We start from the raw sequence: 60,948 nt of genomic DNA, 5'->3' as shown, positions 1-60,948 counted from the left end.
ACGTGTTAATTGTAAAGACACATTTTCGTCACCGTTACAGACGAGTTCTGCCGCACTAGGCTTAGCGAACGTACCCCAACAAACTGTATTTCAGTACATGATCAATCTGGTACGCCAATTTAGGCTACCGAGGGTGGCTGGTCTTCCACCATGATGCCAATACATAACCGAGGGTGCCCGTGCTTATTACTGGCATCGTCTGAAGATGGCAGCATCGTAACGCCGCTCATTTCACGAGCACGGACGCCGTTGCGATGTTCCAATCTTCACCTTATTCCTTACGCATGACCAACTGTTTTGCTTTCATTTTATTTGAATTGTGTTTTTTCTTTTTGCTCACTCACAGTGTTGCTAGGACGATGAGGGTAGCCAGTAACGCGCTACGCTCCAGTTTAGGTTCTGCGGTGGAACCACGGCTGGAGCTGTGCCGTCTCCAAGGTGGTTGTTGCCATACAAGCAAAAACGTCGGACCTCGGCTCGGCATGCTGCCGCGGGAGCTTTTAGGAAGGATTTACTGTGTGGAACCAAGCCGACAAAGCTAGTTCTCAGCTAGCTTGCTAGTTGGTGAAGGTGCTATGAGAACGTGGACTCATTTCCCATTTTTGGCACTGGCAGCTGACACACAACCCAGGAACAGCCGGATGTGGGAATGCTTCCTGGCATTTTAGTACACCCTTTCGAAAGGGTGTAAGAGTGTTAAACACCCTCCTAAAAGGTTGTTTTAAGGGTGCAAAAAAAGGCATTTTCAAGGAAAAGCACCCTTTCAAAGGGTGTTTTACACAGAATATACCCTCTAAAAAGGGTGTTCCAGACCATACGGTGTAAAAAGTGGTGTGAGTGATAGGACAAGCCATTTACACCCATAAGGGTGTTTTTCAGTTTACAGTGTGCGGTGTTGCTCGAGGGTCTCACTTCCAAGTATCTCCTCCAGGACGAGTAAATGATTGCACGATAAATGTTAGGGCGTGCCGTATCGCTTCAGCAGTAGATACTTCAATGCAGTGCTGAAGCACTTGTCCCCGTGCATCGGGGGTGAATCCTTGTCCACATTCCAATTTCTCAAAATACGTCAAAGTGTATCGTGTGAGTTGTCCAATAAAATGGGAAATCTGCGATATTTCTCTCACCTAAATCACCGACACTTGTTTCTCATTTTGACGTCGCTTAGGTGAACAAAGAAATGAACGTCACGTAACGCCACCGGATGAATATGGAGGTATTTAATACTTACCCCATTAATGTGGCTGAAAAGGATGATCGACATTATGTAATGCACAAATAACAGCAGTGAACAGAATTAACTCGAAACCCACACATCGTTCTGATATTTTATCTTCTGTAATGCACGGCCGCTATCTTCGGCCGCAAAGATGGGAAATAGGCGGATGGCACATCGTACATTCCGAGTTTCTAGCCATGTACTTGGGCGAAATATTATTTGTCAGTCTCGTTCGCTGACGAAGCAGCGATTATCACACACACGGTTACTACTTACATGCCTCAGGACGAATCAGTGGAGCAGCAACGTCAGCAGGAGGGCTAGGAAGGTCTGCGGTAGGAAATTTTCATTTCATTTCTCATTTATTCATATTTAATATTCAAGACAAATGCGTGGAGGTGGCCAAAAAGCAGTGCAAGACTGCTTGACTAGGGCACGCCTCCGTTTAACATCTCGGTGCATCAGTCAGCAAAGGAAACTCTGACACAAAAATTCAAACAACAGTACAGCCACATTCAATCAATAAGAACAAATCTGAGAAATCTGACAACAAGAGGAAACATGACGAAATAAATACAGCAAATGACTCAATTTGCATGGGCACGCTAATTGCAAGAAAATATGCTAGTTTATGAACATAGCCCTGAGCGCAACTAGTGACAAGTAATCAATTCCGATTTATTTTCTGTAGTACTGATTAAGAATGAGGCGATATTATAACCTATGGACTGATCGCCGTAATTTCTACAAGACCGTGGATCCGTACGCGCTGTGTCTGCCGCGTTGAGCGTGAATTATATTGTTGTATGTTAAGGAGTGATAGGATTAAGCTGTTATTCTATTTTACGGCGCGAATGCCAGGCTTCAGAAGTATATAAGGATAAAAGTTTCCGGCTCTCATTATACTAAGATCAAAGAAATACTAGCAGCCGTTTGGTGAACAGGGCAATGAGTGGGTGTTTGAGGGTGTTGGGAGCTGAAAGTGCATCTTGTGCGGTCTACACGATGGGAGGCGGTACAGCGACACGTTGCAACACTGCAACAGCGACGATTTTGTGGCACATAAAATTGCTTTGACACTTTTGTGTGATCCGCTGTAAGCGTTTGAAAAGTGTCACTGCTGCATAAGCTTGTACCAGGGTTCCGGAGTCGCCACCCCGGAGTTGGAATGATTCTGGAAGCATTCCAAATTTATCGGAGCATGGAATGGGAATAAGATTAGGCCTTGGGAATTGAATGGTCTGGGTTCTCCGGTGGATTCTGACCTCACGCCTTTGCACACACGCACCGTACCTGAACACGATTAAGAGCGAAATAATTTTCTTGAATATTCGACTTGTATAAACGGGGCTTCCTTACATCTTCATATTGAAAATACTATTACAGGGAAGCTCTTTGCAGTCACCCAGAACTTCGCGCATATTCAGATGACGTCTAACGAGTATTTTCCACGGCGTCAACATAGCAAAGTTCACCACCCATCAGGCACCTCTTTCCAGCACATCATGATTGCGAACCGGAACACAAGATATTCCTGATATGCGAGACTGCAGAAACGTTGGTCATCACAATTAGTAGTGTACTAATGTTCTTGTGATGTTAGCAACAACAACAACTTTATTTTCAGAAGGAGAGTGGGGAGGTCCATCGCCAGAGTCGATACCCCCCATTTGCTGGTGGGGAGGTGGGGTATAAAATACCGAGCCCCTTCACAATAACGATCGTAGTTCGATGATGCCCAGAAATGTCAAAGGGGCTTTGAGCGCTGATCGTTGCTGGGCTGGATTGGGCCAGGGACCAAGCAATTTCGAGAGGGAGAAGGGGCGAGAGTTTAGCTGACGAAGAGACTCTGAGAGTGAGGTCCGGGAAGGTTGGTAGTGAAGGCAATGAAGAAGAATGTGCTCCAGATCCTCTAAAGCACCGCAGTGGCAGCATTTGGGAGAGTCAACTTGTCTCAAGCGGTAACGCCACTAAGCTGTAAAGGCCTCATCGAGTCGCATTCAGTGGATTAATGCAGCATCTTGACCAGAGGTGTTTCGTGGCATGCGGAAAGCGAGCGTTGGATCAACTCCACTCAACATAGATGGGGGGAGAATATCAGTTGTCCATTGGCGGGAAGCCAGGGGTGTCACGAGGCGTCGCAGAATGGAACGACGGTTTCCGATACGAGAGTGCTGCTTCTGCGGCACTGTCGGCCTGCTCATTTCCCCCGACACCATAATAGGCGGGAACCCACTGGAGAACTAGCCTGTGGCCTGCTGCGTAGGCAGTTTGGTAAGCCGTTAACCCATCTGTGACCAGGGGTGCGGATGAGCCTCGTATGCTGGAATTTTCAATAGCGTGAAGTGCAGATTTGGAGTCTGCGAAGACTGCCCATGCCCGCGTGGTAAAGTCAGCGATGTGTTGTAATAAGAAAATGATGGCATAGAGTTCCGCAGCTGTTGAGGAGGTTGAATGTGAAAGGCGTCGTCCTTACGCTACGCCTTCGGATGGTATGACGAATGCTGAGGCAGACTTGTTGTTTCGGGATGCGCCATCTGTATATGCTGCTGTGAACGTAGAAAACTGCTCGTCTACCAGAGCATGAAAATGGGCTCGAAGGACTTGAGGGGGAACCTGATCTCTTCTTTTCAGAAGGCTCGAAGGACTTGAGGGGGAACCTGATCTCTTCTTTTCAGTAGTCGGCGGAAGCGGCAGAGACCAGGGGGCTTGCGGCGGTAGAATATCCTTAGCTATGAAGCGAGTCTGGCGTGTCCTCTGCGCTACTTGATAGAAGTCGCTTTCAGGGCGGTATCGAATTTTTCTGAGGAGCGAGTGACGGGGTAAATCAGCTCGCAAACGTAGGAAGTGCCGAGCCGTTTCACGTCCACGTAGAACCTCAACCGGTAGTTCACCAGCTTCAGACAGGACTTGCCGTGTTTCAGGCATTCTTGGAACTCCGAGGCAGCGAGGAAGGCAGCGAGCACACAGGGACCGAAGGGTATTTAATGATGTGTTTCATATCCTGTGCAGGATAGGAAGGCTGTGAAAGCACAGTCGCCCTCACCAACGCCGCTTGAACTGCGAGCAGGGAACGCTGATCACAGCCCCATCCTGAGCCAGAAAGATGTTGAATTGCGGGGAGCAATCGCTGTACTGGTTTCAAGGTGTTTAATGTGGCGAGCCCAGCGCAAGTCCGAGTCGATTACCACGCCAGGGAAGCTATGGAAGCGGACCGGCTCAAGCTTCTTGGCACCAACCCAAAAAGAGAAATTAGATGTTAGGAACCTTTACACACGTTGTCTTTGCGCGTTTTCGGTGCTGGGTAACGTCAACCACATCGAAAACTGCGATGGGCTGGCCAGTACAGTTACTTCTTCGGGTGTCTCTTCTTTATTCTTCGTTCTTTCTTATGGGAATCAAAGGAATGGAATGAGGTTCGCCGATCCATTCAAGAAATTTAAATTGACCACACTTCTCGATTCATCCGAATGGGATGTGTGAGCTCATTCCGCAACCTACTATTAGAGGTGCATTCCCCAAAGTCATATGGGGTTAAATGTGTGTCACCGTAAACAAAAAGCATCTCTCGGGGTCATGACACTTCAATTGTGACACTCGTGGAACGCGTGGTCGTTCGTCATCGTTCGTCGCGCATCGTTTGAAGAGAAAGTGGTCGACATTTGTACTCTTTATTCAGTTTCCTGCGATGGTACCGACAGTCTGGAAGATGCAGCAACGGACGCGCGCACTACGCTAACGTCTGTTGTCGGTTCTCGAAAATGGCATCTTCCAAGAGTTTCCACCAGTGGTCGGACGTCGACCTTGAGGGAACACGTCGATGGATATGCGTGAATTACTCTTGTGAGAATTCTTGAGAGTTTTCATGAGAATGAACGCATTGTGTCTTTGCGCCAGGCATGCTGGTGCACCACGTACGGGCACCCACCCGTAATGCAAGGGCCTATCGGCGAGTTTCTAACATATTTTGCTATAGCGCTACCACGAGCAGAGCTGTAACAAATGAGTCTGCGTAGAAATATCTAGAAGGTTTTTCATATTCCCTTTCGTGTTCCTAATGTTTAAAAATCAGTGAACAGCGATATGAGTGCACAAGACGTCATATCGCGAATCGCTCGTGATTTTCGCTCGCCTTCCTGTTTTATGCGGCTTTAACATACACTTTATCGACTTAGGGCTGAGTTTGCATGGGTTTTCTGAAATTCTGCTACAGAGACGAATTTATCAGTAGTGAATTAGACCATATTGAAAAGAAATTTGTGTCAGTGCATTGCGATAGGTGTGTTCGTCGCAGTCTTTATTACTCTTATGACAGGATAGATAACCATCTCAGAATTCACACTTTTCATTCTAGGAGAACTATATCCAGCCCTTTCTTTTTATAAAAACTGCTAAATGGTCTGTATAGTGTGATTTCTATCACAAATTTTTAGATGATTGACGCACTATTCGACGTTCCATTTAGATTCCAAAGTACGAGGGTGCAGGTGAAGCGGGCCTTACGTTCTCTCCGTATTTGTGTCGTTGTCACTTTTGCCAACTTGTTGTGGGAGCTATGTGGGAGCAACTTGTTGTGGGAGCGCGCCAGCGAGCTTCTTCGTCTACCTCTCTGCAGACCACCGTGTGTGTTGGGTACAGCAGATACTATACAAATACTGCTTCCGGTAGTCGGACTCACTAGGGCAGACAACGTGACGAGTAACACAGAGGGGAACTGCGTTCATACCAACCTCACAGGGAAGTATGTTAACATACGTCCCTAATCACATTTATCATTTACATTCATTTACTTGATACATACATTCCTGTATTACACTATTGCGAATCAGAGACAAAATACTACACAGCTGAGATTGAGTAAGCAGATTCGATCAATTATAAATGAAACGTACACATTTTGCATGTGTAGTGACTTCTGTGTTTGGTAACCCTATTAGCATTTAAATAATTTGCCTCCGGGAAGTCAACAAAAAATAAAAAAGCAGCACCACAGCAGCATACATTGTATTTCAACTTAAGGTAAATAGAAATGCAACACACCCACACACAACAGGGGCTCAACAGAATTTCAGAAGCAACGCGGTGGCCACTTTTCAATAGTTGTGAATCAGTGGTCAGCAGCTTTGGTAATAAAAAATTTAGTATGTTTTGAATAGAAAATCAAGAGGGTCCCCTGAGGCAGTTCAGTAGGTTTTCAACAGAATCTCAAAAGCAATTTTTATAAACCATTTAAAGGCACCGAAAAGTGAAAAATAACCCCCATATTTTTGCCCACTGTCGTGCACAACATCCTTGTTTGATAAGACACAGAAAGCATTACTTCTCAATTCGGCATATTTTTTACGTATAAATATTTTGAAGATTGCCGGAACATGGACGGTGCTGCCAGCGAACGGCGAAAAAGAGCAATTTGGGTTTCGGGTCAGGGCTCCCAGGGATTGCTCAACCCTTACCACGTGAGAGTTAATTTTGTAGAGAACAAAGTTCTCGCACATTATCTTACAGCTAAACGCCATTTTAAAAATGATGCCCACTTCCATAGCTTTTACGTTAATAAAGCATTCAGCTACTTCGCCGCTACGAGCTACGATCCGCCGCGCCATCTGCAAGGCCATCTGTGTCATCGAGTTTATAGTTTACGTCGTGGGTGGTCATGTAGGTCGCGCGAAGCACAAAGTATAAGTGAATGACATGTTCGTGGCTGCTGTGTCAATTATTCGAGAGACCTACATATGCCTGGTGTGGTTTTCGTGTTGGAGGATGCAAAAATTATGTTCGTTCACCATCGGCGGCGGGCGTTTTCTACCACAACATTCAACAGGAGTGTGCGCGAAAACGAATGTGGTTCGAAACACTCAGTTATTAGATGTAGCAGTCGTGTCGTGTGTGCTGAGCTCATTCTGCTGCCGATGACTACAGATATGCCGTAGAAGGCGAATTGCGAATACGTAACGATTGCACTGATGCTCAGTACCCAGTGATTTTGGTTCACCAACGTGACGAGTTCAACACAACGTCTTAGGTACGTACAGGCGTCACACATGTATATATTATAATATAGCGATGACGTATTCCATTTAACTTATGTTATCCTACTTGTCCCGCACTCAAAATTGTCAACATCAACAAATTTAATTTTAGGGGCCTTCCAGTATTGAAGTGATGCAACACTGCTTCGTGTGTGTATGTGATCCAGGCACTCAAGTTGACATGACAGAAATAGCTGAGAGCAGGTATGCAAAGTGCACAGATGGCAGCACTAGATTTGTTGCAGACTTTGTGACATTTTTTGGAGTCTTTGGACAGGTGCAGAACACTAGTATGACGTCAATAATAGGAGAAGAAACCGATGAGTACTACTAGCTTGTTTGAAGGGTACAAGACTACTCTTCCTGTTGAGGTGTAGTTATGACTTCATGACTAAGGAACGCTAATTAATTTTCTAGAGAAGCATCCTCTACACTTCAATGTCCTATGAAACAGCGAACGTTCATTGTCTTTGAAGCCCCACTACCGGAATTGTTCAATGTGTGTCAGAGCTGTAGTGAGCCATGCAAAGTTATCACATCAAATTGGTCCTAAATTTGCAGAGTTCCCCAATCTCGGACGCAACTGTCATTTCTCTTTATTTCTCTTCCGATCCTACCTTCTCGGAGATTAGTGTGGTTCACCATACACTGCATGGGCACTGCCTTTCTCTACTCATGCTTTCGGTTGCTTGTTCTGTTGAATAAATCTTCACTTGAGTTTGCAGCCATCACGCTGTCTACTGTGTTTGCCCTTCATCTATAACGGTATAGCACATCAACATGCCAACAACATACCAACAACTACCAGACAACCTCGCCTAGTTATACTTTTGGATGGAAAGTACACGATGTGGTAACATCCACACATATAAAGTTTTAGTCGACGGAGATTTGCTGTTTTTGTACAACCTTCATTGTACATTTCTTTTGTCTCACTTAGCATGCCTGAAGAAAAGTTCTCATCTTCATCAAGATTATAGTTCTTGTAATCTAACAACAGAGAATACAAAAGTGAACAAATGGTAAAATATAACTAGCCTGTTAAATTCAAAAGCAAAAGACAAAACTGTTTATACGTCTCTTGTTTACTTTGTTGCAGGTTTTACAACTCTATCAAGTACGTCAAAACATCAGAGGGCAGGAAGTCCTACTCTGTTTCCTAAATCCCTGGACAATAAATAAGAATGATATAGTTTGAGTTGTGACAAAACGCTGCTTCTGCTCTTATATTATATTTAAATCAAATGTTACGATGCATTTGTAGTGTACACTTAAGCCAGTTTCAATTTGCAGGGCTGTCAAAAGTACTTTACAAAAGTAAATCTCAATTACAGTAACAGATAACTTATGCAATAAATTATTTAGCCATTTTGGAGTACTATGCACACCAATGGTGCATGGTTAACTTTGAACCCAGATCAAGGGTTAATGGGGTCTGGGGCTTTACAAATGTTAGTTGGTGACGTGACAATGAATCAGTCACAAGTAGTCCGTTTAGCAAAACAGAGTTAATTAAGTGTTAAATCCCGATCTTGGTTCAAATATTAATTGACATTTAGAAACGTGGTCACAAAGAAGTGTACTAAAAGCTTATGAACACAGTTAAGCTGAATGACACTGATGAAAATTATCTTACTCCTCACATATACAATTGAGACATGAGTATAACCTAGAAATACATCTACGCCCACAGGTTACTTAACCCTCCAGGAACAAACTAGTAATTATAATATGCTGTGACAGCAAAGAAAAAGGAATGAGAAAAACTTGGAGCAAGCACGAAATGAAAATATGCTGACATCAACATTTCTACAAGTCTGCTAACTGATGGGAAAGCATCCCTAATTGCATGCATGACGCAGATCGAGAACCAGTGGAGTACTTTCTATTGTATTTTCTCGGAGCACCCCATATCCTTCTTGTGAATGGAAAACCTCCTCCAACAAGGTGGTATAACGGAATTTCCTGCAGAAATAAGGGTTTTTCGTCCAGTTTGCCGTTCAAGTAGCGCGTAAAGACCACACGGCGCTGCCGTGTATATTGCCCTGCTCTTCGGGTTCTCGGATGTATGTAAAAGACACCTGCAGTACCTCGGTGTCAAGGCACAGTATTTCGAAATATTCGTTAGTTCTGATGCAATTGTCTGTCTGCCTTCCACACGCATTCTCTATCTCTCGGCAGCAAAAACCGTAGTATCCATCCGTAGTATCCGTCGGTTTGTATTTCACACATGAACACCTGCACGACGAAAAAACAGCGCTTGTTTCGGCTTACACAAGTGCTTCTCCCTGATACATAAAAATTTCACAAATCAGTCCATGTTCACGGCACGGTGAGCTACTGCTGAGGCCGAATGTGACTCCGACTAATCTCTGGACGAGGAATCTTCTGCTGCAAAGAACACACTTTCCACCACGCTAACGCATGAACAACAGTTCTGTGTGAGCGACAGTTCTCGAATGCGGAATTCCAGCGCACTCATGTTCAAGAGGCTCGACATTCTCGACGTAGAAAGTAGTAACGAATGCCCACTGCCATTTTCGTTTTCGCCGGATTAGCGCCCGGAAGTGCGCGTATCACATGCGTCCTCGACAGATGGTGCGGGGTCATGCAATTGTTGACAGACTGATCGGTTTCCTACTAGGTCCTTGGACATGCAATTATGCAAAATTCGATTACATAAAAACTACAGCGATTTCAGCGGAGTTCTTTGATATTTGAACTTTTGAAAGTTCAAGCTTTTCGCTGAACATAAAGTTTCGGTAGGTTTATATTCACTTTTCGGTCCCTTTAATTGTGACATATATCCGAGGTGGCACAAGGGTAAATATTTGACACGAAACCGACAACTTTTTCTACAAAACATGATGTTGAGAATATGTCACAAGGATCCCAAAGTTTAATGAACTTGTCAAAATTATGATTATTATGCGTATGTTTACCTAAAATACATTTCCCACACAATATGTACCTCTTGTGCACACATCTTAAGTTCGAGTAGCAGGTATAACAAAATAAGAGCAATGAATAGATAATTAATCGATCCCGGTAAGCTGAAATCCCTCGCTGGGCAAGGCTTCCAATAACATGTTCGTGTCGTATCAGTTGGTCGTGTAGCAACACCACATGGTGTTCCGCCCTAAGGAAGCCTAAAAGGTGGACGATACAGAAGAGCAAGCACGGCACAGCGGCTCAAACCAGCACAGTTTCTTCAGCAGCTTGGCTGCATCTATGCCATATTATCTATGGCACAAGTTGTTTCGGGAAGGGCACAATTAACCTGTAGTCGGTATATATAATTTGTTTCATTAGAGACTGGGTATGTTTAGGGGACAGTTTCTCAGAGTGTAACGTAATCGAAGATGTCGAATAATCCCTTCAAAGCACTCAGGAACTGGAACATCATCTATATTTACCTTCTCGAGACTGGAAACTGCGCATTGTTGTTGTATGTTCCGAAGGGGATTTGCTGTAATGGTTATGCACTTTGTCCTAATAACGATTTGCGGGTCTGACTATCTGGAGTTTTCTGGCATTTTACAGCGTCAGCTTTTAAGGACATACCCACTCGAGATGTCCTGGTCGGCAAAAAAAAAAAAAAAAGAAAGAAAGAACACGCGTCACGTGACCCCAGCAAAGTGTAATCCAAGCGTTCCCAACGGAAATTCCCAAAATGGTGAACTACCATTTCTTGCTCGGTTCTTGCGCCAGACACATGAACGTTGGTACACAGATCGGAAATGTCCCTGGATCCGGCCTCGTTGACTGCCATCAACGTGCTACGCTTATTATAAACGGCAAACCACTTTGTGTAACATCCACGAAAAGTTTGCCGTCAAGCGGTTTACAGACGATTTCCTGACGTTGAATGATAGAAAATTTACTCCTGTGTCACGTATAAATTATCACGCGCTGTATCCCAATTTCCGCTGGAGCTATCGTTCGAAATCGGGACGCATACAGATACATTTTATAGCGTTCATATCGAAGACAACACCGGATTGCCCGACAGACATCGTATAAGGATAAACTATTTGCAGAATAAGATAAGATTAAACATTTATTCACACACAGCTGACGGTGAAACTCGTGGTGCGTGTGTGTATCTGCCCCTCCAACTGGTTTGCCGGGTGCGGCAAACCAGTTGGATGGCCTAATTAGGCCTAATGGCCACAAGATGGCAATCTTGTGCAATTTTCTCAACTTCGACTTTCGCTTATTTTTTTTACGTTAAATTATCCCCCGACAATATATCAATATATATTGCTGCTCCCCACGCACTTGCTTGCCACCACCTTTAATATGTCCTCGATAGAATCATTTAATCATGCAAAGGAGCTTCCACGTACCCAAGGGTGACTCCGGCTCTGATGCACGAGCACTTGATGGCTCTGAAAGAGAAACAACACATCAGTATCTGTCAGAAGACTGGATCCATACGAATAAGCGACTTGCACACACACACATTGCATTGCAATTGCATATCACAGCATTGCCTAGTTCTTTGCTCAGCAGCACTATGATGCCATCCGTATGTAAACGTAAACCAAAACATTCTCCTGGTAGCCGAGCTCGCGAACTTCGCGAATAGACCGGAATGTGCGACATAGAAATCATACAGAGAGAGGATAGTAAACAGGCTGGGAAACAGCCAAATGGGGAAAGGAGGTGATTAGAAGGTGAAAGTCTCCTCGCCCAACGTCCACGCGCCCAAAACAGACATGACAGGTATAACCACAATTACAGCAACAAAATAGTTTTTACACTAATGTGAATGTTTCACACTCCGCGTACATAAAACATAACGCACTTGCGCCGTTGTATTCACCGTGGGTTGTACATTTCATCTTGTGTACTGCCAAAACCCGTGATAACCTCTTCTACCGCAAGAGAGGGTCCACAATTGACAAGTAGTCAATACCGATTTCTTTTCTGTAGTATTGATTAAGAATGAGGCGATATTATAACCTATGGACTGATCGCCGTAATTTGTTCAAGACCGTGGAACCGTACGCGCTGTGTCTGCCGCGTTGAGCGTGAATTATAATGTTGTATGTTAAGGTGTGACAGGATTAAGCTGTTTTTGTTTTACGACTCGAATGCAAGTCTTGAGTGGTATATCAGGATAAAAGTTTCCTGCTCTCATTATACTAAGATCAAGGAAATGCAAGTAAATTACTAGCAGCCTTTTGGTGAACAGGGCAATGAGTGGGTGTTTGAGGGTGTTGGGAGCTGAAAGTGCACCTTGTGCGGTCTACACGATGGTAGGCGGTACAGCGACACGTTGCAACACTCTAAAAACGGCGACGCTTTTGTGACACATAAGATTGCTTTGACACTTTTGTGTGATCCGCTGGAAGCGTTTGAAAAGGGTCACCGCTGCATATGCTTGTACCAGGGTTCCGGAGTCGCCACCCCGGAGTTGGAATGATTCTGGAAGCATTCCAAATTTATCGGAGCATGGAATAGGAATAAGATTAGGCCTTGGAAATTGAATGGTCTGGGTTCTCCGGTGGATTCTGACCTCACGCCTTTGCACACACGCACTGCACCTGAACACGATTAAGAGCGAAATAATTTTCTTGAATATTCGGCTTGTATAAACGGGGCTTCCTTTCATCTTCATATCGAAAATACTATTACAGCGAAGCTCTTTGCAGTCACCCAGAACTTCGCGCATGTTCAGCTGACGTCTAACGAGTATTTTCCACGGCGTCAACATAGCAAAGTTCACCACCCATCAGGCACCTCTTTCCAGCACATCGTGATTGCGAACCGGAACACAAGATATTCCTGATATGCGAGACTGCAGAAACGTTGGTCATCACAATTAGTAGTGTATCCATGTTTTTGTGATGTTAGGAACCTTTCCACACGTTGTCTTTTCGCGTTTTCGGTGCTGGGTAACGTCAACCTCATCGAAAACTGTGATGCGCTGGCCAGTACAGTTCCTTCTTCGGGTGTCTCTTCTTCTTCGTTCTTTTTTATGGGAATCAAAGGAATGGAATGGATTTAAATTGACCACACTTCTCGATTCATCCGAATGGGATGTGTGAGCCCATTCCGCAACCTACTATTAGAGGTGCATTCCCCAAAGTCATATGGGGTTAAAGGTGTGTCACCGTAAACAAAAAGCATCTCTCGAGGTCATGACACTTCAATCGTGATACTCGTGGAATGAGTGGTCGTTCGTGAGGGCGCATTGTTTGAAGAGAAAGTGGTCGACATTTGTACTCTTTATTCGGTTTCCTGCGATGGTACCGACAGTCTGGAAGATGGAGCAACGGACGCGCGCACTACGCTAACGTCTGTTGTCGGTTCTCGAAAATGGCGTCTTGCAAGAGTTTCCACCAGTGGTCGTGCGTGGACCTTGAGGGAACACGTCGATGGATATGCGTGAATTACTCTTGTGAGAATTCTTGAGAATGAACGCTTTGTGTCTTTTGCGCCAGGCATGCAGGTGCACCACGTACGGGCACCCACCCTTAATGCAGGGGCCTATCGGCGCGTTTCTAACATATTTTCCTATAGCGCTACCACGAGCAGAGCTGTAGTAAATGAGTCTGCGTAGAAATATCTAGAAGGTTTTTCATAATCCCTTTCGTGTTCCTAATGTTTAAAAATCAGTGAACAGCGATATGAGTGCACAAGACGTCATATCGCGAATCGCTCGTGATTTTCGCTCGCCTTCCTGTCTTATGCGGCTTTAACATACACTCCATCGACTTAGGGCTGAGTTTGCATCGGTTTTCTGAAATTCTGCTACAGAGACGAATTTATCAGTAGTGAATTAGACCATATTGAAAAGAAATTTATGTCAGTGCATTGCGATAGGTGTGTTCGTCGCAGTCTTTATTACTCTTATGACAAGATAGATAACCATCTCAGAATTCACACTTTTCATTCTAGGAGAACCATATCCAGCTGTTTCTTTTGATAAAAACTGCTAAATGGTCTGCATAGTATGATTTCTATCACAAATTTGTCGATGATTGACGCACTATTCGACGTTCCATTTGGATTCCGAAATACGAGGGTGCAGGTGAAGCGGACCTTACGTTCTCTCCGTATTTGTGTCGTTGTCGCTTTTGCCAACTTGTTGTGAGACGTATAAGACTAGCGAAAACAGTAGGAGACGCTCAAGCGTGAAGTGATTTAAGCAACCAGACATAGAAGCAACGATAACGCGCGCCAGCAAGCTTCTTCGTCTTCCTCTCTGCAGACGACCGAGTGGTGTTGGGTACAGCAGATACCATACAAATACTGCTTGCGGTAGTCGGACTCAGTAGGGCAGACAACGTGACGAGTAACACAGAGGGGAACTGCGTCCATGCAGACTTCACAGGGAACTATGTTAACATACGTCAATAATCACATTTATCATATACATTTATTTACTTGATACATACATTCCTGTATTACACTATTGCGAATCAGAGACAAAATACTACACAGCTGAGATTGACTAGGCAGATTCGATCAATTATAAATGAAACGTACACATTTTGCATGTGTAGTGACTTCTGTGTTTGGTAACCCTATTAGCATTTAAATAATTTGCCTCCGGGAAGTCAACAAAAAATAAAAAAGCAACACCACAGCAGCATACATTGTATTTCAACTTAAGGTAAATAGAAATGCAACACACCCACACACAACAGGGGCTCAACAGAATTTCAGAAGCAACGCGGTGGCCACTTTTCAATAGTTGTGAATCAGTGGTCAGCAGCTTTGGTAATAAAAAATTTAGTGTGTTTTGAATAGAAAATCAAGAGGAGAGGGTCCCCTGAGGCAGTTCAGTAGGTTTTCAACAGAATCTCAAAAGCAATTTTTATAAACCATTTAAAGGGACAGAAAAGTGAAAAATAACCCCCATATTTTTGCCCACTGTCGTGCACAACCTGAATGTTTGATAAGACACAGAAAGCATTACTTCTCAATTCGGCATATTTTTTACGTATAAATATTGCCGGTGCCATGGACGGTGCTGCCAGCGAACGGCGAGAAAGAGCAACTTGGGTTTCGGGTCAGGGCTCCCAGGGATTGGTCAACCCTTACCACGTGAGAGTTAATTTTGTAGAGAACAAAGTTCACGCACATTATCTTACAGCTAAACGCCATTTTAAAAATGATGCCCACTTGCAGAGCTTTTACGTTTATAAAGCATTCAGCTACTTCGCCGCTAGGATCTACGATCCGCCGCGCCATCTGGAAGGCCATCTGTGTTATCGCGTTTATTGTTTACGTCGTGGGTGGTCATGTTGGTCGCGCGAAGCACAAAGTATAAGTGAGTGACATGTTCGTGGCTGTTGTGTCAATTATTCGAGAGACCTACATATACCTGGTGTAGTTTTGGTGTTGGGGGAGGCAAAAATCATGTTCGTTCACCATCGGCGGCGGGCGTTTTCTACCACAAGATTCAACAGGAGAGTGCGCGAAAACGAATGTGGTTCGAAACACTCAGTTATTAGATGTAGCAGTCGTGTCGTGTGTGCTGAGCTCATTTTGCTGCCGATGACTACAAATATGCCGTAGAAGGCGAATTGGGAAGACGTAACGATTGCACTGATGCTCAGTACCCAGTGATTTTGGTTCACCGACGTGACGAGTTCAACACAACGTCTTAGGTACGTACAGGCGTCACACATGTATAAATTATAATATAGCGATGACGTATTCCATTTAACTTGTGTTATCCTACTTGTCACGTACTCAAAATTGTCAACATCAACAAATTTAATTTTAGGGGCCTTCCAGTGTTAAAGTGGCGCAAGACTGCTTCGTGTGTGTGTGATCCAGGCACTCAAGTTGACATGACAGAAATAGCTGAAAGCAGGTATGCAAAGTCCACAGATGGAAGCACCAGATTTGTTGCACACTTTGTGACATTTTTTGGAGTCTTTGGACAGGTGCAGAACACTAGTATGACGTCAACAACAGCAGAAGAAACCGATGAGTACTACTAGCTTGTTTGAAGGGTACAAGAATATTTCCTGTTGAGGTGTAGTTATGACTTCATGACTAAGGAACGCTAATTAATATTCTAGAGAAGCATCCTCTACACTTGAATGCACTATGAAACAGGGAACGTTCATTGTCTTTGAAGCCCCACTACTGGAATTGTTCAATGTGTGTCAGAGCTGTCGTGAGCCATGCAAAGTTATCACATCATATTGGTCCTAAATTTGCAGAGTTCGCTAATCTCGGACGCGACTGTCATTTCTCTTTATTGCTCTTCCGATCCTATCTTCTCAGAGATTAGTGTGGTTCACTATACACTGCATGGGCACTGCCTTTCTCTACTCATGCTTTCGGTTTCTTGTTCTGTTGAATAAATCTTCACTTGAGTTTGCAGCCATAACGCTGTCTACTGTGTTTGCCCTTCATCTATAACGGTATAGCACATCAACATGCCAACACCCTACCAACAACTACCAAACAATCTTGCCTAGTCTTACTTTTGGATGGAAACTACACGATGTGGTAACATACACACATATAAATTTTTAGTCGACGGAGATTTGCTGTTTTTGTACAACCTTCATTGTACATTTCTTTTGTCTCACTTAGCATGCCTGAAGAAAACTTCTCATCTTTATCAATATTATAGTTCCTGTAATATTTTCACCAACAGAGAATACAAAAGTGAACAAATGGTAAAATATAACTAGCTTGTTAAATTCAAAAGCAAAAGACAAAACTGTTTATACATCTGTTGTTTACTTTGTTGCAGGTTTTACAACTCTATCAAGTACGTCAAAACATCAGAGGGCAGGAAGTCCTACTCTGTTTCCTAAATCCCTGGACAATAAATAAGAAAGATGTAGTTTGAGTTGTGACAAAAAATTGCTTCTGCTCTTATATTATATTTCAATCAAATGTTACGATGCATTTGTAGTGTACATTGAAGCCAGTTTCAATTTGCAGGGCTGTCAAAAGTACTTTACAAAAGTACATCTCAATTACAGTAACAGATAACTTATGCAAAAAATTATTTAGCCATTTTGAGGTACTATGCACACCAATGGTGCATGAACCGAGATAAAGGATTAATGGGGTCAGGGGCTTTACAAATGTTAGTTGGTGACGTGATAATGAATCAGTCACAAGTAGTCCGTTTAGCAAAACAGAGTTAATTAAGTGTTAAATCCCGATCTTGGTTCATATATTAATTGACATTTAGAAACGGGGTCACTAAGAAGTGTACTAAAAGGTTGCGAACACAGTTCAGCTGAATGACACTGATGAAAATTATCTTACTTACTCCTCACATATACAATTGAGACATGAGTATAACCTAGAAATACATCTACGCCCACAGGTTACTTTACCCTCCAGGAACAAACTGGTAACTATAATATGCTGTGACAGCAAAGAAAAAAGAATGAGAAAAACTTGCAGCAAGCACGAAATGAAAATATGCTGACATCAACATTTCTACAAGGGAAAGCAAGTGATAAGAAAGCATCCCTAATTGCATGCATGACGCAGATCGAGAACCAGTGGAGTACTTTCTATTGTATTTTCTCGGAGCACCCCATGTCCTTCTTGTGAATGGAAGACCTCCTCCAACCAGGTGGTATAACGGAATTTCCTGCAGAAATAAGAGTTTTCCGTCCAGTTTGCCGTTAAAGTAGTGCGTAAAGACCACACGGCGCTGCCGTGTATATTGCCATGCTCTTCGGTTTCTCGGATGTATGTAAAAGACACTTGCAGTACTTCGGTGTCAAGGCACAGTATTTCGAAATATTCGTTAGTTCTGATGCAATTGTCTGTCTGCCTTCCACAAGCATTCTCTACCTCTCGGCAGCAAAAACTTAGTATCCATCCGTAGTATCCGTTGGTTTGCATTTCACGCATGAACACCTGCACGACGAAAAAACAGCGCTTGTTTCGGCTTACACAAATGCTTCTCCCTGATACATGGAAATTTCACAAATCAGTCCATGTTCACGGCACGATGAGCTACTGCTGAGGCCGAATGTGACTCCGACTAATCTCTGGACGAGGAATCTTCTGCTGCAAAGAACACACTTTCCACCACGCTAACGCATGAACAACAGTTCTGTGTGAGCGATAGATCTCGAATGCGGAATTCCAGCGCACTCATGTTCAAGACGCTCGACATTCTCGACGTAGAATGTGGTAACAAATGCCCACCGGCTGTTTCGTTTTCGCCAGATTAGCGCCCGGAAGTGCGCGTATTACATGCGTCCTCAACAGATGGCGCGGGGTCATGCAATTGTTGACAGACTGATCTGTTTCCTACTAGGTCCTTGAACATGCAATTATGGAAAATCCGATTACAGAAAAACAACAGCGATTTCAGCGGAGTTCTTTGATATTTGAACTTTTGAAAGTTCAAGCTTTTCGCTGAACATAAAGTTTCGATAGGTTTATATTCACTTTTCGGTCCCTTTAATTGTGACATATATCCGAGGTGGCACAAGCGTAAACTTGACACGAAACCGACAACTTTTTCTACAAAACATGATGTTGAGAATATGTCACAAGGATCCCAAAGTTTAATGAACTTGTCAAAATTAGGATTATTATGCGTAAGTTTAGATATAATACATTTCCCACACAATATGTACCTCTTGTGCACCCATCTTAAGTTCGAATAGCAGGTATAACAAAATAAGAGCAATGAGTAGATAATTAATCGATCCCGGTAAGCTGAAATCTCTCGCTGGGCAAGGCTTCCAATAACATGTTCGTGTCGTATCAGTTGGTCGTGTAGAAACAGCACATGGTGTTCCGCCCTAAGGAAGCCTAAAAGGTGGGCGATACAGAAGAGCAAGCACGACACAGCGGCTCAAACCAGCACAGTTTCTTCAGCAGCTTGGCTGCATCTACGCCATATTATCTATGGCACAAGTTGTTTCGGGAAGGGCACAATTAACCTGTAGTCGGTATATATAATTTGTTTCATTAGAGACTGGGTATGTTTAGGGGACAGTTTCTCAGAGTGTAACGCAATCGAGGATGTCGAATAATCTCTTCAAAGCACTCAGGAACTAGAACCTCATCTATATTTACCTTCTCGAGACTGGAAACTGCGCATTGTTGTTGTATGTTCCGCAGGGGATTTGCTGTAATGGTTATGCACTTTGTCCTACTAACGATTTGCGGGTTTGACTATCTGGAGGTTTCTGGCATTTCACAGCGTCAGCTTTTAAGGACATACCCACTCGAGATGTCCTGGTCGACCGAAAAAAAAAAACAGAAAGAAAGAACACGCGTCACGTGACCACAGCAAAGTGTAATCCAAGCGTTCCCAACGGAAGTTCCCAAAATGGTGAACTACCATTTCTTGCTCGGTTCTTGCGCCAGACACATGAACGTTGGTACACAGATCGGAAATGTCCCTGGATCCGGCCTCGTTGACTGCCATCAACGTGCTACGCTTATTGTAAACGGCAAACCACTTTGTGTAACATCCACGAAAACTTTGCGTCAAGCGGTTTACAGACGATTTCCTGACGTTGAATGATAGAAAATTTACTCCTGTATCACGTATAAATTCTCACGCTGCTGTATCCCAATTTCCGCTGGAGCTATCGTTCGAAATCGGGACGCATACAGATACATTTTATAGCGTCCATATCAAAGACAACACCGGATTGCCCGGCAGACATCGTATAAGGATAAACTATTTGCAGAATAAGATAGATTAAACATTTATTCACACACAGCTGACGGTGAAACTCGTGGTGCGTATGTGTATCTGCCCCTCCAACTGGTTTGCCGGGTGCGGCAAACCAGTTGGATGGCCTAATTAGGCCATCTTGTGCAATTTTCTCAACTTCGACTTTCGCTTATTTTTTTTTACGTTAAATTATCCCCCGACAATATATCAATAGATATTGCTGCTCCCCACGCACTTGCTTGCCACCACCTTTAGTATGTCCTCGATAGAATCATTTAATCATGCAAAGGAGCTTCCACGTACCAAAGGGTGTCTCCGGCTCTGATGCACGAGCACTTGATGGCTCTGAAAGAGAAACGGAAACACATCAGTATCTGTCAGAAGACGGGATCCATACGAATAAGCGACTTGCACACACACACATTGCATTGCAATTGCATATCACAGCATTGCCTAGTTCTTTGCTCAGCAGCACTATGATGCCATCCGTATGTAAGCGCAAACCAAGACATTCTCCTTGTAGTCTAGCTCGCGAACTTCGCGAATAGACCGGAATGTGCGACATAGAAATCATACAGAGAGAGGATAGTAAACAGGCTGGGAAACAGCCAAATGGGGAAAGGAGGTGATTAGAAGGTGAAGGTCCCCTCGCCCAACGTCCACGTGCCCAAAACAGACGTGACAGGTATAACCACAATTACAGCAACAAAATAGTTTTTACACTAATGTGAATGATTCACACTCCGCGTACATAAAACATAACGCACTTGCGGCATTGTATTCACCGTGGTTTGTACATTTCATCTTGTGTACTGCCAAAACCCCTGATAACCTCTTCTACCGCAACAGAGGGTTCACAATTGACAAGTAGTCAATTCCGATTTCTTTTCTGTAATATTGATTAAGAATGAGGCGATATTATAACCTATGGACTGATCGCCGTAATTTGTACAAGACCGTGGAACCGTACGCGCTGTGTCTGCCGCGTTGAGCGTGAATTATATTGTTGTATGTTAAGGAGTGACAGGATTAAGCTGTTTTCTGTTTTACGACGCGAATGCAAGTCTTGAGTGGTATATCAGGATAAAAGTTTCCTGCTCTCATTATACTAAGATCAAGGAAATACATGTAAATTACTAGCAGCCTTTTGGTGAACAAGGCAATGAGTGGGTGTTTGAGGGTGTTGGGAGCTGAAAGTGCACCTTGTGCGGCCTACACGATGGTAGGCGGTACAGCGACAGGTTGCAACACTCTAAAAACGGCGACGCTTTTGTGACACATAACATTGCTTTGACACTTTTGTGTGATCCGCTGGAAGCGTTTGAAAAGTGTCACCGCTGCATAAGCTTGTACCAGAGTTCCGGAGTCGCCACCCCGGAGTTGGAATGATTCTGGAAGCATTCCAAATTTATCGGAGCATGGAATAGGAATAAGATTAGGCCTTGGAAATGGAATGGTCTGGGTTCTCCGGTGGATTCTGACCTCACGCCTTTGCACACACGCACCGTACCTGAACACGATTAAGAGCGAAATAATTTTCTTGAATATTGGGCTTGTATAAACGGGGCTTCCTTTCATCTTCATATCGAAAATACTATTACAGAGAAGCTCTCTGCAGTCACCCAGAACTTCGCGCATGTTCAGCTGACGTCTAACAAGTATTTTCCACGGCGTCAACATAGCAAAGTTCACCACCCATCAGGCACCTCTTTCCAGGACATCGTGATTGCGAACCGGAACACAAGATATTCCTGATAAGTGAGACTGCAGAAACGTTGGTCATCACAATTAGTAGTGTACCCATGTTTTTGTGATGTTAGAAACATCTCCACAGGTTGTCTTTGCGCGTTTTCGGTGTTGGGTTACGTCAACCTCATCGAAAACTGCGATGGGCTGGCCAGTACAGTTACTTCTTCGGGTATCTGTTCTTTATTCTTCGTTCTCTTTTATGGGAATCAAAGGAATGGAATGAGGTTCGCCGATCCAATCAAGGAATTTAAATTGACCACACTTCTCGATTCATCTGAATGGGATGTGTGAGCTCATTCCGCAACCTACTATTAGAGGTGCATTCCCCAAAGTCATATGGGGTTAAAGGTGTGTCACCGTAAACAAAACGCATCTCTCGAGGTCATGACACTTCAATCGTGACACTCGTGGAACGCGTGGTCGTTTGTCACGGCGCATCGCTTGAAGAGAAAGTGGTCGACATTTTTACTCTTTATTCGGTTTCCTGCGATGGTACCGACAGTCTGGAAGATGGAGCAACGGACACGCGCGCTACGCTAACGTCCGTTGTCGGTTCTCGAAAATGGCGTCTTGCACGAGTTTCCACCAGTGGTCGGACGTCGACCTTGGGGGAACACGTCGATGGATACGTGTGAATTACTCTTGTGAGAACTTCGTTTCCATGAGAATGAACGCTTTGTGTCTTTTGCGCCAGGCATGCTGGTGCACCACGTATGGGCACGCACCCGTAATACGTTTCTAACATATTTTCCTATAGCGCTACCACGAGCAGAGCTGTAGTAAGTCAGTCTGCGTAGAAATATCTAGAAGGTTTTTGATATTCCCTTTCGTGTTCCTAATGTTTTAAAAATCAGTGAACAGCGATATCAGTGAACAAGACGTCATAAATCCTGTCACCGGCTGTGCTGTCTGAGGTTTTCCCTGGGTTTTCCGAAGACTTTCCAGACGTATGTCGGCACAGTTCCCCCTGAAGTCGGCCCAGGGCGAATACTAACACCCCTGTCTCCCACTCCTTCCTGCTGTCCTCTGTCCACGTCTGTACGCCGCTCATAGCCACAGCTGCTTCGCGGCGCTAACACAGAATTTAAAAAAAAAGACAAGAAGTCATGTCGCGAATCGCTCGTGATTTTCGCTCACCTTGCTGTTTTATGCGGCTTTAGCATACACTCCACCGTCTTAGGGCTGAGTTTGCATCGGTTTTCTGAAATTCTGCTACAGAGACGAATTTATCAGTAGTGAATTAGAACATATTGAAAAGAAATTTGTGTCAGTGCATTGCGATAGGTGTGTCCATCGCAGTCTTTATTACTCGTATGACATGATAGATAACCATCTCAGAATTCACACTTTTCATTCTATGAGAACTACACTCTTAAAAATGAACTTCACCGCATAGCATGGTCCTAGCCAATTATCATCTCGGATGATCTCGTTCTTTCTCCTGATTTGTTAAAAGTGGAATGCGTACCCCTTTTCTGTGACACTTATGCAGTTCATAATTGTCACAAAAATGGCGTACGCCTCCAGTTTCCAGCAAATCAGAAGATAGGTGATACCAGTCGAGATGATGGTTGGCTAGGAGCGTGCTATGCGGTGAAGTTCATTTTTAAAGAGTGTATATCCAGCCGTTTCTTTTTATAAAAACTGCAAAATGGTCTTCATTGTGTGATTTCTATCACAAATTTGTCGATGATTGACGCACTATTGGACGTTCCATTTAAATTCCGAAGTACGAGGGTGCAGGTGAAGCGGGCCTTGCGTTCCCTCAGTATTTGTGTCGTTGTCACTTTTGCCAACTTGTTGTGGGAGGTATAAGACGAGCCAAAACAGTAGGAGACGCTCAAGCGTGAAGTGATTTAAGCATCCAGACATATAAGCAACGATAACGCGTGCCAGCGAGCTTCTTCGTCTACCTCTCTGCAGACCACCGTGTGTGTTGGGTACAGCATATACTATACAAATACTGCTTCCGGTAGTCGGACTCACTAGGGCAGACAACGTGACGAGTAACACAGAGGGGAACTGCGTCCATGCAGACTTCACAGGGAAGTATGTTAACATACGTCCCTAATCACATTTATCATTTACATTCATTTACTTGATACATACATTCCTGTATTACACTATAGCGAATGAGAGACAAAATAGTACACAGCTGAGATTGAGTAGGCAGATTCGATCAATTATCAATGAAACGTACACATTTTGCATGTGTATAGTGACTTCTATATTTGGTAATCCTCAGCATTTAAATAATTTGCCTTCGGGAAGTCAACGAAAAAAACGTCCACAGCAGCATACATTGTATCTCAACTTAAGGTAAATAGAAATGCAACCCATTCACACACAACAGGGGCTCAACAGAATTTCACAAGCAACGCGGTAGCCACTTTTCAATAGTTGTCAATCAGTGGTAAACAGCTTTGGTAATAAAAATTTAGTATGTTTTGAATAGAAAATCAAGAGGGTCCCCCTGAGCCAGTTCAGTAGGTTTTCAACAGAATCTCAAGAGCAATTTTTATAAACCATTTAATTGTGACGTATATATCCGAGGTGGCACAAGCGTAAATATTTGACTCGAAACCGACAACTTTTTCTACAAAACGTGATGTTGAGAATATGTCACAAGGACCCAAAGTTTAATGCACTTGTCAAAATTATGATTATTATGCGTATGTTTACCTAGAATACATTTCCCACTGAATATGTACCTCTAGCGGGTATAACAAAATAAAAGCGATGAATATATAATTAATCGACCCCGGTAAGCTTTAATCCCTCGCTGGGCAGGGCTTTCAATGACATGATCGTGTCGTATCAGTTGGTCGTGTAGCAACAGCACATGGTGTTCCGCCTTAAGGAAGCCTAAAAGGTGGGCGATACAGAAGAACAAGCACGACACAGCGGCTCAAACCAGCACAGTTTCTTCAGCAGCTTGGCTGCATCTATGCCATATTATCTATGGCACAAGTTGTTTCGGGAAGGGCACAATTAACCTGTAGTCGGTATATATAATTTGTTTAATTAGAGACTGGGTATGTTTAGGGGACAATTTCTCAGACTGTAACGCAATCGAAGAGGTCGAATAATCCCTTCAAAGCACGCAGGAACTAGAACCTCATCCATATTTACCTTCTCGAGACTGTAAACTGCGCATTGTTGTTGTATGTTCCGAAGGGGATTTGCTCTAATGGTTATGCACTTTGCCTACTAACGATTTGCGGGTTTGACTATCTGGAGTTTTCTGGCATTTTACAGCGTCAGCTTTTAAGGACATACCCACTCGAGATGTCCTGGTCGACCGAAAAAAAAGAAAGAAAGAAAGAACACGCGTCACGTGACCCCAGCAAAGTGTAATCCAAGCGTTCCCAACGGAAATTCCCAAAATGGTGAACTACCATTTCTTGCTCGGTTCTTGCGCCAGACACATGAACGTTGGTACACAGATCGGAAATGTTCCTGGATCCGGCCTCGTTGACTGCCATCAACGTGCTACGCTTATTGTAAACGGCAAACCACTTTGTGTAACATCCACGAAAACTTTGCCGCCAAGCGGTTTACAGACGATTTCCTGACGTTTAATGATAGAAAATTTACTCCTGTATCACGTATAAATTCTCACGCTGCTGTATCCCAATTTCCGCTGGAGCTATCGTTCGAAATCGGGACGCATACAGATACATTTTTACAGATTTTATAGCGTCCATACAGATTACATACAGATTTTATAGCGTCCATATCGAAGACAACACCGGATTGCCCGACAGACATCGTATAAGGATAAACTATTTGCAGAATAAGATAGATTAAACATTTATTCACACACAGCTGACGGTGAAACTCGTGGTGCGTATGTGTGTCTAATTAGGCCTAATGGCCACAAGATGGCCTACTTAGGCCAGCACAAGATGGCCTACTTAGGCCATCTTGTGCAATTTTCTCAACTTCGACTTTCGCTTATTTTTTTACGTTAAATTATCCCCCGACAATATATCAATAGATATTGCTGCTCCCCACGCACTTGCTTGCCACCACCTTTAGTATGTCCTCGATAGAATCATTTAATCATGCAAAGGAGCTTCCACGTACCCAAGGGTGTCTCCGGCTCTGATGCACGAGCACTTGATGGCTCTGAAAGAGAAACAGAAACACATCAGTATCCAGAAGACGGGATCCATACGAATAAGCGACTCGCACACACACACACACACACACATTGCATTGCAATTGCATATCACAGCATTGCCTAGTTCTTTGCTCAGCAGCACTATGATGCCATCCGTATGTAAACGTAAACCAAAACATTCTCCTGGTAGCCGAGCTCGCGAACTTCGCGAATAGACCGGAATGTGCGACATAGAAATCATACAGAGAGAGGATAGTAAACAGGCTGGGAAACAGCCAACTGGGGAAAGGAGGTGATTAGAAGGTGAAAGTCTCCTCGCCCAACGTCCACGTGCCCAAAACAGACATGACAGGTATAACCACAATTACAGCAACAAAATAGTTTTTACACTAATCTGAACGTTTCACACTCCGCCTACATAAAATATAACGCACTTGCGGCCTTGTATTCACCGTGCTTTGTACATTTCATCTCGTGTACTATCAAAGCCCGTGATAACCTCTTCTACCGCAAGGGAGGGTTCGCAATTGACAAGCAGTCAATTCCGATTTCTTTTCTGTAGTGTTGATTAAGAATGACGGCGATATTATATATATACGCGCAGAGCCTTCCGGGAGGACGAAAAAAACAAAAAGAAAAGCCACCTTATGTTGCCAATGTGACAAGCTCTTTTGATATCTAATACACCTGGTAGAGCAACACTCAATTTTGCAACACTCTGAAACTTGGCGATGAGCTATACCGAAATGTACCATGCAAACATGCCATGTGAAAACAGATCGTTTTTGAAATGAAAAAGAGACACCTGGATGCCGAAGCAACGGTATGTAGGTACACCAAAGCACGTTTTGGGTCCCCATATTCACGGCGTAGTCGTTGTATCACTTAAGAACGCGTTAATTATTAATAACGATTTGGCTGCATGCTCGCATTCCAAACCAAAAGGTATCGGCTCAGGATGCTGGTAGTTTCGTTTAAAAACGAGAAAATGTGTGAGCAGTATGTCGCACGCCAGGTAAGCCAAAGGGGCTCAAAATTTAATCCACGAGCCGGCTACTGCGGAGGTCGCGCATATCTATAGTGGTCTTGCATCATAAGTTAACCGTGTAATGCTATAATATTTTAGGGCTGTAATTACACAAGCTTACAGGTAGCACCCTGTGTTCACCATCACGTCTTGCAGTGCGCTCGCGGGAGGCCACTGTGTGCATACATTGTGTCCTTACAAGCATCAACGAGGACGAACAGTTGTAATAAACGGAGCCCGTTTTCCTTGGTTCCACTATTTTTGCGTGTTTGCCATCCATCGCGGCCACACAGTTTCGGAACTGCCACAGCGCTTGAAAGTAACGTGTTTACATCTGGATAAAGCTAGAGCTAAAAATGCAACATATTGGCGAACTTACGTTATAGCGTCTCGCTTTGCCATAGCATTATTTCGTAATTATTCACTGGGGGAGCTTCTTATACAACGCGATATGCAAAAAGTGCGAATTCGTAAATTTCGTTTTGTCCCATAATTTTATATGTATGGATGGGACGGTAACGTACTCCCCCCCCCCAAGAAAAAGAAAGGAAAAGATCAGGAAAGACAATAAGGGTTGTTAATAATAATAATAAGATAATAAAAATAAGGGTTGTTTGAGTGGGAGAGGATTATTTCCAAGAGAAGTTCTTTTCCCGTTCTAATTACACTACCAACGGTGCGGGTTCATGGTGGTGAATTCTACCTGGCTATGCCACCGGTATATGCGATGAATGTTTTACTGCAATGAGTTGTGTACCAAGGCAGTAGACACAAAAACATGGCCTGTCCAACGCCTAAAGCAATGGTGCCAATGAAACGCAGGAATTGGAAGCTCCCAGAGGAGGGGATCGTACCTGAATCATCCCATTTCTCCACTCTAAAAACTGCACTTCAGGACTATGCTCCAACCATGGCCACGAGCGATAGGGTCATCGCTTCTGATTCGAAGAGAGAGGAGGGCGAACGGTCTTTTGTGTCACTTATCATGTATCCGAATTGACACAAGGGAGGGGGGTTATGGCAGGATCGGCTCGCCGTTGCTTTCCACACAGAAGTGGGCGTCGTCACCGGATGGAGGATAGAGGGTGCATTAGTTCGTCTGGGGGAGCAAACTGTTAGATGGGTCTTAGAGCAAGACCTGCCTTCTGCAGAAAGAGGACAAGGTTTCTTGCTTCAGCAGAACGTGCGGCAGACCTACCACACACACACACACACCATTGAGACAAAAAGGTGTACGCTCCACTGTGTCTTCCAACCAGAAGTGAGCCAGGGCTATTATTCGCGGCAATGGTTGGCGCAGAGTGTGCTATGCGATAAAGCTGTTTGTACTGTGTTCTAAAGGTGCGACCTTTACGCCACAGCCGTCTCTGCTTTACATCACACTCATCACCGTCACACTGCTGCGGCGTCACAGCAGAAAACGAAGACACACAGCGTTCATAGCACTCTCTCCTACACTCTTTCCCGCTCAGTCTTATTTACGAACGCTTTATGCATTTAGTGGCATGTTTAAGCGCACATAATTCGAAGGAACCTGTTGCAGATGGGTTACGGAAAAACGATCACTGGCTAGTATAATGTCCCGCATATTCATCTCTATACTTTCCTTATGCGCTTCGCTATGCGGAGCAGAATGTATTCAAAAGCAGCCGCATACTTTCTCAAAACCTTGCGGTAGGCACATGGGTACTCGTCTCGTAGCTCCCGTAGAAGGCTATTTTGCAGATCGTGCTCTTTCCTCAACACCCATTCCTTCGTCCATATCTTCCTTAACTTCTTTTCATGGCAGCATTCACTATCATCAATGAGAACAGCAAAAGCCACCAATTTTCGCTTTCTTTCGTCCATTGCGTACCGAGCGCCGTGCACATAAAATTAATGCTGCAACCTTCAACCGCAGCGCGAACGTTATCCCCGGCATCTGAGCTGACAACACATTGGAACACTATCTCCAGAAGGGCGTAGCCTCAGCGCCTTATCATATACCCTCTGGCTCCTTCAGTCGCTGCGCCGTCAGAAAACACGCTCGTATGAATACACGGTAATTTGTACAAGACCATGTTTACCAAGAATACATTTCTCACAGAATATGTACCTCTTGTGCACACATCTTAAGTTCGAGTAGCAGGTATAACGAAATAGCAACAACCCAAGCAGCACGCCAATATTGGTCCAATATTGGACCCATATGGGTTGCCAAGATTGCCAATATTGGCCCCATGTGGGCTGCCAATATTTGCAAGCCCATTTTGCGCCAATATTGCCAATATTTCTGTGATAACACCTACGGGGAGTCCGTGTAATAATAAATCATTATCCTGTATATTATTCACCGCTAATACTTTTAATAATAATACCAGTGGAGTGCAGCTGTAGCTTCCACAGTTTCGCCACGAAAACCACCGCCCCTCTTGACCATGTGATCATCCGTAACGAATCACGACAAATTAGCCGGAGAACGGAGCCAAAAAGCGCGCGCTGGCTGATCGAACTGCGCATGTGCGCTGCGTGCCCTCTCCACACCCCCTCACTCGAATTCTCTCCCCCCCCCTCTGTACCGAGCGCTTCGCCAGGCCATCTGCTAATATTATCGAGAAGCAGAAAATGAAAATCTAGAAGACGAAGGAATTCACATGTACAAATTTATCGACACGGTAAACACATAAACAAGAAGCAACATTTGACTGCGAGTAAATGTACACGATTATTACAGAATACTGTAGAATAAATAAAGAATAAATAGTGCCGAGTAACAGCAAGCGTGACTATCATATTATACAATCCTTAAGGGAACCTATTAGGTTTGGAGAAAGTACCCTATTGAAAAATACTTCAGAAAATCTTACAAAAGAAATCTCTCAGACTGCTGAAGGAATTTCTATGAGGTTATGAGACTAAATCTTACAAAATTTCTCTGAGTTTCTTACAGGGATCCTGTAGGATTCCAGGGAGGATTTCTTACAGGCTGGGGCAATGCAGCTTTCTTACAGGGCTTCTTACAGGGTGGCCTGTGAGGCTTTCTCACAGGATTTGTTACAGGCCTCGAGACCCGCTAGAAAGCCTGTGATAAAGTGTAATGGGCCACCCTGCAAGAAACATCCTAAGAAAGCTGCACTGCCACGTATGGTAATTGAAGGATCCCATACTTACTTGCTGAGAAGTATTGAGAGTAAGTCGCATGCCGTCACTGTAAGGAATGTTGCAGAACATTTGTGGCCCAGCCAATAAGTTCAGAAAGGCATGACCCAACGCACTGTACACGTACTTGAAATGTCCAATGCGACGACCAAGACATTCCTTCATGTGATTATGACAACTTTTTGTTTCGCACATTGGGAACGCGTAGGCTTTCTTCCGTAAAAGCATCATCCAACTTTCTAGAGACGAGAATGGGTTACGACCACGTACGAATCCAATTAATTTCCGCTCGCTGCCGCTTCTTCCGAGTTTAACCTAGAAGAAACAGCATTTTAAAAACCACGGTTAAAACAAGATGTGTGCGTGAGAGATACGCATAGAAATATGTAACATACCGTTTGCCCAAAGCACAGTTGCTATAACCATCTCACTGCATTCTACCTTCCATTCCTCAGAATACGTGCGAACAGGGGTAAAGACGCATAAAGAATGAGAATGCTTAGTACGGACGATTATATACCACACACACACACGTGCTATATACCTCAAAAGCGACGAAAATCCTGAATTCCTGGCGATATTTGCATGAGATGCGTAGCTGCGTCCATGCGCTTCAACGTTTCAATGCAGACTAACGAACTTGCTGGCAGTTGGAATAAACGCTGTTTCTGAATCACGCTGTTTTCTCATAGAAATCACAAGGCCAGACCCTGAATTATCCCACAGGATATTTTCACGGTGGTGTGCCTGTGATGATAGGTATTCGAATCTGCATCCTTTGTGGGAAATTCTGAGAGACGAAGACGCTTCTGTAAGAAATTCTGAAGGAATGCTATGCTTCTATGAGATTTTCTGAAGTATTTTTCAATAGGGATAGATATTATTACACACATACATAGCACGTGATGAGTCGCAGAAGCCATCCTCTTCATCCCAGCACAACTGAGTGGGTTCTGCGGATCCGAAATGTGGACTACTGTTAATCCAATTCTCCTGTTTATGCAGCTGTTTCACGCATCATGCCAGTGGCATCATCCAGTAAACGGCACATGTATGCAGACATCATTCTGGAATTCTACCTGCTCTTCTAACCTGTTTGTCAACAACGCACAAGAAAATCCACGTGCGCTTCTGGATATCATCGACGCGCCAATCACCACTGGTTTTGGACGTCACCGTTGCACGACAGCACTGCTCCCCGATGAACTCTTCATAAGGTTCTACGGTCATAGTGTGCACAGTGGGCTCCGCGGATCCGAAATGTGGACTACTGTTAATCCAATTCTCCTGTTTATGCAGGTGAGAAATGATATTTCATTATCCAAACATAAAACTAGCAACAGATGGCTTCTGGATCTGCAGTGCCCGCTTTGTTTCCGCACAGTAGTGTGTTATCTTCTGTATACTAAGTATCTTTGCCAACTAGCTCTGAATGACTATGGTGCCTTTAAACGTCTACTTCTTCTGTCCGGCGACGTCGAGCAAAATCCGGGACCCCCAAAGTCGGACACGCAAGCAAAGCAGCTTGATACAATTTTACAGGTGCTACAAGAACTTAACTCTCGTTCTGCAGTCCTTGAGACACGTTCAGCGTCACTTGAAAAAGGACAGACAGACCTTCTTGCGGCTGTTAAATCAGTACAAGATACACAAAACGATATTATAGAAAAGATTTCTAATATCAGCACACGACTCGAAATTGTCGAATCGAAAGCTTCTGAAGTCGACACCCTAAAGTCGGAAATAAAAAGACTCAGAGCCGAAAATGAATTAATTCGCGTAAGCTTAACTGATCAGGAGGACAGATCAAGGCGAAACAATTTAATCTTTCATGGCATCACAGACGTCGACGGTGAAAGATGGGAGGAATCCGAGAAGAAAGTTCTAGGCGCCATTGATGACATGTTCGGGTTAAAGATAGGAAGCGACACTATAGAACGTGCACATAGAATAGGCTCCTATAGAAATAGCGGGAATCGCCCTATAATTGTGAAGTTCACATCTTTTAAGACACGTGATCTTATACTCCAAACGAAACCTAAATCTAACGTAAATGCTGTGTCAGTTGCTCCCGATTTCTCACTGTCTACGCGTATTGCTCGGAAGAAATTAATTGAATACGGGAAGGCTTTGGATACACCATTCAAAGTTCGCTATAATAAGCTTTATGTTAAGGACAAGTGTTTCGTTTACGATCCACCTACTGATAGTGTTAGGGAATTTCAAACAAGACATTCAGGTGGATTTGGAGCCTCAAACACTCCTGCAGCGCAGAATGATTGTCCCGATAATAATGCTCAATCATGTCCTGTCTTTGACAATTCCTCTCACGATCAGCCATAGCAATCACGCTTAATTAAGCAGAACTCATCGCATTTACAAATTTCTATTCTCTACACTAATATTCGGAGCATTACTAGACATCGAGATGAATTATGCTCGATTATGGACTCGTGTGATGCAGACTTCGTCATTCTAACCGAAACCTGGCTATCATCCAAAATATGCAACAAGGAATTATTTCACTGCAACAAGTTATATAACATTTATCGCAACGACTGAGGTCAAAGAACCGGAGGCGGTGTCCTTATTGCGGTATCTAATCATATTAGCTCTCAGCTGATTGATATTAACTCACCTTTAGAAATGATCTGGGTGAGTGCGGATTGTAAACACAGGAGAATGATAATTGGTGTATGTTACAGGCCGCCTTCATGTGGAAATATCTTCTTATCTCAGTTACATGATGCACTTAATCTGGTTGTGGCACGATTTCCCCATTTGCCTATATTTCTTATGGGTGACTTTAACTACCCTTCCATCAATTGGCAAGCCCATGACACACACGTTATGTCAGCATCCCATGAATGTGCTACCTTCATAGAAATGTGTAACACCTTTAACCTTTCACAGTTAGTTACAAGTCCTACTAGAGTAACCCAATCATCTTCCAACATACTAGACTTGCTGTTAACTTCAACACCCGATCTTGTTGATAGGCTTTCCAACTTCGAGTGATCACTCTATACTTCATTATTGCATTAATACATCAGTCGGTCGTGGTAAGGACAAAAAGATAATTAGGGACTATAAAAATGCTAACTTTACTGCTATAAATGATGAGCTTTATGAATACCTTAATTTTTATTTAGCTGACTTTCCACTCCGTTCGGTTGAAAGTAACTGGCACCTGTTCAAGAGCAAGGTGATGCAGCTCATCGATAAATATATCCCACAAATAACCATTTCCACTCATTCTCAAACGCCTTGGTTCAACAAAACGCTAAGAAGGCTTCTAAATAGGAAGAAACGGCTATTTCGTCGCTCGAAGCTATCTCCTAGCCCGTCGAGTTTGGACGCCTATTATAACGCCCTGAAAGCATACAGGCTAGAGCTTCATGATGCCAAGAATAACTATTTTAAGAACACTTTACCCGAAATGCTAAAACGGAACCCTAAGCAGTTTTGGAACTTTGTAAATCGAAAGAATAACACAGAAATCACATTACGTACTCCAGGCGGTGTTGTAATACCCCCATCACAGTGTGCTAATGTATTGAACGATGCATTTGTTAGCGCTTTTTCCTCTGTTACTTCCGACAACCTTTCCGAATTGAGTGTTCACAATTACATTACTATGGATCCTATACTTATTGATACCTATGGTATTATTAAGATAATTGATACTCTGAAACTATCTGCTAGTTTTGGGCATGATGATATTAATACTAAGTTTTTGAAAAACACTGCCACATGTTCGGCATTATTTCTAACTCACATTTTTATGCAGTCGCTAGAGTCTGGTTGCATTCCTCATGATTGGTCTATCGCGAAGGTGGTTCCCTTCTTTAAATCTGGTGATAGACACTGCGCAAGTAACTATCGCCCCATTTCTTTAACTAGCATTCCCTGTAAAATAATGGAACATATAATTTACTCTCACTTAGTCCAGCACCTTGAATTTAACTCGTTTTTTCACCATAGTCAACATGGATTTAGGAAAAATTTCTCTTGCGAAACCCAACTCGTCTCTTTCCTAGATGACCTTCATCAGGCCCTTGATCGCGGGTCCTGCACAGACTGCATATTCATTGATCTATCTAAAGCATTTGACAAAGTCGCGCACAGGCATTTACTTCTGAAATTAACAAGACTTAATGTTGACAAAAATGTTATAGCCTGGATTCACTCTTTCTTATCTGATCGCTTGCAGTATGTCGTTACTAACAATGGGAATTCAAACGTAGCTTCTGTCTTATCTGGTGTACCGCAAGGCTCCGTTCTCGGCCCCTTACTTTTTCTTATCTATATCAACGACCTTCCTAACCTCTTCTCCTCTTCTGTTCGTCTCTACGCCGACGATTGTGTTATCTATCGAAAAGTAACTACCGCTTCTGACTCTGACTTATTACAAAAAGACCTCGATACGCTACTAACATGGTGCTCCACGTGGCACATGGAACTAAACCTCGGAAAGTGTAAGCACATGAGAATATGCCGCAACAACGAACCTTGTCATACATACATGATTAATAACACTGCATTGGAACGTGTTTCTACATATAAATATCTTGGCATTTTCATATCTTCTAACCTATCCTGGAAACCACACATCGAGTACATAACCAAAAACGCCACACGCACTCTAGGGTACATCCGCCGTAATTACAGCCTTGGTCCACTAAATCTAAAACTCATGTTATACCGAACCCTCGTGCTTCCGAAGCTCGAATATGCTGCTTCTGTGTGGGACCCGGGACAAGCGACACTCATTGCGCAAGTGGAAAGTGTACAAAACCGCGCAGCACGGTTCATTCTCGGTAATTATGCCAGGACAGCCAGTGTTACCTCCATGAAAGCTAGTCTTAACCTATCTCATCTCTCAGTTCGACGCAATGTTACTCGTCTTTGTCTATTTCACAATTTTTTTTTTATCATAACGATATCCTCCGACACTCTTTAATTTCTTGTCCGTCACATATCTCTTCACGGCTGGACAATGCACAGAAGGTTGGCATTCCCTTTTGCACTACTAACGTATACTTTCAGTCATTTCTGCCCAAAACCTCACTCGAGTGGAACCGCCTTCCCGGCTCTATTTCATCCATTACTGCCCCTTCATTATTTAAGAATGCTCTTTGTGATCATCTGAACGCCACATAGTGATTATTTTTTCCCTTTTTTTTGTCTAATTTTTCATTGTTTTGTGTCTTCTGTATGCATCCTCTTATATTTGAACTTATTGTTACATACGCCCCTCCCCTCTGTAATGCTCAAAGCCCTGAGGGTATCATAAATAAACAAATAAATAAATAAACTGTAGAATTTTCAGGTGACAGGGGCCACATGCTCGCGAATCGCAAGGCCACGAACAGCTGTCGGCGTCTCAATTAAAAAAAGAGGAACCTGTTAATGATATGATAAACCCGAGCACAGGCAACGTTAATTGGCTGAATACGCTATGTAAGACACGCTATCGTTACGCGCCTAATGACAAAATTCGAGGAGCCCGGCGTACGCGATGCATGCTGTTTTCCTTTTCATGCAAAACAGTGTATTAAACATAAGACATTCAAATAGCGCAACAAAACGCAACAAGTAACGCCACGCATAATCATCTAACAGATCATGAGTGATAACCGGTAGAAAGTGATGTAAAACGGGACAAGGCGTACCTCCATACACACAGTTAGGCGACAGTATTAAACGTCTGATCACTGAAATGCATCATACGTTTGTCTGCTTACCTTTCATCAGGCGTTCGTCCATGGCTCGAACATCTTCGAAATCCACGAAACGAAATCACCGTCTCCTCACATACGTAGACGCAGCTACACAACGGTCAGACGGGTCGGCGCCTCGGAGAAACGAACGCGGGAGAATCCACCGGTTAAATGAGCCTCAGCCAATCATGATCGAGAAAGGTCACGTGGGGAACCGGAGCCAATGGAAAGTAAATAGCCGGAATTTGGCGGGAAATGCCAGCGGCGACACTATTTTCGCGGCGGCGAAACCCGCTTACTGTGCCTCCTCTGATAATACTTTTCTCTGATTTTTGCTTTTTTATTTCTGCGGATCTAGTTAATCCACGTTGCACATGATTACAAAATATCATCGCATCGCCAAAAAAAAAGCAAAAAAAAAAACGAAGAACTACGCCCGCCTTGCTGAACGACACAAGCTGTCTCACGGAACTGCCAATGCCAAAGATCCCTCAGATGCCTTCAGTGGCATCGCAATATTCTGTGAACTAAAAATTTCGAACCCGCTCCGAGACTACAAAGGCGCGGAACAGTTTCGTGACGGTGACGGACATACGCCAGAGCAATTCACACTGCTTGCAGCAACTTGAAAGCACCTAATTTTACAAAAGAGCCATCCCTTCCTATTAGACATTGTGTTTTTTACTTGACCTGTCGCAATGGCATTATCATTACAGCAACCAGCGATATTTTAGCCCTATGAAACGTCCGTTCGAGCTGTCGCGCATGCGCATTAGCTGTAGGACGCGTGATTTCGCTCAAACAACCCGCTCGCTCTCAGTCGGCTCGACCCATTGGCATTGGCATCGCGAAGGAAGATGGCGGCTATTTCCAGAACGTGGAATGTTGAGTTGTCGAATTCAAGCGAAAGTTACATTAGGATTGCCAAGTACGTTGACTGTTTCGAACAATGTGTATCATCTGCGGGAAGTTGTTGGATGTAACGATGTCCTGAATTGGGTATTTCACACGCTTCAACGTTCAATCTTGCCGTGCTGCTTGGGCATTTGTGCAACACGGGTACGTACCATTTTCTGTATTTTCAGTCAATATGGGGCGTACGCGGGCAATATGGGGCCCATATCGCCAGGATTTTCCCAATATTGGCTCAATCTGGGCAATATGGGGCCCATATTGCCCAGTTTGCCAATATTTGCCAATGTTTGCCAGCCAATATTTGGAAAATCCTGGCGAAACGGGTCCCATATTGCACCCGTATCGCCAATGACCAGCCAATATGGGCCCAATATTGTGTGCTGCTTGAGAATTAATAAATAATTAATCGACCCTGGTAAGCTGAAATCCCTCGCTGGGCAGGGCTTCCAATAACATGATGGTGTCATATCAGTTGGTCGTGTAGCAACAGCACATGGTGTTCCGCCTTAAGGAAGCCTAAAAGGTGGACGATACAGAAGAACAAGCACGACACAGCAGCTCAAACCAGCACAGCTTCTTCACCAGCTTGGCCGCATCTACGTCATACTTTCTTTAGCACAAGTTGTTTCGGGAAGGGCACAATGTAGCCTGTCGTCGGTATCATAATTTATGTTTCATTAGAGACTGGGTATGTTTAGGGGACAGTTTCTCAGAGTGGGTAAAGCAATTGAAGAGATCGAATAATCCTTTCAAAGCACTCAGGAACTAGAACCTCATCTATATTTACCTTCTCGAGACTGTAAAATGCGTGTTGTTGTTCAATGTACCGAAGGGGATTTGCTCTAATGGTTATGCACTTCGTCCAAATAACGATTTGCGGGTCTGACTATCTGGGGTTTACTGGCATTTTACAGCGTCAGCTTTTAAGGACATACCCACTCGAGACGTCCTGGTGTCCTGGTCGGCCGAAACAAAAGGAAAGAAGAAACACGCGTCACGTGACCCCAGCAAAGTGTAATTCATGCGTTCCCAACGGAAAATCCCAAAATGTTGAACTACCATTTCTTGCTCGGTTGTGGCGCCATGTAGATGAACCTTGGTACACAGATTGGAAATGCCCCTGGATCCGGCCTCGTTGACTGCCATTGACGTGCTACGCTAATTGTAAACGACAAACCGCTTTCTGTAACATCCACGAAAACTTTGCCGTCAAGCGGTTTACAGATGACTTCCTGACGTTGAACGATAACGATAGAAAATTTACTCCTGTATCACGTACAAATTCTCACGCGATGTATCTCAATTTCCGCTGGAGCTACCGTTCGAAATCTGGACGCAGAGACATTTTAGAACGTCCATATCGAAGGCACGAGCGTATTGACCGACAGACATCGTATGATGATAAACTATTTGCAGAATAAGATACACTAAACATTTATTCACACACAGCTGATGGCGAAAGTCGTGGTGCGTATGCGTATCCGCCCCTTCAACTTGTTTGCTGCATGTGCAATTTTTTACGTTAAATTATCGCCCGACAATATATCAATAGATATTGCTTCTCCCCACGCACTTGCTTGTCACCACCTTTAGTATGTCCTCGATAGAATCACTTAATCATGCAAAGGAGCTTCCACGTACCCAAGGGAGTCCCCGCCTCTGATGCACGAGCACTTGATGGCTCTGAAAGGGAAACAACACATCAGTATCTGCCAGAAGACGGGATCCATACGAATAAGCGACCTGTGCCCAATGTGTGATATCAGAGCATTGCCTAGTTCTTTGCTCAGCAGCAATACGATGTCATCAGTGTGTAAGCGCAAACCACGACATTCCCCTGGTAGTCGAGCTTGGCAAATTTCGTGAAGAGACCGGCGCGTGCGCCATAGGAATCATGCAGAGAGTGGATAGTAAACCGGCTGGGAAACAGCGAAATGTGGAAAGGAAGTGATTTCCAAACGAAAGTCTCCTCGCCCAAAGTCCACATGCCCAAAACAGACATGACAGGTACAACCACAATTACAGCGACACCATAGTTTTTACACTAATGTGGACGCTTCACACTCCGCGTACATCAAACATAACGCACTTGCCGTCTTGTATTCATCGTGCTTTGTACATTTTTATCTAGTGTACTATCAAAGCCCGTGATAACCTCTTCTACCGCAAGGCAGTGTTCATCCTTGCGCAATAGAGCGTATAACGTTGCTGTCGGAGCACTTTATCTACACCTCACACAATCAATGAATAATATTGCCAGTCACGGGCACCGTCGTTGGGTACTGTTGGCACACCCGAGATCGTATGGGGTCGTCAGAGTGGACTTGAGTGTGAAATGCAACTATGGGATCCGTTTCAACATGAGCAAGTTCGATTTGTGAGAAGTATAAGTTCAGAAGGAATATGACGCCATATTGAGATATGCGGCTTTGATACCAAAACTGCTGATCCAATAAATTATATGTCTTAGCTTCTGGTCATCTATTATGTCGTTTCTTCTATTTTTTAATGCGTTAGCATTAGGTGTGTCAAAATGGAAAAGCCGTATGTTTCTATGTGTGTGTGTGTGTGTGTGTGTGTGTGTCCGTGTGTGAGATGGCGAAGCCTTACCAAGACACCGAACGTGCAACCTGTTTCTGCTAGTATTCCCACAACTGAACTTGTGCTGCCTAAACAGCAGCCACCTCACCCTGGAAACATCCAGTCAACAATAACAACTTTATTTTGGCTTTGGAGAGTAGGGAGGTTCATCGCCACAGGCGATACTCTACCCCGTTGCTGGTGGGAATGTGGGGAATAAAATAACGAGCTCCGTCACAATAGCGATCGAAGTCCGATGGTGTCCAGAAATGTCAGAAGAGCTTTGAGTGCAGAGCGTTGCTGGGCTGGATTAGGCCAGGGACCAAGCAATTTCGATGGGGAGAAGGGGCGAGAGTCCAGCTGACGAAGAGACTCGGAGAGTGTGGTTCGGGAAGGTTGGTAGTGGGAGCAGTGAAGAAGAATGTGCTCCAGATCATCAAGCACACCACAGTGGCAGCAGGTAGGAGAGTCAACTTGTCTGAAGCGGCAACGCCACTGAGCTGTAAAGGCCACATCGAGGCGCATTCGGTGGATTAATGCAGCATCTTGAGGAGAGGTGTTTCGTGGCATGCGGAAAGCGAGCGTTGGATCAACTCTGCTCAACATAGGGGGGGGGGGGGGAGAATGTCGGTTGCCCATTGGCGGGAAGCTAGGGATGTCACTAGGCGTCGGATAATTGAACGGCGGTCTCCTCTCAGCAGAACAATACCTGTCCGTTTCGAGAGTGCTGCTTCTGCGGCGCTGTCGGCCTGCTCGTTCCCCACGACACCAAAATGGGCTGGAGAACTAGCCTGTGGTCTGCTGCGTAGATAGTGTGGTAAGCCATAACACATCTGCGACTAGGGGTGCGGACATCCAGTCTCTGTCTGATGCCCCTGGTCATGTCTAACTCGACGTTTTCATGTGGTTAGGCTGCGGTACCGAACAGAACCACACCATGCTTTCGGTACCGTAATTACAACAGGAAGAAGTACGTACGGCGTCCGAACTCCATGTACTCCGAACGCTTCGGGCTTTATCTTATCCTCACTATTTTGGCGGTCGAGTCGACACCTACAGCTTGTTCTAGAAACCAAATCAAAGGTGACGTTTTCGGAAGACTCCACACTATCAAGACATGTCACCCTGCTGTCATCACGGAGCAGTCATTGCGCTGCATAAAAACAAGGACGGCGAACGTGGGACATTTTTATGACGATGTGTCGTTCGTCATCGTTCGTCGTGTCCAACCGTGCCACAGTGGGCAACGTTCGGCTAATGAGGTTCGTGCAGTGACGTCACGTTTCGTCAGGTCACGAAAACAGTCTCTACGTAAGAGGGCGTTGTCGTTGGTTGTTGTACGCCTGTGACATGTTGTTGCCTCATTCGTCCCGCAGTACGCCGGCTGTGACGCATCCCCATGTTTTCGCGAGTCACGTGGCTCAAACGCTGATGTCCTATGCACGAGCCTCACGGGAGTGCTACAGCATGTCTCGTGACTCTGATGACTTGCTCAGACGCACCCCTCTGTGAACCTTGGCCCCAAGCAATTGTGGGCAGTAAAAGTAGTACTTTGTATCATACTACTATTACTGTAATACGTTTGAGTATTTGTGTTATGTATTATAATACTCATTTGTATTCATATCTGTATTATACTGCACAAAATCAATGTAGCACATGCATTATAATACTTTTGGAGGTGTAACACATTCACAGAGACCGTAGGTCCGACCTGCCACCCACCCATGCACTTTATCAGTAATTTTTTCATGTCCCACAACCATTTGGACGCGAACAAGGCCTCTGTTATTCTCATGCCTCAAATTGTCCCAAAGGGAGTGACCTCGGCCAGAGGTTACTGAAGGCTTCCTCGCATTCCTTCCAGTTCAGCGTCCGTAAGGATGAGTCATCCCAATTGCAAGCCCTTTGTTGTATGGAAGAGTGCATTCAGTCCGGTCACCCGTGTGCGAGGTTGCGCTATGGGCAGTCACAAACTTTTGGAGGGCTCATATTTTATCTTCCAGACTGAACGAAATCAAGACTCTGCCACACTGAGAGCAAGATGTCCACTGTGATCGAACTGATCAGCGCTATAAGAGGGTGGTTCCATAAGTTTCGGGCCCGACCAACTTTTAATAGTCATAGTGACGAAACAAGTGTATCACTTTTCGACATAGTCACCCTTAACTTCGATGCACTTTTGACACCTTTCAACCAGCATTCTTATACCCTTGAAAAAATAGTCCGAAGTTTTGTCCGCAAAATGCTGGAAAACTGGCTCTTGCACCTCACTATAGTTTTGAAATCTCCGTCCTCTGAGATCCCCTTCAAGTTTGAGAACAGGAAGTAGTCACTCGGTGCCAAGTCTGGACTGTAGGGTGGGCGGTGGTTTCTTCGAAGCCGCACTCCTTCAGTGCAGCCTTGGCAACAGAAGCCGTGTGGACAGGGGCATTGTCCTGGAGCAAGCCGACACCTCGACTCAACGTGCCGCGCCTCTTTTCCTTGATGGTGTCTTGCAGTCGGTGCAGGAGTGAAGCATAATAAGTCGCATTCACTATGGTGTTCCTCTCTTTGAAGTCGATGAGGAGGATCCTGTGACAATCCCAAAATATTGTTGCCATGATCTTCTTTGTGGATTGTGTGACCTTGGCTTTTCTTGGGGGTGCTTCTCCTGGTTTGCGCCATTCCATCGACTCCTTTTTCGAAAGGGGATCATAGTAGAGCACCATAGTCTCATCCCCTGTGACAATTGACTTCAATATGCAGGTTGACCCACCGCTACTTTATCTACGTTACTTGTGCCGAGTAGTCCACTTAACAGTGCACCCAAGTAAGCCTGGCACTATTGCCCCTTTAAGGTTTATCCTGCTAAATTCTGCTCAATCACACACTCAAACATTGTCAAAGTGGGCGCGCGCGGCTGAATTTCTTTTTGGCAGTTCATCCTACTCTGTTAAATCTGTGCTGGTCAAACATTGCGCAAGTAAGACATCCTGTCAAGCCCACTGAAACATTACCAAAATAGTTCGTACTGCGAAGACCACTGAAACTCTACACAGGTCATTCCTTCTGAAACTGAATACTAGCTTAGGAAGTCCTTCTGTCTGCATTACCGGTACATTTCCGATGGCAGCCCTGCTGAATAGACCAATGAGATGTTGCGAGGGTCAGCCCGAAGGGAGCGCTGCTGAGCACCGCAAACACTTCCCAGGCACTCGCTAAAGTCAAGTCCTCTGAAACATCGGCTAAGTAAGCCGTGTTGAATAGCGTTCTAAAATATTGGCCCCGGTAAGCAATATTCTCTAATCAACTGAAATAGTGTTTAGGCAATGCCTTCTTTGTCGTCAACTTCAAAGTCTGTCCTGCCTGCATAGGCCAGGCCTGCTGACTATCTCATTGAAACGCTTCCCAGAAAGTCCTACTCTCTAGACTATTGAGACAATCCGAGGTAAGAGCTGCTGTGTAGCCCACTTAAACCTAGCGCAGATCATGAATACCGAATAGGACAATTGAAGGTTGTCTACGATAATGAACATTTTCCAATGTAAGGCCACTTGGCTAGTCGCCAGCTAAGCCCTACACCAAGGCTCAGTGAAGCGCTGCCCAAGCCTTCTGAGAGGCCCACCGAACCACAACCGAAGCGTGCCCAGACAACTCCTGCTGACTGGCTACGCTGAAACTTCAGCCCTGCTGCATAACCACTGAAACACAGATCATGAAAGCCGTGCTCAATAGACAACTGTAACATACCCGAGGTGAACCATGCTGAATATCAAATAGAAATATGACCTGTAGCAATATATTAGTTCTACTGTTCGTTTTTGTTTTTAAATCACTTACTGAATTTTTCCGGTAAAACTACGAGATCTACGCAGATTCGTTGACCTCATAGTAAACGAACGGCCAAGAAGAGAAAAAGAACACCTTGCGTGTTCATTAGATTTTTGCATATTCCTCACAAGTATTGCTATTAAACCGGTGTCCTATACACGGCAATTACAACTTTGTCCTGAAACTGATACTTCCTCGCCAGTGTGTAGGCCCTCCCGTGAGGGCATTCACTACTGTCTTCCCCGTCTGTTTTGTTTTAACGCTTCATCGGACGCATGATGAAAGCACGGAAGATGACATTCCGGTTGTGGACACCTCATTCACCGAGCCATCTCATTCCTTGTGCTCACATATATAATTTCTTGCAGTCTCATTCACGGAGCTATGTGCTATTCCATCAACTTGACTTCCCCATCACGTTCTAGCTGATGCTCCGCTTTGCTAAAGTACCCACCGTGTTACATCATCCGTGGTGCCTTGATACTCATCGTGTAAGGTCATCTACGCATCACTCACTGGTGGAACCGGCTACGTGATTTTTCAAGATCAAATGTTGGCCTTGCAATAAAGTGGATATTCATAGTGAGTGTTAGTAGAACGTTGATAACATCGTCGTGAATCCACCGTACCTACCCGAACCAATTCAACGTGCAAGCGTTTGGTGTGCGTCTTGTATTCTGAAGAATACCAGACGTGCCAAAGGGACTAGTGATGTGCATGTACGTCACCAGACATTTGACTATTTACTGAATGTTACTCTTTAACGATTAACGTGTACCTGCTATTTCATGCATTTTGAACACCGTCGCGTTATAAATGCACATTTTATTCGGGACTACATTCCAAAAGGAGCGCAAAGGATATCCATGTTCGGGGCTTGGCATGCCATAATCATTGACTTCCTTCTAGTTTCCTTTTGGTTTCATTTCGCTTTTAAGGAAACTAATCGTAGTCAGAATAAGCGACTGAGCTAAAATATATTCTACTGCAACAACCGGAGCACGATGTTTAGCCTGCAACGCGTGAGGGGACAATGCGGGTGCACAAAAATTGGTCGCGCGAGTTCTCCCATCCACTGTGCTGCTTCATCCACCGCCGTAAGACATTCACACAGCTGATACATCGAACCCTTGCAATCTCATCTATCGAGAGCTCCCATTCCAAGCGCTATGACATCCACATTGGATGTGCTAACACGGCGGATGACTTGGCATTGTCGATGAGGTCACACGGAATCAGAACATACGACCTGTGTACTTTTTGTGAAGGAAAAACTAGGCTCCCGCTCCGCTTGCACGAGAAAGGTTCGTATGGTTACGAACACGGGCTTGTGATCGTGATGTCCCGCCCACATCGACTTTTGTTTAGCGAATTAGGTGAGTAATTGCTGTTTAGTCAGAGTGCTCGAATTGGAGCGAGGATGTTGTAAGCAGAGGCTGCTGTTTGTCTAAATAAGTTCACGCACGACAATTGCGAGGCAGCTCGAGGGGAGATTCCGGCATCTGAATCTCTGGAACCTGGACAACGCCTTCAGCCCGCAGAGTTTATGGCAACATTGCGCGAAAATATTGATACCCTGTACTTCGCAAATCGACGTCTTGATCGAGAGTCAGTTTTCGTTCAACGAACATGCAACTGGAACCTTTCCGAAAGGCGAGCAGAACGCGCTGTTGAGTTGTGGGGGGTATAGTGGAGTGTCCAGGAAACTGAATGGTCCTGTCCAGACATTGACAAGAAGGTAAACCACTCGACGAGGACAGGTTGTACGTCGATTAGCGAAACGTCGGCCGGCTTCATGGGGTGAGTGGAGCGTCAGCAACGGTGACCAGCGACGGACAAGCACAGTGTATAGTGACGGGACTGATCATGGGATCACCCGCTGCGAGGAGAACACACTCGACTCACAGAGGAGCGCTGAACTATTCCTCGAGGTAGGTTGGGGTTGGTGGCTCCTGTGGTCCATCTGTGGGTAACTTATTGGCACCGTAAGGTTGTTTTGCTATTGTGCACCTCGGCGTTTCAAAGGGACTACCTTACAGTTTTTACAGTGAAGTTGCTGATTGGTCTTCAGATCAAGCTAGTGAGCTTTACTCGAGGCTTGTTTGAGCTCGAGGCTTCACACATTCGTACGACAGACAGACAGTCACGATTTTCCAACTTGGGGGTTCTAATGGTAACGCATTATAACAAGTTACCACTAATCACTATCACCAGCTTTAATCACTGTCATCGCTACTTATGATTCATCATTAATCACCAGTTATCACTAAGAAGTAATTATCACCTATCACTATCACCACTACATTACTCCTTTCCGCAAACTATCTACTACTCTACCTGCTACCTAAATCTACGATCTACATCTCATATATAACATCCTATGTCTCAACAGTAGGCTTCACACATCCATCCGACAGACAGACGGTCACGATTCTCCAACTTGTGGGTTATAATGACATTAAAAAGAAGAAGACGGAAAAACAGGAAAAACGAGGGGTATGGGGCGGAACGGAGAACCGAAACGGTAATGTAACGCAATCGAAAACAACAATAGTGAGTTTTAGTATATCGTACGCTATCACATTTGCGTACTGTAAGGGATAGCGTGGTGGTTCCACACATTATACTGCGCAAAGCTACGTTGATGTCTTGCGCGTGAGCAGAACCACCAACGCTATCCCTTGCGTACCGAAAGGCGATAGTGTACGATATACTAAAACTCACTAATGGTGGTCACAGAAACTGACACAAACAAATATCGGCTAGATTTCCTGACCTTTTCCTGTTCTCAACATCTTGCATCTCCTATTGATGTACGTTACATTAATTGTACAGAAACAACTCATGTAATTTCCGTTGGACTTTCGGCGTTACTCTCGGTGATGAGATATGTGTAAAACGGGGCAATAGTTTTGGAAGCGTTCGGGACGGACACGAGAGTACCTTTAAGTCGCGCCAAGTGACAGACGTGTGCAAAGTCGTGTGCGACGCGAAGATACGGAAATAGTGTAGAAGTCACGTGTCATGTTTCCGTATCTTCAGTGGCATAGCGGTGGATTTCCACCAGCCAGTCCATCTTATGCTTGCAGTGCAGAGTCACCTAATATGGCGCTCATAGCCAAGAGTGTAGGACATCTCTATTCCAAATGGGGCACAGACGAACTCAGTGACTATCAGCCTATAAAAGAAACAGTGCCCGCCGAACTCTGATTACCGTCTGGAGCGTACAGAAGTGTCTCCACGGAACCCGTCAAAACAAAGGACGAGATGTGGTCCGACTATTGGTGAAGGCTTGACGCTAAGTAGCTGCGTACGCAAAAGGAATGGAAGCAACACGTATCACAATCTAATCACAGTCATTATCGCGGACCGCTTTGTAGATACCCTTACAGAAATGGTACGACAATTCGTAACTCTACAGTTAAGTGACGTCAAGCCGTTGGCCTGTGGACCTAGTAAGGGCCATGGAGAAGTCGAAAACGCCAGAGGCAGCGGCAGCACCGTTCTAGCTCAGAGGGACAAAGATGTCCCTGTTGTACGCACTCATGTATCAATTCACAGTTGTGCTCATCGTAATTATCATAATAAAAAAATGGCTAGGAAGCAAGCGAGCTGGTGAAGATGATGCATGATGTAAAACCCTCGAGACTAGGGAACACGAAGGGACAGACACAAACGCGAAGTCTTACTTATCATGACTTTGTTCTTTTTTGTATTGCTTTGTATGGGATTTGTAAATAAAGAACACGACACTAGACACTTCGTACTGATTGTTCACCATGGCCAATCGTTTCTTGATTATGTGTTGGCTCCGGAAACTCTGCTGTCAATGGTTCCCAAGCAGCACAATGTACCGAAAGTCGAGTGCAATAGGGGTGGACGGTATGTGTGTTATCAATGTTCTTTAGTTTCACGAGTCTGTTCAAGGCCTTCCACCTACCCGTCCACCCCTATTGCACTCGACTTTCAGTGCATTGTGCTGCTTGGGTTATGAACCCAGGAACCCTGTAACGGGACTTATCTATCAGTTAGCGACCCCAGTGGTCCAACGCATCAGAAAGGCTGACGCAGGCAGTGAGTCAATGAGAGAAACTAGAGAAAGATAATTTTCCGAATTGTCGCTACAAGATTACGGTCTACCTCAAGTCCAAAGGGCTATGGCATGTGATCCCGGATGGCACGGTAAAAAAATGACACCGGAGGATGAGCGTCCCCAAAAAGGAAAATGGGAAGAATCGCGAATAGGCAAGAAACGGGTTTACCAGCTTTGTTTGTAGCGATAAGCGCTTACCTCATTTTTTACCTCTTTCTCTTTTTTTACCTCTTACCTACATTTTTTTTTTCACTTAACGAACTACTGTAGGTTTAGCTGGTATGATATGGTTCGTTTTGAGCCATTTTTACATCGATGTCACACTTACATCACATCAGCTAATTAGCCTAGCGAAGGTTATTTACTGTTCATGACAAACTTGTGCTACTTACGCACTGCATCACAAGGAGCGGACACAGCTGCCATCTGGGGTCCTAAAGAGGAAATTTAAAGAATTACTTTTAAAAGTGACACATCGAGGAGCCGGTTCCTGTGTTGCTTTTGTCTCGCCGATCAACTCCTTAATGCAAAAAGCGTGGTCTTGGAGAAGGCTTCTGGTGAATTGAAGTTGAATATCTTTTGTGATGATGACTACCGCAGGACCCGTCCTTAAGTTTATTGTCAATGGGGGGAAAATAACTTGGGCATCTTCATTGGGGAAAAATAACTTGGGCATCATTATCTTCGACATTATGTTCGTGCAGTGCATCTGCACTTTGACCTGCAGTGACATTGCCTGCATGGCCAAATTGTTCGTTTTTATGTTTTATGTTTTTGCTCCGAACCGTCATGCGCAAGGTAGAAGTCTGAAGCGATGAATCCTGCGTGGGTACACGCCGAAGGCTGAAGCTTTCGTGACTAGATTGAGTTAGCAGGTGATACGACTGAAGCGCTATCTCCGATGCACGATTGTTTCGTGTGTAGTTGGCGCCACACGAACATACAAGTTTCTGCCAGGTGAAAGATGCAACTATTTAGGTAAGAAACTAGGGCAAGGGCTATAAGCATGGAGGGCTGTGGGACTCCTCAGCGGTCGCTCCTGGCAATACCACGCCCAGTTAGTTGCCCGGTCACGTGATCCCCACATCTTTCGGTGTTATGGCGGTCTGCGCGGAGGCTTGGAAGTTTCGCAAACCCCATCTTCATGAATACTGTTACCTTCAAGGAGTCCATTTGCAACAATACTTTGAAGGCTGTGGGATGTTTCAACATTTTCTGCGCAGCAAAAGTTCAGCAAAACAGAAGATAACCCAAAAAATGTCACGATGACGTGCGTACGTCTTCTAGCGATTTAGTGATCAATTGCTTCCATACCGAGCTTATCTATTTTGTATTTCAACGGGCATTTCTAACTCCAAATATGTTATGAAAGCGTAAGCAACTTATTCGGCCGCGGCTCGTCTGTGTATTCAGGTAAGATACGCCGGGGGCATGGATGACGCCATGTTTCATGACGTATTGCAGTGACGTTTATGGATCACGTGTGTGGGCAACTAACCACAATGCCATGCGCGTGTCACAGCACGCCCGCTTGCATTGAGAGAGGCACTTAGGGCATCTTAGTTTCTTTCCTCCATGGCTGTAACCATCACCCTTGGTACAGATAATTCGCTCCTCCGCGGGATTGTCCCACAAACGCGTGTGACCTCCTTGACTATTGAGATGCAGGAATCCCACGCCTTGTCTGGGTTGCCAAGGTCAACTCAGCTACAGAAAAAGAAGTAAAGAAAGAAGGAGGTCTCGTCGAAGGTGAATTCTTGATGAAAGATGAAAGTAACTGAAAAGGTTAGCTAGCTGTAGGACTCGAACCCACATCTTCTGGACTGCCGGTCCAGGGCTCTACCAATTGAGCTAAGCTAACACGCATTCTCAGCGACTTCCAGGGCGCGTCATCTGAATGGACAAACCAGCCACTCTCTCTCACTCATCCTCCTTTCACTCTTACATTTTTGCTCACTCATACACACATTCATACGACGGGATCGACACAGGCGGCAACTGTTGAACATGAGAGAACTAATGTTCTGAGGCTGGAACGACATAGAAGGGACAAATACATACAAAGCCTCAATTTGCCTAAGAAATTAACGATGAAAGATGACAGTCACTAAAAAGGTTAGCTCAATTGGTAGAGCCCTGGACTGGCAATCCAGAAGATGTGGGTTCGAGTCCTACAGCTAGCTTACCTTTTCAGTACCTTTCATCTTTCATCGTTAATTTCTCAGGCAAATTGATGATTTGTATGTATTTGTCCCTCCTATGTTGCTCCAGCCTCAGAACATCAGTTCTCTCATGTTCAACAGTTGCCGCTTGCGTCGATCCCGTCGTATGAATGTGTGTATGAGTGAGCAAAAATGTAAAAGTGAAAGGAGGATGAGTGAGAGAGAGTGGCTGGTTTGTCCCTTCAGATGACGCACCCTGGAAGTCGCTGAGAAGGCGTGTTAGCTTAGCTCAATTGGTAGAGCCCTGGACCGGCAATCCAGAAGATGTGGGTTCGAGTCCTACAGCTCGCTAACCATTTCAGTGACTCTCATCTTTCATCGTTAATTTCTTAGGCAAATTGAGGCTTTGTATGTATTTGTCCCTTCTATGTTGTTCCAGCCTCAGAACATCAGTTCTCTCGTGAATTCTTGCTTTTTGCACCTTTCTGGACTGCATCTGGTGACTTCTTGGGGTTATGTAATCTTCGCTTTTTCTGACTTTCTCCACAAAGCGCAGTCCAAATGTTATATTTTGTTCGCACCTGTTTATTTATATTCACCTGCTGATTTTTCTTTCGCACTGAGTTCTCACACTAGAACATTTTACAGACTGAATGTTTCCGCAAAGCGAACTACAGTGTATCGATAAAAAAGTGTGGCTTATTCATCGATTAAACACGCGTACTCATAATATAACTTACGACCACTTTATGAAAGGCTGATCTAGGACATTAATCTGACGACATGTTTGTGTGTGAGGCTGCATACCTAACTCTGTAGGCTGAAAAAAAGGCCGAAAACTCTGAAGAGCGTACTATCGAGAGGTACAAGGTGCCAAGAAATGAAAAGTATGTTCGAAAAGTTACTACATGAGGTAGTCCTATATAGTTGAGCTCAGGACAGGTATTTGGAATTAATGTTCTATGCCTTTTATGCCTTTAAAATAACATCTAGTGCCCTTGTCAACCACTTTTTGGCACAATCCTTCTGTGTATCGGGAGTGATTTTACAACTGTGGATACAGAAAGAGCTTGTTTTCGAGAAGTTAGTCTAAAAACTGAATTTCTACACCAATTTTTTCAACGATTTATTTCTAAATTACTTATTGCGCCGAAATCCTCTTGGAACTCTTCTTATGGTCTATCCATAACTCGGTCTTTTACTTTTCGACATTAACTCATTCATAAAAAGAAAAAAAAACGGTGTCGCAATTCCAGGAAAACGGGAGAGCGAATGATAACACCACCCGGTTGGTTGTGATGTGTTACATGAGCCGTGCACAACAATGCGCTGTGTATGCGCATACGCCGTGCGCAACAAGCGCAGCAAGAAGTTGGTGCGCCGAAATGTCCCTGTGCATCGGTACATCGAAATGCCCGTGCAACGAAATGGCCCACGCCGAGATGTCGTGATCCGATATGTCTTACACAGGGATGTCCTAGAACCCGTTGAACTGACATTTGTGTTATTTTCCTGTTGTTTGCTTCTCTTTCTTATCTAGTATATATATATTCCCCGACCTCTTTGTTATAATTACATCCCGTGGCAACCAGAACGCTGCCAAATGCTGCTGGCCTTTTGTATGGATGACCATTCCGTGTTTGTTTGTTTGCTTTGTGGTTTGTCGGTAATAAATATATTTCCCCTCAAAATAGTGTTAAAGTTCCTTACTCGAACTGACAGTAGACTGAGATCCCTGTTCATTTCAAGTGAAGAGGCTGCGCTAGTGTTCGCGGGCACGTTACAACTTTCATGTCATAGAGCATTTTCGTGGATATACGCTTGTGAGGGCTTTCGGAAAAAGTGGCCCCGCAAAAAATTGACAGACAAAGAAAAAATATCTGATTGTGTGGGCAGAAAAAAAATGGTCTGTCAGGCAAATATACACGTATACGTAGTTGTGGGTAGCTGATGAAACACAGCCGACGGAGTGTCATCATTGGCTCTCCCTATTTCTTCAAATTAGGAAACAGTCTTTTTCTTTTTCTTCACGTGTTAATCGAGAATGAATTCTACACAGTAGCAAGAGGTAGCCATCGATATTTTTGAAATTTTTCGGAGTATCTCTTAGGAAATAGCGTTTGCATTGTACGATCAGTATCAAACAATATTTGGGCTATAGCCAGTGGAGCTTCAAACGCAAAGTTTTCTTTCCTATAAAAACATAAAAAGCGACAAACTTTTTCGTCTCACTGTTCCTCGCGTTCCCGTACTGCACGATTCTTTCTACGTGTTTTACAGTTTTCCTGGTCTATGACTCCTATTCTTTCTATTGTCAAGGCCGCCTTATTATTTCGCTGCAACCAACCCAGCGCGGATGTCAATCGGCAGGTTTCACGACCTCAATTTCACGTTTCCTCTGCCGGGGAAACCCATTCTGGGACAGGGTGCCAGAACAGTGACTGCATTCCGCGGAATGATACCTAGTTCTCTTGTGGCCAGCAATGTAGCGCTACTGTACGATGCCAAAACGGCGCGATTACCAGAGCCGTACACGCCTTCAGTTTTCTTTTTTTCAATATTGGTAACAACTGCAGGCATGGACAGACACGGCACTGGCACCAAAGTATTCAAGAAAAAAATCCGCGAAAATGCCACTGATTACATTTCACATATGTGCTACAGTAAACGCGCTACGGACTTACAGAAGTGAGAGACCTAAGCCACAAACTCTTTGCAGCTTTCGTAAGGTTTTCAAAACATCTGCAAAAGAAATGTTTCGATGTGTTCAATGCGAATTGTTGAAATTAGGAATTGAAATTGAAATAGAAATTCGAAAAGCTACCGAACAAGGCCATTTTTGTCCAAATCGGTTCAGTATTAGCTGCGAAAAATCGCGCTGTTTCTTCCATAGAGAATACATGGGGCCGCCGGAGGGCATACCCCTTCTTAATATGGAATGATAATACGGGTGAATAGTCCGCGACGAGGTCGGGCGTTGAGACACAATACCTCGACATTGACAAAACGTAGCAAACGATGCAACTATCAATTACCAAACTGCAAAATTGACGTATCCGACGAGCATTTCCTGCAGAATAGTTCCGAATCGGGACCACTGATTTTTTTAAATGAAAAAGAATGAACACAAAATTCAAACGCTTTTAGGTGAAAGAGGAGTTCTAATTAGTAACGAAATTAAACAGGAATGCGTATATTGAGTGAAAGATATAAAAATTAAATTTTGTCGCCCGTTTCTTGAATGCGATCCGCCATCTTTACTGAGGACCTTCTGATCTAACCCTAGGCACAGTCTCGACGCCCGCACCGCCTAGTGCGGGCCAGGGGGGGGGAGGCGCTCCCCAAGACCCCCAATCTGTGGAACCTAACCTAGACTAATCTCACTAAAGTGAGGTGATTTAGACCAATTCAAAGACCCTACCTTTTGCAAGATGGCAAGTTACGAATCCGTTAGGCTTAGCATTCCCGTGTTTCCCCAGCGCTAAAGGTGGATCAGATGGGGTGTTTGAAATGCATATAAAAACTTGTAGTCCATAGAATTTTATAATTCTTACATTTTTAGATTCGGTATATGACCTTCTTCCACTTCTATGCAATATTTACCTTCCTAACGCTTTCACTAATTTTTAAGAACGAGTGGTCCCAATACTGAACTACATCCGAATTTTGTTTTCCTGATGAACGTTTACTGAATGGTTACCGCTAAAGACAGCATGACTGTACCTTATATGATATCAAATGCATTCACTTACCGTTATCGTCAGACAGGGGATTCTGCATGAAAAAGTCACACAAGAGATGATATTTCTAGAACGAAATCTTCCTTGTTCTTCTGCAATGAAAAGATGGCCGACAGTCCGCAACGCGAGAAAACCTTCTTCTTCTCCTTCTCATTCTATGTCCGCGCTCCTGAAATTGTCCTCCTCCAGAAACCACGGTTGCAGAAATTTACACATTGGACACTACTGCAATACCTAGAAAATTTTAGAGAGAATTAGAATGCGCCCATCGTAACATGGATTAAGGTAGCAATAACATGACATCACAATTACAGTTAGAGAGCATCTCAAGGCTAGTCATTGAAGTAACTGCAGTTTTGCGGGTTATTATTGGTGCAGCACATATAAAATCTATGCTACTTGACATATTTTCAATGTCGGCACAGTTCCCTGTGAAGTCGTCCCAAGAAGAACGATACATCGCTGTGACAGTCGTGACATTGTTTCCAAGAGCTTGGCCGACCACGGCAAACAGCTCGATCGTCACTACCACAGACATCGTTTCAGCTATGCAAAGGTAACTATACAAGGTGTCTCACATAACGTGTCAAAAAATTACATTAAAAATCTACACTTCGGAAAACTATGGAGTCAACGTTATTCGCCTTCAGAGAGTGTTTGCCATCGTGTGAGAACACTTTTATGAATTTTTCGCCATGGGAAATTTAGTTTTAAGAATTAAAGTCCGGAAATTGCTTAGTCAACCTAACATTTTTTCGACAGATTCGGAAAGTTTTAGTCGAGTGTAGCCCACCGCGGAAAATTTCATTTCGTGGTACAAAAGTAAGCAGCGGGAAAAAATTGGGAAAATATCCCATTTCGGGCTGTGCAAAATGTCGCTCGCCTTTCGCATCCCGTAAGAGCGCTCCCTGTATATTTGCAGCCGAATACCTTGATACTTTTGTGCAAGGCCGCTTGAGCTTCAAAGAAAAAAAAACATACAGGTTATTCATTAGACGAAATTGTTGATTCATATTGTACAATTTATTTTGAGGATGGCAGGAAGATGTTAGCTATGTATTCTACAACCCTGCATAGCATAAGACCACTTTCCTCTGAATGCACAGCGCATGCGCGGCTCTCGTTTTCCCTGAAAACAGCCACAACCATTACTACGCTACCATTATTTCCTACATTCCTTCCGTCAATGACTGAGGCTGCACTTTGCGAGTTTCGGCTCGAAAAATATAGATTAAGGACCCAGGAATGATAACCAACAGCTTTAACGCAGAATGGCTGCACTACGCTCAACCATAGCCCAGGCTATGACTCAACAAGGACGCGAATCTTCCACTCCTCTTCTTCGAAGCAGTGGGGCACAGCTCATCCATTTCACATGGAAGGGCATGGCGGTCTCCAGGGTCATCCTGCATACATCAGCTCAAACTTCATACAGACAGAAGAAGCAGAAACCAGACTCTCTCAGACAGCTCAGAAACCAGACATCTCAGCAAAATGGGGCACTGGAAATGTGCGACTTTCGTTCACACGAGACGAAAAGCCTCCTCAAGGAAGACTGAGATGCGGACATTTAAAACGGCGCGATTATCGTATTACTGATTTTCAAAATACACCGGTTTTGGAGATGTGAGACGACCAAATGATTATGAATTGAGCCAGGCGCCATGGGAGTACAATGGAGGACCATGGGAATGAATTGTACTCGTGAACGTTATCCTCTGACTCGTGCTTTAGGATCGATACCGATTGCAATGAACTGGGGGCTGTTCTAAATGTCTATGTGGCCGTGGCGTATCACACAAGAGATGATATTATAGAACACAATCCTAAGCGCTAAAAAATCTTCCCTGTCGTCTTCTCCAATATGATCATCATCCTATCAGTCGTAGCGATGTGTGCGCAACTCCATTGTCATCTTGGCCGCCAGTACTTTAACCGCAGGCAGAAACGCGTCTCTTGTGGTGGCGGTGAAAGGGCTCGCCGTTCACGGCCCCACAGACGTGGACGACGTCACGACTGACGCCCTGGGGGAATGTCCGTCCTGGGCCGACTTCTAAGGGAACTGTGCCGACATATATCCGTAAGCGTCTGAGGAAATCCCAGGGAAAAAACCCAGACATCACAACCGGCACCGGGATTCGAACCCCGGCACCTCTCAGGAAAGTGTTCGTAAAACCTGGAGACAACCTGAGACAGTACGGCCTGTGGTAGGGTTGGAACCCAGCACCTCCCGCTCTTGGCGTGGAAAGCAATCACCCTAATCACTATGCTACGGGAGCTGATCCTACCTGCGAACTGCTGACGATGGACATTCCCTCAGAATGAACAGATATCTCACTATATACATAGAAATGACGTCAGGTGGTAGAACAGCGCCACCAACATGGTAGACTGGAACAACTCGAAGGAGTCAGTAGGTGTCAAGAACAACGAGAGTGAGAGAGAAACAGAGGGATAAACCGGCAGCCGTATTTGAAGGCACCCTGGATGGCGCCTTGTTGACCTCACCTGCCTTGTTCAGAAATGGCGGATGTGGCGCACTATCTGCTCCTGCCACAGACGACGACGACGTGATCGGTGGCCGCGCGCCAATGCGCCAGCCGACGAGTTCTACCCTGAGGCGGATTACTGGCCATTGCATCGGTGCGTCCGCCTAACGTGGCAAGGCCCACCGTGGGGCAAGCGCGCGCTGCCGACGCACGATCTGAAGTAGTCAGTAAGGCCACCGTCTTCCGCTGGGTAGGCGAGCCTCGTCGGCGCGAGGAGCAATTACGCTACTCTCGGTGGCAGACGCAAGTCTGTCAATCAAAAAGCCTAAATTTGACGACATTAACTTACTTTGTATTTACCTCTAACAAATATAAATTTTGTTACCGCATGGAAAAAATCCTTCTTCCACATACTTCGCTAGATGAGCACGTAAGACACGAATCAGCCAATGAGAATGCAGTGTCGTATCGTCTGCTGCCATCGCCGGCTCGAAGGGAATCCTTCGGCGCTCAGAGCTGTCTCTCTTTCTTTTCACTCTACACATGTGTTGAGAATTAATTTCGTATTTTATTTTAACATCACATTCGTAGAAGACGAGGACGGTGATCTGTGCACTGTACGCCACCTGTAAGGTTGCTATACTGAGGAGGATAGAGTTGTTTGGTGGATATGCTTGCTGAGCTTGTCGAGTGATCTCCTCCTCCTTTTTTTTGTACAAGTAAACTAAGCAGCGATTCGGGTAACAGCTCAGGACCACATAGCCTGCTGAGGCTTCCAGAGAGTTGCCGACTAAAACAAGCAGCCAACCTCAAAATGTGCGGAGCGGAGGCAGATGGCGACGGAAGAGGAGGCAGGTGCCACCAGCAATATCGCACCAACTCCTTGAAGAACGAGGGAACAACAACGACGGATTGCAGGAAGCATTGATCGCCTATGCCAAGTGTGCCAATGAAATAGTTACTAACAATACGGACAATAAAATATGTGCTGGCTCATTCCTGCAGGCACGGGCTCCAATATCACAATATTATGCAGACAAGCTTCTGCAGCAAAGGCATACAAATGAATAGCGCAAGAATTTTTTTATTGCAGTGTCCAAATATTTTGTAAATAAAGAAATGTCATGTCTGTGCGAGACGTTCATTTCACAATGGTGGGTTACAAACACACTAACTGAGCTAATACGGGTGCATAACATTCCCTACATGGGAAACACTCCATGTCATGTCGATGTTTCCATACACACCGTATATGTGTATACACGAAGCTTTGGACAGTCTGAAGAAAGAAACAAACGGCTCTTCTGACACCGACGTGAAGACATCCTTGTGAGCACGAAATGTCCTCGTGGACTCCATTGAAGCGGCGCCTTTGTCCTCTAGAAACGCGCACAAAGGTGCCATTTTCAATGACAAACATCGCAACGTTTTGCGTCGGCTGACCTCCTCACCCAATGGCTGCGAACGCCACACACCCGGCGATGGTGGCAACCTGCGAGTAAGGTCACTTCTTTCTTCTCAGGACGAACTGGGTCACGTGCAGCACGCGTTACTATGGAGACGACGATGCGCTACGCGCCGACAAGTGGCCAGTAATCCGCCCCTTGCCAATCGCCACTGTGATTAGTGGTGAAAAAAGGAGACGAATTCTACCTGAGCAGGCACACCTCACACTTCGTTCTTGTGACATGTGCCACCACCCCCACCAAGAGTTCTACCAGCACCGTCCTACGTGAGGCCACGCACATCTGCCCTCTGGCGCATTTTATTACCGCTGGTCATGACTCGTGTAGAGGAAGACCATCTCCTCTTCACCGATCATTTTCTGCAGTTGGTGACCCGAACGAGCAAGAACGCGCCACTGACGCCGTCGAGACCGTTCCAGCTCTCAGGCATTTTCTTTCCATACTACATCATCTGCGGACATCTCGTCAGCCAAGACCATCGGTGCACAGAACCCTGGCAGCATACCTCCAACCGCTGAACCAAGTGCCACTCCGTCACTCCTGTCAGGTTAGGTTCAGTTCGGTTCGGTTCCTTTTGGTTAGGTGTACTGTTTCATGGAAGTCTGACACACTCTTTCAGCACCTTAGCTAGGTCGCGTTGAGTTGGGTTAGCTTCTCTCCCTTTGTTCTCTCCCATGGGTATTACCCACGGATTTCATTAAAAACGCGGGTTTTTGCACTGCAATGGCCCAAGCAGCACACAATATTGGGCCCATATTCACTGGTCATTGGCGATACGGGTCCCATATGGGGCTCGTTTCGGCAAGAATACCCCCATAATTGCTGAAACTGGGCAATATGGGCCCCATATTGCGCACTTTGAGCCAATATTTGGAAAATCCTGGCAATATGGGAGTAGTAAGTACTGACCACGACTATCCGGAAACGCTACAAGGCTTCTGGACACGTTTAATTAGCAATTAGAGCTAATTGGGACCCCCCACATTAATCAGCATCATCCAATGAGCGATCACACTAATTGGGAAGCGTCTAACTAGTGTCCAGACCACCCTGTGCGTTTCCGGATAGACGTGGTCATACAAAAGAAAAAAATAGATAGAGATAGAGTGGAGAGAAGGAGTTTAGTTGAAGATCAACGACGCCATCTTGAAGAAAGCGGTTCGGAACGGCCGCTGACCGTCGCCGGGCGACGGAGCACAGAGGCAGGTTGCAAAGCGTCGCAGCTATGACCACCAGTTCCGGACATCCTCTGACGTCAGCTGTGACGTCATCATGGCATGTCTGGGCAAGTTAGGACAGCTCTGGACATGCAAGGAGAAAAACACTCGTAATACAGAGGCTGGGAAAGCAAGAGTATGCAAACCATCAATAGCTAACAAGAAAATAGAATTAGTTACACAACAAATGATCCCACCACAACAGGAGCGCAGAACGATGCGACTGCTCTATCCGACAGCCAGGCAGAGAACTGACTCGCAATGGTTTTCTTCTCCTGTATAAAGCCCCGCAGCTGCACCCCCTAGCGGTTACTTTCTCAACTAATCTCACAACAAAATTATTAAGAATCACACCAGCGCTACTCCCGTTCCCAAGGCAGAAGAAGATAGAAAATGGCGGGGATGCCCGGACAACCGCAACCAGCATCCGACGTGCACTGGCACGAAAATCACAAACAAAGCGGGAAGGAAGTTGGCGAAAGCATTAGTTACACAACAAATCAGCTCACCACAGCAGGAGCGCAGACCGATGTGACTGCTCTCCGCGACAGCCAGCGGTAAACTGACTGGGACGCCGCTCCGCGGCCGTTATGCATGCGCGCTTCTAGCGCCCTCTGGAGCGACCACCTCCGAGAGGCTAAGAGAGAAGAGCATTCCTGCGCCCCCTGCTGGCCGTTCTCATTGGTCGTGACGTCATCCTATTGTCTCAGGGCTACCCTGTTTTTTTCCACTAATGCTTCTTTGGGACAACAGCAACCAGCACCCAACGTGCACTGGCACGAAAATTGCAAACAAAGCGGGAAGAAAGTTGGCGAAAGCATTAGTTACACAACAAATCAGCTCACCACAGCAGGAGCGCAGACCGATGCGACTGCTCTCCGCGACAGCCAGCGAGAAACTGACTGGGACGCCGCTCCGCGGCCGCTACGCATGCGCGCTTTTAGCGCCCTCTGGGGCGACCACCTCCGAGAGGCTAAGAGAGAAGAGCATTCCTGCGTCCCCTGCTGGCCGTTCTCATTGGTCGTGACGTCATGCTATTGTCTCAGGGCCACCCTGTTTTTTTCCACTAATGCTCCTCTAGACAAGGTCAATCTGCAATGAAGCCACGGTATGACGTCATCATGCACCTGCATGGCTCAAGGACGCGTGTGCTCTAGACAGGGGACCTATTACTTATTGAATCACTATCCCAAGATTATTTCCTTTATTCTTCTATAACGATTGAATAGGAAACTATTTCAGAAGAGCACCATGCATGAAAGCTGATCGTAGGAATTCCAAAGTCTTACTAAATTAGACTTGCAAAAGAACAAAATATCCTAACCCGTAACTCCATCAACGGCAAATAAGAGGACTAGGCACTCAACAAATCAACACAGAGTACGGGTAACCGGGAGTGCAGAACTCAGGGCAGCACTATCGTCAAGACAACAATGTTCCTTGTCAAAAAAGAAAAAATACAAAGCGTCAACAGAGGAAAACAAACAGTTGAACAGAGTGAAAAGACACTCACCATCATTTTTCACGTTCACAGCATTCCCCCATTGGAAATCCGCTCGTCACAAAATCCACCTGCATCGTCGAACACCATTCACCAGTGACGAACCACACATCCGCACCCCATCAGAGGTAGACAGAACCCCAGCGAAACTAAGCTCTTCCACTGACGGCCAACTCAATTGCTAGGAGCAGAATTGACGTGTCCAGACCCGCCAGTGTCCAAGAGAGAAGTGAATCCTTGCGCCCCCTACAGGCCGTTCTCATTGGTCGTGACGTCACCCTATTATCTCATGGCTACACAATTTTTTACACTAATGCTCCTCTAGACAAGGTCAACCTGAAACAATAGTGTTGCGGTATGACGCATCATGCAGGTGCGTGGCTCAAGGACGCTTACGCTGTAGACAGGGGACCTGTTATTTATTGAATCACTATCCCTAGATTATTTCCTTTATTCTACTATAATGATTGCATACGGAACTATTGCAGAAAAACACAATAGACAAGAGGAGATTGTAGCATTTCATTCCCAAAGTGTTACTGTACAGGAAAAAAAATGGTTCAGCAAGACATGTCCATCCCAGCCAAGAGCCATGCACCTAACTGAATAATGACGCTTTGTTCCTCCTGAATAAAGTCACACACCTGTCCCTCTCGCGGTTACTCTCTGAACTAAATGAATCACAAAATTATTAAGAATAGCTCTACTTCCATTCAAGGCAGCACTATCGTGAAGAATATTTCTTGTACAAAAAGAAAAAAACTACACGTACAAGGAAAGCATGTCAGAACAGGCCCAGGCATGGTCAGCGCATGTTTGTCGGACAACAAGGGGGAAAAAGCGCAAAGAAACAAAGAAGAAAACCAGTATCAAACTATTTCTAAGCACACGCACTCCTCTTATTCAAAAACAGTGCTCATCATAAATCCGTCCAGGGCAATACACACCATTTTTCTATTGCTACACTTTGTTCCAGTAACGGTCAATGCATTGCTACAGACTGCGTGACATCATCACATCCTGTCTGAAGAAGAAGACAGCGGCAAAGACTCCTATGATTTATTGAATCGTAAGATTATTTCCTTTGTCCTACTCTTAATGACATTCATTCTCCCATTAAAATTCAACAAAAACCACCCTGCATATTAACGATTTTCACCCCAAAGACTCATCATGGTCATTAGAATTACAGTATACCACCACTGCTCTTTTAAAATAATAAGTGAAACCATGAAAGTGAGGCTTATGTAATACATGACCCTTTCTATGCTCACACATTCGTTGCCTGAGGCTACACCTGCGAGCACAA

General features: G+C 44.7%; 1 protein-coding gene across 5 annotated transcripts; it reads right to left on the bottom strand.

Moving 5' to 3' along the window:
• Positions 1-1,438: 1,438 nt before the first annotated feature.
• LOC135378795 (merozoite surface protein CMZ-8-like) lies at positions 1,439-53,089 on the bottom strand. 5 transcript variants are annotated; one of them, XM_064611888.1, is made up of 12 exons: positions 52,979-53,068; positions 51,911-51,968; positions 47,457-47,498; positions 38,220-38,261; positions 35,688-37,736; positions 30,336-30,893; positions 30,068-30,255; positions 29,953-29,989; positions 25,739-25,780; positions 20,204-20,245; positions 11,598-11,639; positions 1,439-1,549 (listed from the first exon to the last, which is right to left on the bottom strand). In XM_064611888.1, the coding sequence occupies exons 7-12, from the start codon at positions 30,169-30,171 to the stop codon at positions 1,511-1,513; spliced, it is 306 nt and encodes a 101-aa protein (XP_064467958.1). In that variant the 5' UTR covers positions 30,172-30,255; positions 30,336-30,893; positions 35,688-37,736; positions 38,220-38,261; positions 47,457-47,498; positions 51,911-51,968; positions 52,979-53,068; the 3' UTR covers positions 1,439-1,510. The 5 variants fall into 5 exon arrangements, 3 of the variants coding, with proteins under 3 accessions (XP_064467958.1, XP_064467959.1, XP_064467961.1); XR_010418576.1 differs by lacking the exons at positions 1,439-1,549; positions 11,598-11,639; positions 20,204-20,245; positions 25,739-25,780 and having other exon boundaries at positions 29,954-29,989; positions 30,068-30,179; positions 30,485-30,893; XM_064611889.1 differs by lacking the exons at positions 20,204-20,245; positions 29,953-29,989; positions 30,068-30,255; ... (1 more) ...; positions 35,688-37,736; positions 51,911-51,968 and having other exon boundaries at positions 52,979-53,089.
• Positions 53,090-60,948: the final 7,859 nt, after the last annotated feature.

Source organism: Ornithodoros turicata, chromosome 1 (assembly GCF_037126465.1).
Source record: "Ornithodoros turicata isolate Travis chromosome 1, ASM3712646v1, whole genome shotgun sequence".
In the NCBI taxonomy this organism is placed as follows: domain Eukaryota; kingdom Metazoa; phylum Arthropoda; class Arachnida; order Ixodida; family Argasidae; genus Ornithodoros; species Ornithodoros turicata.
The sequence above is the reverse complement of the archived record's forward strand: the minus strand, read 5'-3'. Positions and strand labels throughout refer to the sequence as shown.

Bases quoted from the DNA above. Each gene is read 5' to 3' on its own strand.
- LOC135378795 (XM_064611888.1), bottom strand. From the start codon at position 30,171: ATGATGCTTTTACGGAAGAAAGCCTACGCGTTCCCAATGTGCGAAACA. The intron at 20,246-25,738 runs GTACGTGGAAGC...TTTCTCTTTCAG, and splicing joins AGAGCCGGAGACACCCTTGG to AGCCATCAAGTGCTCGTGCA. The intron at 11,640-20,203 runs GTACGTGGAAGC...TTTCTCTTTCAG, and splicing joins AGAGCCGGAGACACCCTTTG to AGCCATCAAGTGCTCGTGCA.